General features: G+C 34.4%; 1 long non-coding RNA gene across 1 annotated transcript; it reads right to left on the reverse strand.

Annotated features, from left to right (window-relative positions):
• Positions 1-23,017: 23,017 nt before the first annotated feature.
• On the reverse strand, positions 23,018-57,597 carry LOC126956886 (uncharacterized). Its single transcript, XR_007726525.1, has 4 exons — positions 57,560-57,597; positions 55,444-55,478; positions 53,677-53,708; positions 23,018-23,310 (listed from the first exon to the last, which is right to left on the reverse strand). It is a non-coding gene; the product is annotated as an uncharacterized LOC126956886 (long non-coding RNA).
• Positions 57,598-72,089: the final 14,492 nt, after the last annotated feature.

Genomic DNA, 72,089 nt, shown 5'->3' on the forward strand with positions numbered 1-72,089 from the left:
AATCGGGGGAGGAGGCAGAAGTAAAATGTTCTTCAACTTTTATTATCTAGTGATTAATCTATGACATACTACGTGGCTTATTAAAAGGTCTCTAGAGGATGGTCTCAGTTGCACAGATTTGTGACCACTCAACAATGTATCCTTTTGTTGATTCATTATCAGTTACCTAGTCCAGATCTCTGGAACCGTTGACCAAAATAAACAACCTTTAGGAACCCCCTACTTTCAGAGTCTAATTTTAGCAAATGCAGTGGGAAATGAGCAATGACTCCTTTCCATGCCTCCTTTAGCCACTGGTTTCTTTCTTTTGGGAATACAGAATAATCTCATTTTTATTATATTCATTGACATTTTGGAACTGCCATTATTTTATATATTTCAATCATAGTATTTGAGTATTTAGTATTAGAAGCTGCTAAATATTTGTCAGCTCAGATTTTTTGTACCCACATGATTTGAACAAAATAAATTACATTACAGACTTCCTGATAGCGTTTCATTTTTCTATTTTAGTATACTAAACATTCCTGAACACATAGCTTTATTTGAATAATTTTTTGCATCAGTGTGTATGCTTGTGAATATAGACAAATGCATGTTGCTAATTGTTCCCTGATCAGTCAAACTAAGTTTAGAAGTTTATATGCTATTTTTAAAAGCAGTCTTTTAGGTTCTGTGTTGATATATCATTACATGATTATCTAAAGAGTAAAAAAAAAAAAAATACTATTTATATGTTCCATTGTAACTTCTCTATTTTTATCATCCTAATTGGCCAGTATCTTAGAAGCCTATAGGGTTTAACTTTATTTCAAACACCCCAATTTATGGCAGACACTGTTGGTTACCCACAAAACAGACATACCCCAGGGCTCCATCTGAGATCCAGAGGGAAAATTCTGCTTAGCCTAAATCAACAATGGAATTTTCTTTACCTTTGTGTATTAGTCTGTTCTCACGTTGCCATAAAGAGCTACCTGAGACTGGGTAATTTATGAAGAAAACTGGTTTAATTGACTCACAACTCTACAAGCTCAAAAGGAATCAGGACTGGTAGGCCTCAGGAGACTTATGATTATGGCAGAAGGCAAAGGGAACGTAAGCACATTTTTCCATGGTGAAGCAGGAGAGGCAGAGAGAATGGGGAGGTGCCACATACTTTTAAACTATCAGATCTCATGAGAACTCACTCAGTATCATGGGAACGACAAGGGGGAAATCTGCCCCTGTGATCCAATCAACTCCCACAAGGACTCTCCTCTGACACTTGAGGATTACGATTCAAGGTGAGATTTGAGTGGGGAAACAGAGCCAAACCATATTACCTTGCCAGGTATATAATTTGGTATTTGACACAAATTTTACCAATAGAAGATAAGAGCACATCAGCCAGGAAACTTCTAGGAAAATATCCTACTCTTGAGCTATGGACATCCCTTTTACTATTTCTTTGAGTAGGATTGTTTAAAATTTTTAATTAAGAGACTTTATTTTTTAGACTACTTTTAGATTTACACAAAAATTGAGCAGAGAGTATAGAGGATACCCATATACTCTTCTTTTCTCCTCTCCTGCATAGTTTACACTAAGGCTCACTCGTTGTGTTATACATTCTATGTGTTTTGACAAATGTATGACATATATCCACCATTATGGGATCACCCAGAATAATTTCAGGGACTGAAAAATCTCCTGTGTTCCACCTGTTTGTCACACCTTTACTCTCTTTTCCTGAGCCTCTTGCAACCACTGATGTTTCTGGTGTCTCCATAGTCTTGCCTTTCCCACCCAGAATGTCATATAATTGGAATTATATAGTACATTGCTTTTCAGGCTTAGTAATATGAATTTAAGGTTCCTTTATGTCTTTTGTGTGGCTTGATGACTCATTTCTTTTTATTACTGAATAACATTCCATTGCATAGATGTAACGCAGTTCATCCATTCACTTATTGATTGGCATCTTGGTTGCTTCCACTTTTGGCAGCTATGAATAAAACTGCTGTAAACATTGATATGAAGGTTTTTGTGTGAATATAAGTTTTCAGCTCATTTGGGTAAATCTCAAGGAACACAACTGCTACACTGTATGGTAAGTGTATGTTTCATTTTGTAAGAAACTTTCAAACTGTCTTACAATGTGATTGTACCATTTTGCATTCCCACCAGCAATGAATGAGAGTGCCTGTTGCATAACATCCTCGTCAGTGTTTTGGATTTTAGTAATTCAAATAGGAATGTCTTTTAACTTGCTCTTTCCTGGTGACATAAGATGAATATCTTTCCATATGTTTATTGTGTGTGTGTGTGTATATATATATATCATAGAAAATATATATGTATAAGGTGTCTTATATATATATGGTGTCTGTTCTTATATTTAATAATATTTTAATTTGGTTGTTCATTTTCTTATTGTTGAATTTTAATAGTTCTTTGTGTATAAGTCCTTTAGCAGATGTATATTTTGCAAAAACTTTCTCTCAGTGTTCTTTTATGGAACAGGTTTTAATTTTAAAAAATTCTAACTCATAATTTTTTTTTCTTTCATGGATCATGTTTGTTATGAGAATAACTTAGAATTGTAATGTCCTCTCCTTGCCCAAAATGGGAAGGTGCTAAGAAATCAAAGAATGACTTGGACAAGTTTGGTGATGAGTAAATGAGTTTATTAGGATTTACATATAGGGCAGCCCTGGAAAATGGTAGGACAGCTCTAGACATCTATGCCACCTCCCTTCTCTAAACTGTTTTTGAGCTAATTTTCTGGCTCTTTGTTCACTGTGTTCGAACGATGAAACTGTTTTCCTTTGTAGGTTCTCTCCAGGAAACTCACTTTCCTTTGTAGATACCCTCCAGGATGTTTAGGTTCTCAGAGACACCTGTCCACACCTGGGCACCATTGCCTTGGCTCACTGTATAGCCTTCAGGGTTCAGGCAGAAGACACACATCTGTAAGTAAGCTAGTCAGGGGCCCATCACACTACAGTGATTTTAGTGTTTTCTCTAAATACTCATTGCCAAACCCAAGGTCACTTAGATTTTCTCCTATGTTGTCTCCTAGGAGTCTTGAAATTAGGGAGTGCCAGTTCTCTAACTTTAATTTTCCCCTTCAACACCATGTTGCCTATTTTGGGTCTTCTGTTTTCCATATAGACTTTCAAATCAGTTTGTTGATATTCACAAAATAATTTGCTGGAATTTTAATTGAGATTGTGTTGAACCTATAGATGAAGTTTAGAAGAACTGACATTTTAACAATATTTAGCATTCTTCTATTTTTAAACATAAAATATTGTCTATTTATTTATAATAAACCTCATTTGATTTTAAAGTGGGTTTTTAAAAATACTTTTGCAGCTCCTTACTTTGTGAGGTATGTATTATGCATGCTAAGTGCAGGAATCTGTCACCCTGGACATTCTAAATTTAGCCCAGGCTTCTGGCTCCATGACTAGGACATAGACTGAAATTTTAGTTTTATTTAATTCTTACATGTATCAGTGATATAATGGAGAGAGCTGATTGCACTAACACTTTCTACTATACTCTCTAGTCCCAAGAAATACTTCCTCTGAACGCTTCACTTGAGTGCATTCTGAGATTCATCAGGTCATTGACTGTGTTAAAATTCTTCACATTCATAGTTTTCTTGACAGTCTGATGGATTCACTTGTTCCTCACATTAGCGGTCTTTGCTATAGTGAATGAGAAAAGGAGGAAGCGATGAAGTGTGAAAGGGTAAGCTTGAGAGTGAAAGGTCTCTGGCACCTGCGTGTGGGTTGTTATTTACATTCTGAGTACACTTCTGCAAGCTTAGTAATATTCACCATTCTGCAGTGTGCCATCAAATTAACATTTTATGAGTATCCTCATTGAGATTCACAGACTTAGACCAAAAAACAAATAAACAAGAACAAGAACAACAACAACAAACACTAGAGACCATCAGCAATATCCCTAATAAAATAAAATAAAAAGAGTATGTGAAGGTTGAGAATCATTCTACTCTTACACAGACATAAACTTTCTATTTCAAATAAGTAATAAATAACTTTTTAAAAAGGCAATGTTCATAATGTTTTTATGGGTTGGACTAGAATTCTATTTCATGTCAGTTCTGCTTATGAATGATGTCATTTATTGGTAAGCATTTCCAAGATATTATTACATTGACAAGGAAAACGGATCAGATATGAATTACTTTCCTTGATACCAGTAATCATGTTTGAAATATATTAAAAATTGTCTCAGTTTGAGGTTTAATTTAGGATTACTTTTCTTTCTGTGTATCAAATGGGATTATTAGTTTTCTGGAGAACAATAGATATATGTCCATATAACCAGGTGAATCTTCTGTGTTTGTTCCATGTACTACAGAAAAACAAGATCCTTGACAAACTGTGTAAAATGTTTAAACATGGACAATTTTGCCCAATCTCAACTCCCTACTGGACCAATGAAATTATCCTGTTTGCCAACTCTATACAAGCCCTGTCTGGGCAGAATCTTCCTTAAAATCCTTGCCTGAAATTAAGTACCCCGTGGCCTAATCCTACACGACAAAACTTTCTAAAACCCAAGTATTCAAGTTACTTCAGAATTTCATGTGATTAAATTCATCTGATCAGTGGCAAGTTTCTTATGAATTCAATTTGATGTTTGATCCCTACAGATTTTCCATTGGTCTTTGAGGAGAATTTGGCAATAATTATAAATATGCCATTATATGATTTTTACACTACTTTATCTTGCAACTTCATAGTTTTAAGAGGCTTAGGAAAATTTTATTCACGGTATAAGGTTTTATGTTTTAAAATTTTACTGCTACTCGGCATTCCATAATACTACTAGTATAATTTACTGACCAATTTCCCTATGGGGTTTATCTATTCTCAGGCTAATGCCACTTTTTATAATATCTATACTTTATAAAATAGCTTGAGAACTGATAACTGTTCTACTTATTTAAAAAATTGTTTCTTCAATTTTTTCTTTTATTCTTCCGTGAAAAGCTTGTTAAATTTTAAGAAAATCTTGTCTTGATTTGGATTCAGATTGTACTGCATTATAGATAAATTTAGGAAAAAGAGTTTTTAATGTTGAATCTTCCCATCTAGTAACAAATTCATATTATCTTTATGCAATTCTACTTATGTATTTAGAGTGAGGCTTGAGAGAAAGTAAGTTATCAATACCATCAGTTTCAGTATTGAGTGAAAGATGTAGAAAATTTAAAAAATCCAGAAAATAAATAAAGATTATACAATGTATTAATCTTTAAATTAAAAACATATGTATTTACTAACAGTCTACTTGTTAAGTGTATTTTTGGATATATATAGAGAGAGATGTGTGGATTTTACCAATATGTTCTTTATAGTTTATTTTTAGGTAGTGAAATTTTAGGTCATTTTAGTTTTCCTATTCATTGTTTAAATTTTTGAAATCATTGTAATTAGAATATTTTGTATAATACAGAATCATAAAACCATCTTATAATATTATACTCAATGTTAATAAATGAATAATTATTTTATATTATCAAAATGGCCACACTGCCCAAAGCAATTTACAGATCAATGATGTTCCTATCAAACTACCCATGACATTTTTCACAGAATTAGAAAAAACTATTTTATAATTCACGGGGAACCAAAAAATAACTCGAATAGCCAAGGCAACCATAAGCAGAAAGAACAAAGCTAGAGGCATCATGTCACCCAAGTTCAAACTATACTGCAAGGATACAGCAACCACAACAGCATGTTAGTGGTACAAACACACACACATAGACCAATAGAACAGAATAGAAAGCCCAGAAATAATGCCACATACCTACAACCATCTGATTTTTGACAAAGTTAACAAAAGCAATGGGGAAACGACTCCCTATTCAATAGATGGTCCTGGGATAAGTGGCTAGCCATATGCAGAAGAGGGAAGCTGGACCCATTCCTTATACCATATATAAAAATCAATTCAACATGAGCTGATTAGACTTAAATCTAAAACCAAATACTATAAAAACCCTGGAAGATAACTTAGGAGATACCATTCTGGACATAGGACCCAGCAAAGACTTCATGACAAAGATGTCAAAAGCAATTTCAACAAAAAGCAAAAGTTGACAAATGAGACCTAATTAAACTAAAGAACTTCTGCATAGTGAAAGAAATTATCAACAGAGTAAAGAGACAACCTACAGAATGAGAGAAAATATTTTTGAAGTATGCATCTCACAAAAGTATTTTTTCCAGAATCTATGAAGAACTTAAATTTACAAGCAAAGAACAAACAACCCCATTGAAAAGTGGGCAAAGGACATGAACAGATCCTTTTCAAAAGAAGACATACACGAGGCCAACAAGCATATGCAAAAATGCTCATCATCACTAATCATTAGAGAAACGCAATTTAAAATGACAATGATGTACCATCTCACACCAGTCAGAATGGCTGTTATGAAAAAGTCAAAAAATAACAGATGCTGGAGAAGTTATGGAGAAAAGGTAATGCTAATGCACTGCTGGTGGGAATGTAAACTAGTTTAGCCATTGTGGAAAGTAGTTTGGCAATTTCTCAAAGAACTTAAAACAGAACTACCATTCACCCCAGCAATCCCATTATTGGGTATATACTCAAAGGACTATAAATTATTCTACCATAAAGATGTAGGCATGCTTATATTTATCACAGCACTATTCACAATAGCAAAGGCAAGGAATCAACCTAAATTATCCATCAATGGTAGACTGAATAAAGAAAATATGATACATATACACCATACAATACTATGCAGCCATAAAATAGAATGAAATCATGAGTTTTGCAGCAAAATGGATGGAGCTGAAGGCCATTATCCTAAGCAAACTAATGCAGAAACAGAAAAACAAATACCACATGTTCTCACTTAGAAGAGGAAGCTAAATATTGAGTATATATGGACACAAAGAAGGGAACAACAGATACCAGGGCCTAGTTGAGGATGAAGGTTGGGAGCAGGGGCAGGATCGAAAAACTACCTAACAGGTACTATGCTTATTACCTAGGTGACAAAACAATTTGTACACCAAAATCCTGTGACATGCAATTTACCTATATAGAAAACCTGCACATGTACCCCTGAACCTAAAATAAAATTAAATTAAATTAAATTAAATAAAACCTAAAATAAAATAAAAATTATCCAAGTTTGTTTCATTCTGCTTGTTATTTTTTCTTCATTTATAATTTTAAATAAGGAATATTTCATTTTATTTCAATTGCATTTCAACATCAATTAAAATAATATTAAGTTGGGTGCAGTGGCTCATGCCTATAATCCCAGCACTTTGGAAGGTCAATGAGGGAGTTGATCCTGGAAGTTCCAGACCAGCCAGGGCAAAATAAGACCATGTCTCTACAAAAAAAAAAAAAAAAAAAAAAAAAAGATAGCATGGTGTGGTGGTGCACACCTGTGGTCCCAGCTACTCTGGAGGCTGAGTTGGGAAGATTGCTTGAGCCCAAAATTTTGAGGCTCCAGTGAGGTATGATCCCACCACTGCACTCCAGCCTGGGTGACACAGCAAGACCTTGTCTCAAATAATAATAATAACAATAACAACAAATTTTATTTTATTCAAATTTTAATAACAAAAAACATTGATATATTTTTGAACATATAAGTATTCTTGTATTTCTGAGATAAAGTACCTTTGGTTATTATATTTATTATTAGTTATTAATATTTTACTTGCGTTAATATTCATAACTTGCATTACATTTTAAAATTTCATACTTACATTTTTGGATTGGTAAACAGTCAAAAAATATTTCCATCTTTTTCTTAGGATAGTAATATGGTCTGAATATTTGTGTCTTGCTAAAATTCACCTGTTGAAACTTAATTCTCAATGTGATCGTATTAAGAGATGTGGCCTTTAGGAGTGATTAAGTCTTGAGTGAGGAACCCTCATGAATGAAATTAGTATTCTCATAAAGGAAGTTTGAAGAGCCTCCTTTCTCCTTCTTATACCTCAGGATACAAAGAAGGTGCCATCTGGCAAGAATGAGTCCTCATCAGACACTATATCAGCTGGCACCTTAATCTTAAACTTTCCAGATTCTAGAACTGTGAGCAACAAATTTCTGTTGTTTATAAATTACACTGGTTGAGGCATTTTGTCTTAGCAGCCTGTGTAGACAAAGACAGATAGGTGCTACTTCAATAACAAAGGAATTATCTCTTTCTTCAAAGTTTGCTAAAACTCACCTATAAAATATCCTTGTCCTGGCACCTTTTCAAGAGGCATATACTCGACTCTTCTTTCAATATCTTCAAAAAATTTAAGCCATTCACTTTTTTTTCAATTTTTTGAGGGAACTTTGATAATTTAATTTTTTGAAAAGTAGATGATTAATCCAGATTGATGGTTGTCAACTTGGGCCACCCACAAAGGATGTCTGAAAGTGTATGATGGTATTTTTGACTTTTACAATAACTAGGTAGACTCACTAGATACTAATAATGTATAGAAGGCCCAAAAAACAGGATCCAATATATTGGACAGCCTTACACAAACAAACAAAATCCTCAAAATTGCACCTATGAGAAACATAAACCTAATAATGGAGATTCATTTGTGTAATGTTGTACATAATATTCTTTCATACATTGAAATAGGTATTATTTAAATGCCTTTATTATTCCTTTTCAATATCTTTTTTTTTTTTTTTTTTTTTTTTTTTTTTTTTGAGACGGAGTCTCGCTCTGTCGCCCAGGCTGCAGTGCAGTGGCACCATCTCGGCTCACTGCAAGCTCCGCCTCCGGGGTTCACGCCATTCTCCTGCCTCAGCCTCCTGAGCAGCTGGGACTACAGACACCCGCCGCCACCTCGCCCGGCTAGTGTTTTGTTTTGTTTTGTTTTGTTTTGTTTTGTTTTGTTTTGTTTTGTTTTGTTTTCAGTAGAGACGGGGTTTCACCGTGTTAGCCATGATGGTCTTATCTCCTGACCTCGTGATCCGCCCGTCTCGGCCTCCCAAACTGCTGGGATTACAGGCTTGAGCCACTGCGCCTGGCCCCTTTTCAACACCTTAATAAGACTTGCAAAGTTTTTTTTAGACCACCACTGCAGTCAAGATACAGAGCAGTTCCATCACAAGTACAGACTCCTCTATCGCTCTACCACTGTTTAACCAATCATTTGACAGCCATTATGCTGTTCTTTATCTGTATTATTTTCTCACTTCAAGATTTATATAAGTAAAACCATACAGTCCATACTTTTATATTGGCTTTATGTTTCATTCAGCATAATTCCTTTAAAATGCATTCAAATTACTGTGTTCATTTTTTTACGTCGCCGAATACTACATTTTGTTTAATCATTCACAAGTTGAAGAGCATTAGTTGTGCATAGTTCTTGCTCTTATTAATGAAAACGCATGTAAAGATTATTGTGTTTTGTTATCTCCAGGATACCGCCATGAAAATGCATGTACAGATTATTGTGTTTTCTTATCTCTGGGATAAATGTTCAAGAGTGCAATTGCTGGATAGTATGATAAGGAAGTGTTTGGATTGTAAGAAGTCACATATTACTTTCCAGAGTGGCTGAATCATTTTACATTCCCACCAGAATTGTTTCAGTGATCTGTTTTTTTCTTCATTATTGCTAGCATTTGGCTGTGTCATTATTTTTAAAGTTATCTATATAGAAGCGCATTTATACCTCATTGTGGTTTTAATTTGCATTTATCTAATGACTAATGATGTTGAAGTCTTTTAACGTATTTGTTTCTCATCTGTATATTCTCCTCAATGAAATTTCTGCTTGTATCATTTCACAAATTTTGTCATACAAATACAAATTTGTCTTTATTTTTTATACTCTAGGTACACGTCTTTTGTTGCAAATAGGTTTTTGTAAATATTTGCTCCCAGACTAAAGCATGTCTTTTCAATCTATAAACAGATTATTTCACAAAGCAAAAGTTTTGAATTTGTCTGAAGTCCAGCTTACCAAGTTTTACTTTTATAAATTGTGCTTTCAGTGTTAAGCCTAAACACTACACCTAGCCCCAGATTATGAATATTGCCTTCTGTATTTCTTAAACATTTTATAATTATACACTAAGTCATTGATCCATAGGAATTAATTTTGTATAAGGTGTGAGGTTTAGATCAATGCTCATATTTTTTACCTAGGTATGCCAATCTGTCCCAGCACCGATTACTGGAAAGGCTCTTTTTTCCTCTGCTAAATTGTTTTTGTACCATTGTAAAAAAAAATTGAACATATTTTTGTGGTTCTATTTTTAAGATCTCTGTTATGTTCTATGGACCTATGTGTCTATCCCTTCACCAATACTACACTGTCTTAACTATTATATGTAGCAAATGTTAACATCAGGGAAAGCAACTTCTCCCATTCTGCTTTTAAAAATTATTTTATTTTATGCTGTATGGCTTTCCAAATTATTATAGAATAGATTTGTATAGTCCACAAAAAAACTGACATTTTGATAGACATTGTATTAAAACTAGAAAAAGAAATGAGTAATTATTATTTTTCTATGTTGAGTCTTCCAATCCATAAACGTGATATGTTTCTCCGTTTTTTTTAGATTTTTAAAAAATTTTCTTCAACATCATTTTGTGATTTTCAGAATGCACATTTACATGTTTTGTTAAATATTCACCTATCATTTCATATTCTGTGGAGACACTGTAAATGGCATTCAAGTTTTTATTTGATTTCCACATGTTTGTTAATATACAGAAGTATGATTGATTTTTTTGCATTGGTCCTGCATCCTGTGACCTTGATAAAGTCACTTTTTAGCTCTAGATGTGTATTTAGCAGATTCCTTTGAATTTCCTATGTAGATAATCATGACATCTGTAAATATGACTGTTTTATTTCTTTTTATTATCTTTCTGCTTTTTCTTTTCCTTGCCTTTTTGCACTGGCTGAAACATCCAGTACTATGTTAAATAATAATGGTGAAATTGGACATCATTTCTTTGTTCATGCTTAGAAGGAAAGCATTTGGTCTTTCATCACTAGATATCAGGTAAGCTGTAGGTTTTTGTAGGTGCCTTTCATCAAATTGAGGAAATTATATTCTATTCTTAGTTTTTAAGAGATGTTATTGTATATGGGCAATGACAGTTAACATTTTTTGTCTCCTTTTTAACATGATTGTGTTGTATTTTTCTCTTTTTTAATCAATATGGTAAATTTTGTTGATTCTTTTTCTATGTTAAATGAATATTCATTCCTGCAACAAACCCCAGGTGGTCATGATGTAAATTATTGTCTTATTTTGCTGGACTTATGGATGTTGGTACATATTTTCATAAGACATATATCTGCTGTTTCCTGATTTTTATAGTGCTTTTATTTGGTATGGTATGAGGGTAATGCAGTTTTATGACATTATTTAAGAAGTCTTCAATACCTTTCATTTTCTGAAAGAGTTCAGGTTGGACTAATTTCATTTCTTGCTAAACAGTGTGATAAAATCCACTGCTGAATATAGTCCAACATCTGGAACAAAAGTTTATTTTGTTGGAAGATTTTAGTCACAGGAATTATAATGATATTCTTTACCTCTGAACATTGATAATGTGATTTTTTTTCTTGATCTGTCTGGCTAATGTTTGATTATTGTATTGATTATTTCAAATAAACAGCTTTTGGTTTACTGTGCATTCTATAATGTTTGCTCATTTTCTATTTTATTAATGCTATGATTTGAATATGTACCCCCAGAATCGTGTGTTGGAAACTTAATTCCCAATGCAAAAGTGTTAGAAGATGTTTAGGTCATGAGCAATCCACCCTCATGAATGGATTTATGCCATTATAAAAAGGGGGCTGTGGAAGTGGTTTGGTTATCTCTTGACCTCCCTCCATGTGAAACACAGCAAAAACAAATGAACAGACAAACAAAATCCCTCATCAGATCTTGGACTTCACAGCCTTCAGAACTGTGGGAAAATAAATTTTTGCAAGCGGTAAGAATTATTCAGCTTCATTATAATCTTATGGCACTACCATCATAATGGCAGTCTGTCATTGACTGGTCTTTGTAAGGTACACGACTGGATTTACATAGCTTATTAAAACTAAGATGATAACTGGCATTCTCATCTTTTTTCCTTATTTAATAATATATTTTGAATATAATTTTAATTTAATTAATGGACTTTTAGAATATCATTATTTTATGGCTATACTATATCCAATTGCCTAGAAGTAATGGAGTAAACGTGTTCCCCATCTGTTTTAAATAAAGCATTTTGGTCATTGTTTTCAGTACATTAAAAATATATGTGAGAAAGCCTAGTTGTATCTACATTTTTTGGCATCTTTTTTTTTTTTTCTTTTTTTCTTTCTTTCTTTCTTTATTATTATTATACTTTAAGTTGTAGGGTACATGTGCATAACGTGCAGGTTTGTTACATATGTATACTTGTGCCATGTTGGTGTGCTGCACCCATCAACTCGTCATTTACATCAGGTATAACTCCCAATGCAATCCCTCCCCCGTCACCCCTCCCCATGATACGCCCCGGTGTGTGATGTTCCCCTTCCCGAGTCCAAGTGATCTCATTGTTCAGTTCCCACCTATGAGTGAGAACATGTGGTGTTTGGTTTTCTGTTCTTGTGATAGTTTGCTAAGAATGATGATTTCCAGCTGCATCCATGTCCCTACAAAGGACACAAACTCATCCTTTTTGATGGCTGCATAGTATTCCATGGTGTATATGTGCCACATTTTCTTAATCCAATCTGTCACTGATGGACATTTGGGTTGATTCCAAGTCTTCACTATTGTGAATAGTAACACAATAAACATACCTGTGCATGTGTCTTTATAGCAGCATGAATAATAATCCTTTGAGTATATCCCCTGTAATGGGATGGCTGGGTCAACTGATATTTCTATTTCTAGATCCTTGAGGAATGGCCACACTGTTTTCCATAATGGTTGAACTAGTTTACAATCCCACCAACAGTGTAAAAGTGTTCCTATTTCTCCACATCCTCTCCAGCACTTGTTGTTTCCTGACTTTTTAATGATCGCCATTCTAACTGGTGTGAGATGGTATCTCATTGTGGTTTTGATTTGCATTTCTCTGATGGCCAGTGATGATGAGCATTTTTTCATGTGTCTGTTGGCTGTATGAATGTCTTCTTTTGAGAAATGTCTGTTCATATCCTTTGCCCACTTTTTGATGGGGTTGTTTGTTTTTTTTCTTGTAAATTTGTTTGAGTTCTTTGTAGGTTCTGGATATTAGCCCTTTGTCAGATGAGTAGATTGCAAAAATTTTCTCCCATTCTGTAGGTTGCCTGTTCACTCTGATGGTAGTTTCTTTTGCTGTGCAGAAGCTCTTTAGTTTAATGAGATCCCATTTGTCAATTTTGGCTTTTGCTGCCGTTGCTTTTGGTGTTTTAGACATGAAGTCTTTGCCCATGCCTATGTCCTGAATGGTACTACCTAGGTTTTCCTCTAGGATTTTTATGGTATTAGGTCTAAAATTTAAGTCTCTAATCCATCTTGAATTAATTTTCGTATAAGGAGTAAGGAAAGGGTCCAATTTCAGCTTTCTACTTATGGCTAGCCAATTTTCCCAGCACCATTTATTAAATAGGGAATCCTTTCCCCATTTCTTGTTTCTCTCAGGTTTGTCAAAGATCAGATGGCTGTAGATGTGTGGTATTATTTCTGAGGACTCTGTTCTGTTCCATTGGTCTATATCTCTGTTTTGGTACCAGTACCATGCTGTTTTGGTTACTGTAGCCTTGTAGTATAGTTTGAAGTCAGGTAGCGTGATGCCTCCAGCTTTGTTCTTTTGACTAAGGATTGTCTTGGAGATGCGGGCTCTTTTTTGGTTCCATATGAACTTTAAAGCAGTTTTTTCCAATTCTGTGAAGAAACTCATTGGTAGCTTGATGGGGATGGCATTGAATCTATAAATTACCTTGGGCAGTATGGCCATTTTCACGATATTGATTCTTCCTATCCATGAGCATGGTATGTTCTTCCATTTGTTTGTGTCCTCTTTTATTTCACTGAGCAGTGGTTTGTAGTTCTCCTTGAAGAGGTCCTTTACATCCCTTGTAAGTTGGATTCCTAGGTATTTGATTCTCTTTGAAGCAATTGTGAATGGAAGTTCATTCCTGATTTGGCTCTCTGTTTGTCTGTTACTGGTGTATAAGAATGCTTGTGATTTTTGCACATTAATTTTGTATCCTGAGACTTTGCTGAAGTTGCTTATCAGCTTAAGGAGATTTTGGGCTGAGACAATGGGGTTTTCTAAATATACAATCATGTCATCTGCAAACAGGGACAATTTGACTTCTTCTTTTCCTAACTGAATACCCTTTATTTCTTTCTCTTGCCTAATTGCCCTAGCCAGAACTTCCAACACTATGTTGAATAGGAGTGGTGAGAGAGGGCATCCCTGTCTTGTGCCAGTTTTCAAAGGGAATTTTTCCAGTTTTTGCCCATTCAGTATGATATTGGCTGTGGGTTTGTCATAAATAGCTCTTATTATTTTGAGGTACGTTCCATCAATACCGAATTTATTGAGCGTTTTTAGCATGAAGGGCTGTTGAATTTTGTCAAAAGCCTTTCTGCATCTATTGAGATAATCATGTGGTTCTTGTCTTTGGGTCTGTTTATATGCTGGATTATGTTTATTGATTTGCGAATGTTGAACCAGCCTTGCATCCCAGGGATGAAGCCCACTTGATCATGGTGGATAAGCTTTTTGATGTGTTGCTGAATCCGGTTTGCCAGTATTTTATTGAGGATTTTTGCATCGATGTTCATCAGGGATATTGGTCTAAAATTCTCTTTTTTTGTTGTGTCTCTGCCAGGCTTTGGTATCAGGATGATGTTGGCCTCATAAAATGAGTTAGGGAGGATTCCCTCTTTTTCTATTGATTGGAATAGTTTCAGAAGGAATGGTACCAACTCCTCCTTGTACCTCTGGTAGAATTCAGCTGTGAATCCATCTGGTCCTGGACTTTTTTTGGTTGGTAGGCTATTAATTATTGCCTCAATTTCAGAGCCTGCTATTGGTCTATTCAGGGATTCAACTTCTTCCTGGTTTAGTCTTGGAAGAGTGTAAGTGTCCAGGAAATTATCCATTTCTTCTAGATTTTCCAGTTTATTTGCATAGAGGTGTTTATAGTATTCTCTGATGGTAGTTTGTATTTCTGTGGGGTTGGTGGTGATATCCCCTTTATCATTTTTAATTGCGTCGATTTGATTCTTCTCTCTTTTCTTCTTTATTAGTCTTGCTAGTGGTCTGTCAATTTTGTTGATCTTTTCAAAAAACCAACTCCTGGATTCATTGATTTTTTGGAGGGTTTTTTGTGTCTCTATCTCCTTCAGTTCTGCTCTGATCTTAGTTATTTCTTGCCTTCTGCTAGCTTTCGAATGTGTTTGCTCTTGCTTCTCTAGTTCTTTTAATTGTGATGTTAGAGTGTCAATTTTAGATCTTTCCTGCTTTCTCTTGTGGGCATTTAGTGCTATAAATTTCCCTCTACACACTGCTTTCAATGTGTCCCAGAGATTCTGGTATGTTGTATCTTTGTTGTCATTGGTTTCAAAGAACATCTTTATTTCTGCCTTCATTTTGTTATGTACCCAGTAGTCATTCAGGAGCAGGTTGTTCAGCTTCCATGTAGTTGAGCGGTTTTGATTGAGTTTCTTAGTCCTGAGTTCTAGTTTGATTGCACTGTGGTCTGAGAGACAGTTTGTTATAATTTCTGTTCTTGTACATTTGCTGAGGAGTGCTTTACTTCCAATTACGTGATCGATTTTGGACTAAGTACGATGTGGTGCTGAGAAGAATGTATATTCTGTTGATTTGGGGTGGAGAGTTCTATAGATGTCTATTAGGTCTGCTTGCTGCAGAGATGAGTTCAATTCCTGGATATCCTTGTTAACTTTCTGTCTCGTTGATCTATCTAATGTTGACAGTGGAGTGTTGAAGTCTCCCATTATTATTGTATGGGAGTCTAAGTCTCTTTGTAAGTCTCTAAGGACTTGCTTTATGAATCTGGGTGCTCCTGTATTGGGTGCATATATATTTAGGATAGTTAGCTCTTCCTGTTGAATTGATCCCTTTACCATTATGTAACGGCCTTCTTTGTCTCTTTTGATCTTTGATGGTTTAAAGTCTGTTTTATCAGAGAGTAGTATTGCAACCCCTGCTTTTTTTTGTTCTCCATTGGCTTGGTAAATCTTCCTCCATCCCTTTATTTTGAGCCTATGTATGTCTCTGCGTGTGAGATGGGTCTCCTGAATACAGCAGACTGATGGGTCTTGACTCTTTATCCAGTTTGCCAGTCTGTGTCTTTTAATTGGAGCATTTAGTCCATTTACATTTAAGGTTAAGATTGTTATGTGTGAACTTGATCCTGCCATTATGATATTAACTGGTTATTTTGCTCGTTAGTTGATGCAGTTTCTTCCTAGCCTCGATGGTCTTTACATTTTGGCATGTTTTTGCAATGGCTGGTACCGGTTGTTCCTTTCCATGTTTAGTGCTTCCTTCAGGGTCTCTTGTAAGGCAGGCCTAGTGGTGACAAAATCTCTAAGCATTTGCTTATCTGTAAAGGATTTTATTTCTCCTTCACTTATGAAACTTAGTTTGGCTGGATATGAAATTCTGGGTTTAAAATTCTTTTCTTTAAGAATGTTGAATATTGGCCCCCACTCTCTTCTGGCTTGTAGAGTTTCTGCCGAGAGATCTGCTGTTAGTCTGATGGGCTTCCCTTTGTGGGTAACCCGACCTTTCTCTCTGGCTGCCCTTAAGATTTTTTCCTTCATTTCAACTTTGGTGAATCTGGCAATTATGTGTCTTGGAGTTGCTCTTCTCGAGGAGTGTCTTTGTGGCGTTCTCTGTATTTCCTGGATTTGAATGTTGGCCTGCCCTACTAGGTTGGGGAAGTTCTCCTGGATGATATCCTGAAGAGTGTTTTCCAACTTGGTTCCATTTTCCCCCTCACTTTCAGGCACCCCAATCAGACGTAGATTTGGTCTTTTTACATAATCCCATACTTCTTGCAGGCTTTGTTCATTTCTTTTTCTTCTTTTTTCTTTTGGTTTCTCTTCTCGCTTCATTTCATTCATTTGATCCTCAATCGCAGATACTCTTTCTTCCAGTTGATCGAGTCGGTTACTGAAGCTTGTGCATTTGTCACGTATTTCTCGTGTCATGGTTTTCATCTCTTTCATTTCGTTTATGACCTTCTCTGCATTAATTACTCTAGCCATCAATTCTTCCACTTTTTTTTCAAGATTTTTAGTTTCTTTGTGCTGGGTATGTAATTCCTCCTTTAGCTCTGAGAAATTTGATGGACTGAAGCCTTCTTCTCTCATCTCGTCAAAGTCATTCTCAGTCCAGCTTTGATCCGTTGCTGGCGATGAGCTGCGCTCCTTTGCTGGGGGAGATGCGCTCTTATTTTTTGAATTTCCAGCTTTTCTGCCCTGCTTTTTCCCCATCTTTGTGGTTTTATCTGCCTCTGGTCTTTGATGATGGTGATGTACTGATGGGGTTTTGGTGTAGGTGTCCTTCCTGTTTGATAGTTTTCCTTCTAACAGTCAGGACCCTCAGCTGTAGGTCTGTTGGAGATTGCTTGAGGTCCACTACAGACCCTGTTTGCCTGGGTATCAGCAGCAGAGGCTGCAGAAGATAGAATATTTCTGAACAGCGAGTGTACCTGTCTGATTCTTGCTTTGGAAGCTTCCTCTCAGGGGTGTACTCTACCCTGTGAGGTTTGGGGTGTCAGACTACCCCTAGTGGGGGATGTCTCCCAGTTAGGCTACTCAGGGGTCAGGGACCCACTTGAGCAGGGAGTCTGTCCCTTCTCAGATCTCAACCTCCGTGTTAGGAGATCCACTGCTCTCTTCAAAGCTGTCAGACAGAGTCGTTTGCATCTGCAGAGGTTTCGGCTGCGTTTGTTATTGCCCTGTCCCCAGAGGTGGAGTCTACAGAGACAGGCAGGTTTCCTTGAGCTGCTGTGAGCTCCACCCAGTTCGAGCTTCCCAGCAGCTTTGTTTACCTACTTAAGCCTCAGCAATGCCTGGCGCCCCTCCCCAGCCTCGCTGCAGACTGCTGTGCTAGCAATGAGGGAGGCTCCGTGGGTGTGGGACTCTCCCGGCCAGGTGTGGGATATGATCTCCTGGTGTGCCTGTTTGCTTAAAGCACAGTATTGGGGTGGGAGTTACCCGATTTTCCAGGTGTTGTGTGTCTCAGTTCCCCTGGCTAGGAAAAGAATTCCCTTCCCCCTTGCGCTTCCCAGGTGAGGCAATGCCTCGCCCTGCTTCAGCTCTCGCTGGTCGGGCTGCAGCAGCTGACCAGCACCGATCGTCCGGCACTCCCCAGTGATATGTACCCAGTACCTCAGTTGAAAATGCAGAAATCACCGGTCTTCTGTGTCGCTCGCGCTGGGAGTTGGAGACTGGAGCTGTTCCTATTCGGCCATCTTGCTCCCAACCTTTTTGGCATCTTTATTGTGGTCACAGATCAATTTCACAAAAAGACAATTGCACAGTCAAATTTCATGTACATTATTCAAATTAATAAATTATGATTAATTTTGTTTTAATGATATTGCAGTTATCGTGAGCTAAGAAGATTTGGCCAGAAGACCATTAAATATATAGGCTAAAGTTACCAAAATAAAGGCAAGATACACATGATAGACCACATGATTGTTGACATGATAACTCAAGGAAAGCAAGGGAAGAGAAAGAACAGAGGAGAAGAAGGACAAAGAGAAAACTTTAGGGATTATCCACATTTAAGACAAGAAGAGGGAACTGGTAAGGTAAGTGAATGAGATGGTGTACTTTCCATAAAGTGAAAAAGAGAGTGTTTCAGGAAGGATGTGAACAATAGCCTGAATGATGTATAAACATCAAGGAACTATGAGTAGGCCACACGTTCAGTCATTGACAGTTCTATTTTTTTATTCAACAAGTATTAATTAAATGCCAATTATATATTAAGCACCTAGAGAAAAGTGCAAAGATAAACCAGAAATGCACTCTGCTTTTCAAGAAGCTTAGAGTCTAACCATTCCTATTAAAACAGGAATGCAATCAACTCTAATACTAGAGAGAAAAGTAAATGTGGCAGAATAGTGACACTACTACATACGCAAGGAATTCTGAGGTCACATAGATAAAGGAAAAATATGACAAATGGCATTAATTCTTTTGAATAAATGTTTGGTATCCACTAAGCAAAATCCTTCCACTTAACCAGTCAAACCATAGCACTGTCTCACACTTTTTATATTTCCCCAATGACAAGCTTTCCAAAATACTGTTAACTGATTTATTGATTTATTGTATTAATTTATTGTATTATCAACAAATCTAATAGTAATGCATTCACTGAACAACTTTAAATATTATTGAATTATAAAAGGTCACGAATTTACACAAAACAAAACTGAACGTATTGGTAAATGAGCCAAAAGAGGAGAAAGTCAGTGAAATAAAGTCTAAGAAAAAAATAATAGCATAATTTTAGGTTGATTTGTCTTGTGTTACATTTATTAGATGATTCCCAAATAGATTCCATATTATTTGTAGGTAGAATTTTTAATATATACATTGTATATGTATGTAAGTATGTATTGAGACAGGGTCTGCTGTGTCACCCAGGCTGGATTTCAGTGGTGAGATCATGGCTCACAGGAACCTCTGCTTCTTGGGCTGAAGCCATTCTTCCACCTCGGCCTCCCAAGCAACTGGGACTACAGGCATTCACCACCAGCTCCGGCTAATTTTTGTATTTTTTGTAGAGATGGGATTTCACCATCTTGCCCAGGCTGATCTCAAACTCCTGGGCTCGAGTGATACACTGCCTTTTTACACATCTTAAATTTTATTGTTCTTTCTGAAAGGTCTTTCCAGAGAACTATAAATATAAGTGCTCAAAAACCAATAATAAATTGAAGAAAAGTAATTTCAGAAAAATATGCACCAAATCTTCACTGTTTCTACTGTTTGGGTCAAAATAACTCTCATTTGTCAGTGTTTTTTTTTTTTTTTTTTTTTTTTTTAATATATGAGAAAATAATAAAAATAAACGAAATAAAAAACAAACCCCTCTAAAAGCATTTGAAAATATTCCCCAATATTGGTGATTTTTACATTCACTTTTTTCTCCTGCCCTCATCATTTTCATTTAATTTTTAATAGAAATAGTTTTGCAATGATATTTTATTCTTCCAGTTACACAGACTGACAAGTACATGCTTATATTTTCATTTTTCTTAAGTTATATATTTCTGATATTACTCTACAATTCAAAGCTTTAAAAAATAAATTTTTTGAAGACAACTTATACTAATTTTTAGGATCAAATTTTTTAAAACTACTCTCGCTAATATGTTAGTTGTTTAAAACTTTACCAGTGAAGTGACTGATAAAGTTCAGTGTTTCAAGTGACATGCTTTGGAGCTTAGCTGGGAAGTTTCACAGGACTTACTATTTAACGTGTCAGTCCTTTACTCTTGAAGAACAGTATTTATCAAATTAACAACAAAAGAAGAGGATGTTTAACATTCTGAGAATGAGAAAAATAAGAATTTTTTACAAAATGTGTCTTCTTTTTCGTAACTGTAAAATGGTTTTAGACTTAGATCCATAAACCTAATTTTGTGGTTCTTTGTTACACAATGTGTTATTTGTTATGTCAAGAAAATGATAATGCTTTGGGCTTGATTTTAAATTTTGGACATGATGTAGCTTCTATGAATACCACAGTAAAGATATTTTAACAGAATTTCTATTTCCACAACAAAACTCTTGAAGAATAATTATCAGCCAGGTGTTGACAATTTCCCTTGCCGGCCTCTTCTCTCATGCTCTTTAATGTGATAAAGAAGAAGAAAAATCAAGATACACAATGATTTCCTGAAAACTTATGTATTCTCACACAAGGCCTACTGAGAACTAAGGAGAAAGTCCATCCCCAAAAGGAATTACAGCATCCCCAAGACAATATTTACCAGGAATTGCACTCTTATAAAGTGGGGGAGGTAGAGTTTGAACCAAGCAAATCTGACTTTAGAGATGATATTATTAAGAAGAGTTCCACAAAACCCTCAGTAAAAATCTTTTTAGTTGGTTCATTTGTCCTCATTTATTCACAAATTATTTGTAAGGTTTTGAAAATAGAGCTTGACCTTGTTTCTACACCCATCATATGCTTTAAAGTGAAGTTTTTATTTTTGCAGTCTTGGAAAATTGAGGGAAGATGTCTTAGTGAAGGACTCTTCTATTGCATGTTGTATGGGTAACTGCTACTTCAATGTCTCTAATAGAGGTGTAAGTGTCGAAAAGCTCATTCCTTGATGTTTAAATATGCACTTTCATTACTCTTCTTTTGGCAGATTCTTATCCTTTATAAGCTAGATTTTATTTCTACTATAAATTCATTTATGCTAATCTAACAGCAGGAGGGCTATCTTAAATCTTTAAGGTCAAAATATAGTTCCAAACACCTACATCTAAGCTGCCTAAGAGACTTGGTATTTTACCCCAGATATAGATATGTTTTTATATACTTAATGGCAAAGCACAAGTTTGAGAAAAAATGACCTATGTGTAATACATAGAAAAATAAAGAGGAGAAAAAATGACCTATGTGTAATACATTGAAAAATAAAGAGAATACTTGACGTGTTGGTATAATGTTCCAAGAGCCTGAATGAATTGTAGTTTCTAATATTTAAATTAAATAAACATTTTTACGTCCCCAAATTTTGATTTAAAAATATTATTGTGATTTACTTATAAACGTGGCATTTCAGATTTGTACGGAGTGTACTTCTCTTGCCAATCACTAATGTGTTGATTATTCTGACAATGTAACACTGTTATAAACAGAAATGTGCTACACTCACTTATATCACTATATCTAATATTGTTTGTAAAATGTACATTGTGTAGGTAAACAAGGCACTATACATTGTAATAAGGGACATTTTTACCTACTTTTCACTTGGATCTTAAGTTCTAAAATCTAATTATTTGTCCAAATCACAAGTTATTTTTATAAATGTGTAATTCTTAAAGAAAAGTGCACTCTTTAAAGAACATATTTTAGACATCCATGTTAATAAGTAGAAATATATGCATATTGAATATGCATGTTTTTAAATAAAAAGGAAAGCACTCAACAAAAATATATTTTGTACAATGCTGATTTATGCTACCTAAATACATGTGGGGGAATTAGCACAATATAATCTTAAGTAATTATGTAATGGCTCACAGAATAGTTCACTTGTATTCTGGAAATATTTTGGAGAAAAGCTTTGACATTCTGCAGTAAGGTGTATAAACTAGATTGCTGCTCAGGAATATTTAGAATATTTCAGATAGTAGAAATGGCATAGTCTTTGTGTATGGTGTGTCTTTAGTACAATTTAGACCACCATTTGTCCTCAAGTAGGTCTATTTAAAGTATAATTGACTGCCCTAGCAATTATTGTGAATAGCAGCTGTCTGCTGGTAAAAAGGCATATATGTAATGAGGGAGAAAGGATCAAATACATGCAATAGAAAAGAAAAGCATAAAGAACATATCTATATGAGGTATTTTAGTCCAGATTTTATATTTGAAAGGGACAAGGCCTATTAGCCATTTCCAATTAGGGACTATAAAAAAATGAATGAAAGTACTCATCTATTTATGAAAAGCAGCTGGGACTCCCTAAATCCAAAACTAGCAAAAGTTGATTTGTTCTAAAATTGTTGCAGCTTACAACATTTCATTTATTTTCATTAGCTATGTTAGGGCTTGTGAAAACCTTTCTTGTATCATGTACCTTCTGCAACACACAAAAACACCTTGCTTTGTTTTTCTCCTAAATAGCTACGTAATTAGGTAGATTATTTCATGTGTCTATGCCTGTGTTTGCTGAAGAGAACAAGCCAGATAAATTAGCACTTAGCAGAACTCACAATAGCACATAATATGCCCTTGTGTTTCATATAAAGCTTTATTTGTCATTCACGGCTGGTTGGCAAAACTGACTTTGCTTTTGAAAATGACAGGTGGTACTCTGGTGAGCTCTGTATGGAGAAAAAAACAACGTTCACCAAGACAGTTTCTGTCAATAGCTTCCATGATTTTGTATTCAATCTGGGCCTGTGTTTCTTCTAAAGTTCTGTTTCATTTGCATCTCTTAGGTCTGGCATCACCAAAGCTCTTTAACAATTGGGATTCTATACCACAAGGCTACAATCGCAGGGCTTCCTCTCTTCTCCACAGGCCTGATTAAAAGACAGGTGAAGTTCAGTATATTTCAATAAGCCTCAACATTCCATGTCAGGAATCAATAGCCCTCCTTCTTTTTTTAGGGGTTATTAAATTGCAGCTGTAACATTAGCCTTCTTTATCTAATTGATTGTCTTTTCACAGGGCTAAGAAAATCAATAGCAGTCAATGGGACTGCCCTGTTTTTACCTAATAGATGTTTTCTCCTAATTGGCTGCCTGGGTGGCTTCACCGAGCTCAGTATGTTTTCAGAAGTCCACAGTATGTTGCAACCCTTGTAAACTATTTTACCCTGTGCAACAGTTATTGATTTTATAATGAAATCTAGAAAAATCAATAGCAATCAGGAATATAGATCAGGATTCCTAGGTACGTTATGACAAAGGGCAAACTCACTTTGCTACCACTTCAAACTGTGATTCAATTAAACTTGTCCTTAAAACATTACATTTTCCAAAGATTTTGATCAAAGTCACTTGAATAGTTGTCCAAGACCTGGCTCAAAATCTAAGAATCAAAAGATGCTAATTTTAAAAATACTATACAAGTTTTTAATGGAGTATTTCCTTACAAAATGAGATAAGTCAAAATTATTAAGGGTAAATGATAAATTTTCTAGGGAAAATGTGACCTATCAAAAGTCATTGTACACAATACAGTTAACTATATTAATTCCTGAGAATTAACAATAAAATGTATAACTTTAAGAAAAAAGATAGATTTGGTTGACTTGCCAAATTCTTTACATTTATATGATCTCAGTGAGCAACACTGCCCCAATATGGGCAAAACACAGGTGTTTTCCAACTGGTCTGACATTATAGAATCTGAGTGGAATTTGCATTCCTTCTCTGAATATTATTAGATTTTTGACTCTGAATCTATTTTGAACACTTACCTGTATAAGTAAGACAATGTTATAAATCAGTCTGTGTTATAATCAGACTGCAAATTTCCTAAGAACACAACCATTTCTGTTAAAAAAAAAAAAAGAAAAATTCACAAATTAAAACACATGAATATTAATTATGGCTTTAAAAATGTTCAGTTTCTCTCTGGAGAGAAATAAATGGTCTCTACTCCTAACAGGCAAGGAGAATTGCTAACCTGTTATATTTGTTCTTGCACATTTGCTTTGTGATTGCTGACTTCTATTGTTTGTTGCTCAGTTTTATACAACCCTGATTTTGGAATCTCAGTTTTCTTGACATCTTGAATTCTAGGCTGGATATATCTTTCAGATATATTCTTAGTATTCATTTTTATTCCCACTCTGGATAACATTTTCATGTCTATTCTTAAATCCTACTTTTTAAATTCATATTTAATAATAAACCAAAGAGTAAAAAGGCAGACATTTCTGTATAAGGCTTGCAATTTTGTGAACAATTCTCCTTTTTCTTTTGTCATAGTAATAAACTGAACATTGTCATATCTCAAACTAGAAACCTTGGTTGCAAAGCAGTTTCATAATACTTTCCAGATTAGCATGCATGTAGCTTAGTCTTTACCATTCTTCACTGACTTGACATGCCCTGCTAAAGAGTCATGCCATTTAATAGGCCTAACCATGATGGGGATGACCGTTCCATAGTCAGTGACAGTCAACCCATATCTGTGGAGCTGTCTTCTGCTCTAAAATCACACATTTATGGTATATTTCGATTTGACCTCAGTTCTACCAGTTGATCCTCCATTATCTGGAATATGAATAATTAATTAAATAAATAAATAACACCATAAACAAACACTCTTACAAGAACAGGACTTTCACTCATATATACTATTGTGAAATAATACAGAGTCAAGAAAATACCAAGTAAAAATCTTTTTATTTTATCAGGATTTATAGAAAGGGGGATAGATGTTGAGGGTGGGGGAGAGCATTGACGATAATGATACCTTTCTCAAGCTTAACAGAGACAAATGCCACAGAAAAGCACCAAAGTGTCAACCAGACATTGTCAATACCTTCTAAATGCCTCAGAAAATAAAGCTGTTTTTTCTAGTTTAAAGAGTAAGTCAGGGTCTTTCCTTGCATTGCAGCGTGGACTAAATAACAACAAAAATTGGGGGAAAAAAACAAAAAACAGTTAATTTCCAGTTTCCTTTCCCCTGGCCTATGGCAGTTTGTAATACCCCTGACACTGTGCATTATGGTGTGCGTTTGCTCTCCTGTCTCCTTTTTTGTAGATTCTTGGGACAGAGCATGATAAACTAATTCATGATAAGTATGAATGTCATCTCTCCTAAGCACAGTAAGATTTAATAAAGATTATTACCTAATGCCAAAAGTTGAATCATTAATAGAAAGTTTAGATCTCTCATAGAGGTCTTGGAATTTTTCAGGCTCATTTTATATACAAACTGTTAAGTTTTCACGGCATTCTGGAAGTAAGAACACTGATGACTGTATTTAGAAGGTTACAACCAAACATAATAGAAATAAGTATACAGGAAACTAAAATATGTCAGTTTTTAATGGGAGATATATATAGATAGATATAGATATAGATATATAGAGTTGCTGTTTTATTGATCAAAGCTACTTACAAATGTGTGCAGTGCTTTTTGCCTAAAATAATTTCTGACTTGCTTTTTGTGCTAGTCAGGGCCTTACACATCATCAAATGTGTTAAAGTTTATGAGCCAGTAAATTAACTTTAATTACCCCAATATTCCTCCTCATTTTGATCAGTAAATGGCAATGGGGACTCCTGAAGCAAAGAAAAAGCAAATCCTGCCAGATCTGACTGTCAGTCTTTGCCATCAGAAGATTTTGGCTGGACCCTCTTTCTATTTCTTTCATTTATGCATGCGGTATTCAATAAATCAAACTCATTCCTCTTTTATCCCCAGATTGATGAGAGCCCTTTTCAAACAAAAACGCTATTTTAAGCCTAAATCTAAATGAATTAAACATACATGTGGATGCATTGTATATATGTATACATATATGTGTATTTAGGTATATGTATATAGATAAATATTTCACTAACTGGATGTATGCACATGTACATACATATATTCATATAATAGTTACTAAGACTATTTAGACAAGACAAATTTTAATGAAAAGTTTATTCCCCCTACATTTACACTGAAAAGTTAATAGCAAATACAAAAATGATATTATCAAGTTATAAAATAATGTTCGCACAACAGCCACTACTTCATCTCCTACCCCTACTCCATTAACACCATCACTCTCATAATTATTGTTATAAATTCAATGTGATTAAAGTTTTAATGATAAGGATGGTGATTTCATGGCTTATTTCATTTGAAGGACTGTAGCTATCTTTTTATACATTTTCTCACCTCTCAATTAACCCAACTCAAGAGACATTGTTAGATCCCAAGACATTAAATATTTGTATCAGAGAGCAGGGGTAAATGAAGGGAAACACTCATCCTTGTTCTTTTTTTCTTCTTTGAGTGCCCTTTTTAGGATTGGAAACAAGTAAACTACGTTGTAATCCAAATAATTGACAAAATTTTACTTGCTTTTTTAAAACTTCTCTACATACAAAAATGGATCATCACCCTTAAACTTTTATGGAATTGCATTTTCACTTTGGAGAAGAGGAAAACAGTTTTAAACTAAGCAATTCTGCCTGTAAGCTTAAATTGAAGTCTTATATTTCAAGTCTTGTGTGTCAGATTAGAAACACTATCTATCACTCAGTCATTTTATTTGTATTTCTAAAACAGGATGCTTATTATGCTTTCACCAGAAGCATATGAATTGGTGACTGTCATGCAGTTATTCACTAGTGCCTGCCTCACCATAATCTGTAAAAGAGCAGCTTCCAGAGTAAACAAGGTCATAGGAGGTGGCTGTAAATGGACAAGGTGCACAGCCAAGGAGATGAATGAGATACCTTAAATGCAAGACCTTATTGCTCCTCCATAGAAGCTAAGTAAAAACAGTGTATTCCATTTGGATTGTCTTTCCTCTTCTTCTGTTTTCTCCATTCATATTCTTTGCTAGATGAAAGCCATAGGTAATTTGAAGAATATAATCATTCGGAAAACATGTTTATTATGCCGAGAACTAAGAGGAAGAACCCTTAAAGAATAAATAAGAATAAGGGATTTATCTGAGATCTCTGGAAAAAAAAAAAAAAGCTGGATAATTTAGGAACTGAGACAAAACGATGACAGTGTCATGGCTAAATTCTAACCTCTGCAAGCTGGATTGTCACAGGTTATTGAAAAGCCTGTTGGCAATAACACAGTCTGTCTTGAGTTGGAAATAGTTACTGAATACAGGTCTCTCTTTGACAACATAATGAGCCATAATTGTTACAACACTTGGACTTCACATGAAAATTAGAGTAACCTTATGCAGTATCAATCCTGAAGTGGGTGTTCATGATTTTTAAATATTTCTTAGATTTTTGCATCCAAAAGAATTATAAATCATTTGTCTAGCTGGTGTATCAAAAGAGAACATGTTGGATCATGGCCCTTAAATGAACATAGGCAAGATATTAAAATAATAAAAATAATTTTTCCAATAAATTTCTTTATAATCTGCTTGTATCACAAAGGGAGCATGATTTCAAATGAAATTTATAGTTCCATTGGGATACAAGCTGTGACAAAGACACTTTTTGACACTATGTTGATGCCGTGTATATGTTGAAAATGGAACTAATTGATGCCGTGTATATGTTGAAAATGGAACTAACACCTCCCGGAAAACTGACATTGAGAGATGTATCAGAATAACTGAAGATTAAAATCCATTCCACCTTTCATGAAAAATCATTTATTATTTTAGGGATTTGATTCCATGTACACTAGAAGGTTGGTGTGACATGTAAAGACAGAATTTGTCTTTAAATATGAAATAAAAATAAATGCTCTGTAGAAATGAAAAAGAAAAGCAAACTCTGCTTCCAACACGGAAAGTGACAGCTATGTAGGCTTAAATCCCCACAAGATCTATTATTCCTTGGATCTCTAGAGATTAAGACAAAGTGAAAAGAAGTGGAAAGTGCAGGAATAGTGCAGGGGGTCAGAGTAGGGCAGTATGATGATAGCGTAAAGTGAAATTCCAGATGTTCTCTTACTTCTGAAGGGCAATCATTCTGTCTTAAAAACCTCAACAACTTATATTTTCCAGTGTATTATTATTATTATTATTGTTTTAATATAATTATAATGTTTAATATGTGTGATGATTTGGTGAAATATTTGATGGGAGTTCACTAGCATTATGTATTCATTCATTTAATATATACTTATAGCACGCCTAAACCTCAGATACTCTTCCACATACTAGGTAAAGATCAGAGTCTCCACCCTCATAAATATTACATTATAAAAGGTTATTTTGAAAAAGCATATTGTCATTATTAACAAAAACTCACTGTTCAATGACCATCAGCAAGTCAGTATGTCTCTTAGTCTCAGTTTTAGACTCTGTGATATGTGAACTATTTTTCTACTCTACTTTCAGCACATATTATTTAAATAAGTATGTGTTAAGTATCTATGATATGTTAATATAACTCTGTCTGGTAGTCAATACCATAATCTACCACTTTGCTATAAGTCAGACCACTTTTCAGGTTGTTGTTATGGTATTAGTACTCTTCTGTAATCATACTTGCAAATCCCAAATTATTTGAAATTGCTCTCCATTTTCAATATCCATAAGTCCATCAATGATCAATAACTATTTATTTCTGTAAAATTGTTTTTGTATTCCATTTTTATGGCAAACATCCTTTTCAAATATCGTGAATAACTTCTTCAAAAGGCTCAAATTAGTATCTTTAGAAATTTCAAATGATTTTCCAAGCAAGTTTTCTTTCATACTAAGCAAAATCTACCAAGCAATTGAGATTTGCCTGTATTCTCTACTTACCTAAATTTTGTAACATGTCTTCTTTAAATAAATGAATATATTCTGTTTTGAATTTATTGATAACAGTTATTTTTATCTAATGGATATACAGATTCAATAGAGGAAACTAGGAAAAATCCCCTGAAATCTAGCAGAATCAAAATTATCTATAAGAACACCGTGAATTATAATAAATGTTCATTTTTAGTGAATGAATTCTCAGCTTAATTTTACACTTACAAAAACGGGGATAATGACATATATATGAAATATTTAAAATGCACCATTTTAAGTAAGTAGATTGATGAATATTGAAAATTCTATACCCTTATATAACCATCATTCCAATCAATATCTGGAACATTGATATAATTTCAGGAAGCCCCCTTCCGTTATTTTTAAGTTAACACCCACTCCCACGTTCTACCCAAGACAACCACTGATTTCCGTCACTAGAAAGTATGATTGCCCTTTCTAGAGTTTATATATATGAAATCATGCAATATACACTCTTCCATGTCTGGCTACTTTAGCTTATCAAAATATTTTGAGACTTATGTTGATGTGTTTATCAATAGTGTGTTCTTTTTATTGTTAATTAGTATTCTATTATATGAAGAGAACACAGTTGTTTATCCATTCACCTGTGGAAAAACATTTGCATTGAGCCAAGACTTGGTATATTTCATCTTCTAAATTTTAATTATTCTAGCATGTGTATGTTGCTAACATGCATTTTGCTGAGACCTAGTGGAGTATTTGTTTGTGTTTATCGGACATTGATTCTTTTGTGAAGCACTTTTTAAAGTCTTTTGCCAATTTTTATTGCATTGTCTTATTAATTTTAAGTACTATACACATATTCTAGGAGGAAGTAATTTATCGGACATTGATTCTTTTGTGAAGCACTTTTTAAAGTCTTTTGCCAATTTTTATTGCATTGTCTTATTAATTTTAAGTACTATACACATATTCTAGGAGGAAGTAATTCTTTCAGAATATATACTTTTTTTCAATTTGTGGCTTATCATTTCATCTTCTTAATAGCATCTATTGAAGAGCAAAAGTTTTTAATTTTGATGATATACAAAAATTTTCATTTTTTTATTATTAGTACTTTTTGTTTTCTAAGAAATGTTCTTCTACCTCATGGTTGGGCAGATTTTCTCCTATGTTTTCCCCTAGAAACTTTGTACTTTCTGCTTTATATTTAGTTATATGATTTATTTCAAAACAACTTACTTTTGCATATGATGTGAGGGAGGGGCTAAGGTTCATCATTTTCTTCCATACTAATATCTAGTTGTTTCAGTACAATTTGTGAAGAAGACTTTCCTCATTGATTTTGATATGTCCCTTCAACAAAAATTAATTGACAACATGTCATATCCCTTGAATTCCTTACTCTGTTCCACCAATCTGTCTGTTTGTATTTTTTTTAATAGTTGATTATTTGTGGTCTTTTGAATGTCTATATATGTTTCACAATCCACATGTCAATTTAGAAAATTTTATTTTTTTTACTTTTTTATTATACTTTAAGTCGTAGGGTACATGTGCACAACGTGAAGGTTTGTTACATATGTATACGTGCCATGTTGGTGTGCTATACCCAATAAACTTGTCATTTACATTACTTATTTCTCCTAATGTTATCCTTCCCCCTTCCCCCACCTCACAATTTAGAAAATTTTAAAAAACAACATGGGAACTTGGTTGAGATTGGTTTTATTTTGCATATCAATTTCCAGAAAATTTGTATTTTAATAATATGGGGTTTTTCTAATCCATTAATACAGTGTATTCCTCCATTTATTTAGATCTTCTTTATTTCTCCTACCAATATTTTCTATTTTTTTAGTGTAGATGTTTGCACATGAATGTTCATATCAATTCCTACTTAATATTCTTAAAACTACTATAAATTTTAAAATTTATCTTCAAGGTTTTCTTTTCAAGATATAGAAATGCAACTGATTTTTTTATATTGAGCTTATATCCTTTGACATTGCCAAATACGCTTATTAAATTTAGTAGTTTTTTAAATAGATTCCTTAAGATTTTCAACATAGACAATCATGTTATCTATAAATAGGGACAAATTAGAATGCTAGCTTTTCAAACTTTAATTGTTTGCTTTTATCATTATTTTTCAATGACACACAATATTTATATATATTTATAGGGTATAGTGTTATAGAAACATATATATAATAAGCAACAATAAAATCAGGCTGATTAGCATATACATCACCTCAAACTTCTATCATTTGTTTGTGTTGGGAACATTCAAAATCTGCTCTTCTATTTGAAAATATACAATAAATTGTTAATTATAGTCACTGCTTAGTGCTATGGAAGAACTTATTCCTTCTATCTTACTGTACTTTATTATCTGTTAACCAAACTTCATCTTTCCCTCCTCCATCACTTCCCCTGCCTCTAGTAACCACTAGTCTACTCTCTACTTCCATGAGATCAACTTTTTAGCTTCCATGTATGAATGAGAACATGTGGTATTTACCTTTCTGTGCCTGGTTTATTCCACTTAGCATACTGACCACCAAGCTCATCCATGTTGCCAAGAAGGATATAATTTTATTCTTGTATGGATGAATAGTATTCCATTGTGTAAATATAATATGTTTTCTTTATCCATTCATCTGTGGATAGAAACTTGGGTTGATTCCGTATCTTGGCTATTGTGAATAGTGTAGACACCACTTTGATACATTGATTTCCTTTCCTCTGGATATATACCCAGTAAAAAGATTGCAGGAATATATGGCAATTCTATATTTAGTTTTTAAATTTTTCTTTATTGTAATAGTTTAAACCTTCAGTACAATATGTAATGGAAATATGAACAAACATCCTTGCCTTGTTCCCAACTACTGGGGCAAGATTTATAATTTCAATGTTAATTATGTAGTTTTCATAGATTCTTTTTATCAGTTTGAAAAAAAAATCCCTCCTTTTATTGATTTGCTGAGTTATAAATAAGTGTTCAAATTTGTCAAACAATTTTCATGCATCTTTTGAAATGAACACATTCTTTAATAAATGTGAAGATCAATATTGATTGATCTTAAATGCTAAACAAACTTTTGTAGAATAAGTCTTACTTGCTTATGATCCACCATGCTTTCCTATCTATTGTTGGATTCCATTTGCTAACGTATTCTTAAGGACTTTGTTTCTAGGATTATTAGAAGTATTGGTCTCTATTTTTTTTTTTTTTTTTCCTATTTTGGCTTTGCCAGATTTTGGTATCAAGGATATGGCAGAATCATAAAATTACTTTTGATTTTGATTTTCTTCTTTAATGGAAATCTCTGGTGAAGTTAGCTTAGTCTAGAGTTTTTATGGGAAGATTTGGTATTATTAATTGTATTGTTTTAATAAATATTAAAGGTTTGGTTAAATTACATAGTTTTCTCCAGTCAATTTGGAAAATTATACTTCTCAAGGATTTTGGCCTTTTCATCTTTGTTTGCAAAAGTTGTTCATAACATTTTCTTATTACTCTTTTTGTGCCTGTCAGATCTCTAATGATATTTTCTCATTTATTTTTGATATAGGTAATTTATACTTTCTCTTGTTTTTCCCTTCATTGGTCTTTCTAGGGTCTTTATCAGTTTTTGATTTGTTAATTTTACTTATTATCTGTTTTCTATTTCATTGCTTCCTGCCTTGTAATTATTTCTTTCCTTCTACTTACGTTGGGCTTTATTTGAATTTTCCTTTTTGTGACTGTGTTCTTCCTTCCCCTCTTTTTTAAAAATAATTTTCAATTGTTTCTCTGGAGCTAATCATATGCATCCCTCAGTTCTTACTTCTGACTTGACATTGCCCATTTTCCAAATGTAATAAATTTAGTGTCGGTCTAATGACAACAATTTTTTCTCAACATTTGTTCATTAAAAAACATTTTTATTTCTTTCTTATTTTTGAAAGATATTTTCCCTACTTACAAGATTTTAGGTGACATTTTTAGCATGGTTTTTAGCAGTTAGACTAAGAATTGCTTAATTACAGGTTTTTGTTTGTTTGTTTGTTTGTTTGTTTTTGGTACTTTATGTTTTAGGGTTTTGCTGAAATCTTGAGTCAATCAGTAAATATTTTCATCAAATTTGGGAAGAATTTGGACCATTACTTATTCAAAATGTTTAGCACAGTTTGTTGTTATTCTTTTCACTATTGAGACTTTTGGAAATATGTTTTGACTCTTTTTGTATCTTAACTGTCTGTTCATTTTTCTTCAATCTCTTTTATCTCTTTTTCAGATTGGAGTATTTCTATTGATCTTTTGTAAAGCTTAGTGACTCTTCCATCTGCTTTCTTCAATCTCCTGTCAAGCACTTTCAGTGATTTGTTTTTTCATTTCTGTCTTATAATTTTCAATTCTGAAATTTCCTCTTGAGTTGTTTTACACAGTAGCTGTGCTGATATTCTCTGTTCCTCACTAAGACCTTTAATTTTCTGAACACTTTATCCCTTATTTCTGTAAACATATTTATAATAGCCTCTTTAAAGACTTTCATTGCTAAATCCAATGTCTGGGCTATCTCATTGTTGACTGCTACTGAATATTGCTATGAACTTTTTATTTTTGATTCTAGGTCACATTTTCCTGTTTCTTTCCATGTGTTACTTACTTCACATTATACTTTGTTGATGACATGTTTAGAAATTCTAGTTCTATTTTGTTCGTCCGAAGGAATTTTTTGCATTTGTTGGCAAATCTACAACTGGATGATCATCTTGAACTGATTGCAGCCGAATTATGCTTTTTTAGAGCAATTCCATAGACATCTAAGTTTTCTGAAGTCCCTCCCACTTGAAGAACTAGATGTCCAGAATCCATCTCCCTAAAGGTTTTTCCAGGATTTGATTTTAGACTTAGTTAGAGAAGAGGTAGAATAGGCCTTAATTGAAGACATTGTCTTTACTCTTTAATTCATAGCCTTTCTGGTTCCTAAGCTGAATGCCCAGATTTTTCACAGTGTGTTAACCTAACCATGTCTGCACACTGCATGCACCTGAACTGCAAAGTTTCCTAGCATTATTTAATCTGTACTACCTCTGTGCTTTTCTGTTCCCAAGCCATAGGAGCCACTTTCTGTTGAGTCTTGTGTAGTTTTGCTCTGCTTTTGGCCAAGGACTCACAGAAATTTTCTGATGCTTCTCTCTGCACAGATCTCTACCACCTAGAGCCTTGCCCAGCCTCTTAAGCTACTTCAAACTGTTGGGGTGTGTTTAGACCCTACTTTGTTGTGACATGGCCAAGAAATTATTCCCTGGATGAGTCTTGAGGATCATAGTCTTGTTCTTTTTTGTCCAATATATTGAAACACATACCTCATGTAGTTAATCAATGTTATACTTTTCAGTAGGAGAGCTAGTCCCATAATAGCTACTGTCATAGCTCAGAACAAAAGTCCATATTTACTATTTGAACATTTTCTACTTGTCAAGAGATAATGACTATTTTATCCATGGTAACATGATTTTTTAAAGTTTGCATTCTATTCTATTGCAAAGGTTTGCATTCTATTCTATTGCAATGGTGAACTCATTTATATATTTCCTCTATGTTTGGGTATGTACATTAAATCTAGTAATTTTGAGTGTTTTCTAAGTGCCATGCATTGAAACAAGTGTTTTACAGACACAAAAGCATGTAATCGTCACAACAAACTTGTGAAGCAGAAGTATAATAGTATTCTTAACATTTCGGATGAGAAAACAAAAGCATGGAGAATTAAAATAATTTACTCAAAATCATCAAACTAGTAAAGTGAAGCCAAGATTTAAGCTCAATTATAATATGCAGTTTAACTCTTCTATGTTCAACTATTAAGCTCCACAACCATTTTGGTAGATAAAAATAATCTCTCACATTTATTAATTTATTAATAAGATGCTTAAAATTTTTCATAGTTTAACTGACCCTATGTGTTTCAAATTTTATGACTTAGATGTTTATCTCATTTGCTCAATGTTCCCTGGGATCTTCATGTTTTATTTGTTTCTATAAGTTCTTTATGTGTAAAATATTCACCTACCAATCATTTCTTGTTTGCTTGTATACTATCTCTTCTTTTGGGGGAAAAAAAAGATCATATTGTGAAATTGCATAAATAATCATCAACATGTTTTTAGGGTATTTTTATTTGTTTGATTGATTGATTTAATTTTTAATCTTTCTCCCTCCCATCCCAAATTTTTAGTTGATTTAATGTGATAACAATTGCATTTATAAACCATTTAAATATTTGTAGGTATGTTTCTAAGCTTTCTATTTTGTGTGATTGATCCAGCTATGTTAAGTCTTTAGTACATAGTAGCACATTTTTAAATTTTTGTATTAATACATCTTAATATCTGAAAGTGAATGTCCCTTTTCAGTAATTTTTGTCAAATCTTTGATTCTTTTTGTCTTTTCCACATTTCATTTGAATCTGAGGATAAGTTTGTCAAAGTATCTGTATATATGTCTGGGCATTTCTTTATATTGTATTTCATGTTTACATCTCTTGTTAAAGAATTAGCCTTTTAACTTCTCAGATGAGAAAACACGCATTTCTTCATATACGGTATTCAGTATGTTTTAAATTTATACACATCTGCCATTTTTTGTTAAGGTCATTCCCCAGTTTATATTTTTGATAGCTACGGTGAATGTGATTTTCTTCATTTTCACTTTTTACAGATAACTAATAGCATGATGAAAAGTTATTTCATTTAGGATTTTAGTGATATAGCTAGTCAATTTACTGAGGAATTAATTTTTCTTTTAATTTTTAAATTGACTGTCTTGGATGCAATAAAATATATAATATTCTTAAATGAAACAGATTTTATTTATAAATATATTTTTAGCAGATACTTTATTTTTCTTACAAACTTGCAGTGGCTAAAACTTAGAAACGTGTTTAATTACAGTTGTGGTAGAAGACATGATTGTCTAATACAGTCATGTGTCATGTAACAACATTTTGGTCAAGGACAGACCCCATATACAATGATGATCCCTTAAGATTATAATGAAGCCAAAACTTCCTATTGTCTAGTTATATCTTGATGATTAACTCTGTGTAGGCCTAGGCTAATTTGTGTGTTTAAGTCTTCATTTGTTTTACGTTTAAAAAATTTGTAAAGCAGTTAAAGACTTTTATAATTAGGATATAAAGAAAAATATTATATTCGTACAGCTGACCAATGTGTTTGTTTTTTAAGCTAAATATTATTATAAAAAGTTAGAAAATTAAAAATTTTATAATATAAAAAGTTACAGTAAGCTATGATTAATTTAATATTGAAGAAAGAAAACTATTTTTATAAATTTAGTGTAGCCTAAGTATACAACATGTATGACGTCTACAGTACTATATAGTAATGCCCTTGGCCTTCACATTCACTTACCACTTACTTACTTACCCAGAGAAAGTCACAGTCCTGTAAGCTTCATTTATGGTAAATGCCCTATATAGACACATCATTTTTTAAAATCTTTTGTTGTTGTTGTTGTTGTTTGTTGTTGTTGTTGTTGTTGTTAAGATGGAGTCTCACTCTGCCACCCAGGCTGGAGTGCAGTGGCACGATCTCAGCTCACTGCAACCTCTGGCTCCCAGGTTCAAGCGATTCTCCTGCCTCAGCCTCCCAAGTAGCTGGGACTACAGGCCCATGCCACCATGCCTGGCTAATTTTTTGTATTTTTTTTAGTACAGATGGGGTTTCACCATGATGGCCAAGCTGGTCTTGAACTCCTGACCTCAGGTGATCTGCCTGCCTCAGCCTCCCAAAGTGCTGGCATTACAAGCCTGAGCCACCACGCCTGGCCTTGAAAAATCTTGAGTCATATTTTTACTGTACTTTTTCTGTGTTTAAAATACTTACCATTGTATTACACTGCCTACAGTATTCAGTACAGTAACATGTTGTACAGGTTTGTAACCTAGGATCAATAAGCTGTACCATATAGTCTGGGCATGTAGTAGGTTCTACCATCTAGGCTTGTGTAATACTCTCTATGATAGTCACACAATAGCCAAATCCCATGATGAAACATTTCTCAGAGTGTATCCTTGTCATGAAGTGATGCATGACTGTATTTGATTTTCATGAGCATGTTGCTAAAGTCACATTTATAAAGATAACGTTGGCTGGTAGTTTAAAACATAGTATTTACCATGTTAAAAGTATAAACCCAAAGGATTATAAATCATTCTACTATAAAGACACATGCACACATATGCTTATTGCAGCACTATTCACAATAGCAAAGACTTGGAACCAACCCAAATGCCCATCAATGATAGACTGGATAAGAAAATGTGGCACATATACACCATGGAATACTATGCAGCCATAAAAAAGGATGAGTTCATGTCCTTTCTAGGGACAAGGATAAAGCTGGAACCATCATTCTCAGCAAACTAACACAAGAACAGAAAACTAAACACCACATGTTCTCACTCATAATTGGGAGTTGAACAATGAGAACACATGGACACAGGGAAGGGAACATCACACAGCAGGGCCTGTCAGGGGTGGGGGGTTACGGGAGGGATAGCATCAGGAGAAATACCTAATGTAGGCGATGGATTGATGGGTTCAGCAAACCACATGGCACATGTGTACCTATGTAACAAAATAGCATGTTCTGCACATGTACCACAGAACTTAAAATATAATACAAAATATATATACATATTTTTTCTTCTATATCTAGTTTCTATCCTAATGATACATGAAATTTACTCAAATTCATTTTAGCATTTATTTGGGTGGTCTCACAGATTGACATCTTTTATTTTATGGTGTGGTAAATTTTATTAAAACGTATGTTAGGCATTCTCAATGTAAACATTAAAGCTTAAAATATCCAAAAGTTTTAAACAAAAATAAAATAATTTTATTTTTATTAAACTAATGAGTGTAATATAATGAAATATTATAAAATTAAATTACCTATTGAAAAAGTTCCCTTTATATTTTAAGTATATTATATGTTGTAAGTATATTCTTTTACTCTTTGTCATTTATATTTTCTTTGTTAATGTGTGTTTTTTATTATATTAGTTGTTTTGTCTTTCACAATGTTTTACCTTTTACCAAAAGTGATATCAAAATGCATTTATCAATTTGTAGTATTGTCCTTAACCTGCTTTTTAATTCATACATCTTTTTCTCCTGCTTCATTTAGGTTTATTTTGTTGCTCCCTTTCAAAGTTCTTTAGATGGATGTTTAATTATTATTTTATTTTCTTGTATTTTTACTTGATAAAAAATCACATTTGTGTCTTACTTTGTATTTAGCTCATAGATTTTATGTGGCTTTATTAGTTTTCATGTGTATTTTTTATTTTATGAAAAAATGCTTGAAAGTAGACCTAACTATGAGTTTTCTCTTAAAATTTTTATAACTTACCATTTGTGTTCATCTTCTTAATTCTTAATTTTATGTAACTAGTGGCCACATAATTATCTTGTAAATCTTGCTGTTTGATTTTTGTGGCTTATTACATGCTCAATTTCTATAAATGTACTATGAGTGTTAGCAGCAAAATTATACTTTCTGCTTGAAGGACACTTCATTCAAGTCACATACCTGTTAATTAAGTTAATTAAATCTATTATAATTGTATTTATTGTTTTACTACATGATCTGTCAATAACTAAGAGAGCTCTAATAAAGTATTGAAGTATTACTGTGTTTCTATTATTTTCTTCATTAATTTTTTCTTTGGTTTTCTATACTTTGCTGCTAGATTATTTAGGAAGACTGTATGGGAAGTATAGCTTTCTGTACCTGAATAGTACGAAATGTTATCTTCACATGGAAATCATTATATGTCTAAGAGTAAGCTTATCAGATTACAAATTTTCAGTTTGCACATAACCAATATTTGTAGTCTTCTGATTTTTGCTGTTTTAAGTAGTACTTGATTTATACATTAGGATGACAGATTATTATTGTACTTTAATGTGTTTTTCACACTGTGGAAACATTTGAATATTTCTGTGAGTATTGTAACCATATTTTCAATTTCACCTCCCTCCTCAACAATATAGACTTCAAACTGCTCTTCACCTGTGACCCTGCAGGAAAGCCCTGCATTTGTTGCTCTACTCAGAGCTGATCACAATAGCATGCAATTCCCAATGTAGCCAGTTCCTCTAAGTTGAAGTTGATCTCCCCGTTATCTGTGCAACACATCAGTGAGCAAAAAGAAGAAGAAATTTAGTGTTTTCTTTTTTTTCTTTTTTTGTTTATTTGTTATTTAACTTTTATTTTAGGTTCAGGGGTACCTGTGCACGTTTGTTATATAGGTAAATTGTGTGCATAGCGAATTGGTGTACAGATTATTTCATCATGCAAGTAATAAGCCTAGTATCTGATTTTTGATCCTGACCCTCCTACCAACTTCCACCCTCAACTAGGCCCCTGTGTCTGTTGTTCCCTTCCTTGTGTACATGTGTACTCAGTATTTAGCTCCCACTTATAAGTGAGACCATGTCGTATTTGTTTTTCAGTTCCTGTATTAGTTTGCTTAGGGTTATGGCCTCCAACTCCATCCATGTTGCTGCAGTGAACAAGAGCTCATTTTTTTTTTTTATTGCTGTGTAATATTCCATAGTGTATATGTACCACATTTTCTTTATCCGGTCTATCATCAGTGGGCATCTTGATGAATTCCAGGACTTTGCAATTATGAGTAGTTCTGTGATTAACATAAGCATGCATGTATTTTTATGGTAGAAGAATTTATACTCCTTTGATTATATACCCAGTAATGAGATTGCTGGGGTAAATGGTAGTTCTGTTTTAAGTTCTTTGAGAAGTTGCCAAATTGCTTTCCACAATGGCTGAACTAGTTTATATTTTCATCAGCAACGCATAAGCATTCCCTTTTCTCTGCAACCTCACCAGCATCTGTAATTTTTTGACTTTTTAATGATAGCCATTCTGACAGGTGTGAGATGGGATCTCATTGTGGTTTTGATTTGCATTTCTCTAATGATTGTTGACGTTAAGCATGTTTTTATGCTTGTTGGCCATGTGTATGTCTTCTTTTAGAAAGTATCTTTTCATGTTCTTTGCACAATTTTTATGAGGTTCTTTGGTTTCTGCTATTTTGTTCAAGTTCCTTATAGATATTAGACCTTTGTCAGCTGCATAGTTTGCAATTTTTTTCCTTTTCTGTAGGTTGTCTGTGACTCTGTAGACAGTTTCTTTGGCTGTCCAGAAACTCTTTTGTTTACCGAGGTTCCATTTGTGAATTTTTGTTGTTGTTGCAATTGCTTTTGGCATCTTTGTCACGAAACCTTTGCCAGGGCCTATGTCCAGAATAGTATTTCCTAAGTTATCTTCTAGAGATTTTATAGTTTTTGGTTTTAGATTTTAGTCTAACCCATATTGGGTTGATTTTTGTATATGGTGTAAGGAAAGTTTCCAGATTTAATCTTCTGTATTTGGCTAGCCAGTTATCCGAGGACCACTTATTGAACAGGGAGTTCTTTCCCCATTGTTTGTTTTGGTCCACTTTTTGAAGATCAAATGGTCACAGGTGTGTGGCTTTATGTATGGGCCCTCTATTCTGTTCCATTAGTCTGTGTGCCTGTTTCTGTACCAGTACCATGTTGTTTGACTTACTGTAGTCTTGTGGTATATTTTGAAGTTGGGTAATGTGATACTTACAGCTTTTCTCTTTTTGCTTAAGATTGCCTTGGCTATTTGAGCTTTTTTGTTGTTGTTGTTCCATATGAATTTTAGGTATTTTTCTAACTATGTGAAGAATGTCATTGATGATTTGACGGGAATAGCATTGAATGTGTAAGTTGTGTTGGGCAGTATGACCATTTTAACAATATTGATTCTTCATATCCATGGGCATGAAATGTTTTTTCCATGTTTGTGTCATCTCTGGTTTATTTGAGCAATGTTTTGTGATTCTCATTGTACAGGTCTTTCATTTCCTGCTTTAACTGTATTCCCAGGGATTTTATTATTTTTGTGACTATTGTGAATGGGGTTGCATTCTTGATTTGGCTCTCTGCTTAGATGTTGTTGGTGTTTAGAAATGCTGCTGACTTTTGTACAGTGATTTTTGTATCCTAACACTTTGCTGAAGTTGTTTATCGGATCTAGGAGATTTTGCACAGAAACTATGAGGTTTCCTAGGTATAGAGTCATAGTGTATGAAAGCAGAGATATTTTGACCTCCTCTCTTCCTATTTGGATAATTTTTATGTCTTTCTCTTGCCTAATTGTTCTGGCTAGGACTTTCAGTACTTTGCTGAATAGGAGTGGTGAGAATGGGCATCCTTTTCTTGTTCCATTTCTCAAGAGGAATGCTTTCAGTTTTTGCCCACTCAGTATGATATTGGCTGTGAGTTTGTCATAGATGGCTCTTGTTATTTTGAGATGTTTCTTCAGTGTCTAGTTTGTTGAGGGATTTTAAACATGAAGGGATGTTGAATTTTAGTGAAAACCTTTTCTGCATCTATTGAGATGGCCATGTGAATTTTGGTTTTAGTTCTATTTATGTGTTGAATCATATTTATTAATTTGCATACATAAACCAGTCTTGCATCCCAGGGATAAAGACCACTTGATTGTGGTAGGTTAGCTTTTTCATGTGCTACTGGATTTGGTTTACTAGTATTTTATCGAGGATTTTTTTTTTCTATGTTCATTAAGGATATTGGCCCTAGACACGCACACTGTATTGATTAATTCTGTGTCATCTTGACTAGATTCAGTGATACCTAGTTAATTAGTAAAGCAGTACTTCTGATTATTTCTGTAAGAGTGTCTCCAGAAGAGACTGGCATTTGAATCAGTGGACAGAAGAAAAAAGATATCCTCTTACCCAGTGTGGGTGGCCATCATGAAACTGGCTGAGGACTCAAATAGAACAAAAGGACAGAGGAAAGACAGATTCACACTCTCTAGTGTCTTCTGGAATTGACACTCTTCTTCCCCTGCTCTTGGACTTTAGAGCTCCAGGTTCTCTGGCCTTTGGACTCCGGAACTCACACCAGCAGCCCCAGTTTCTCAGACATTCAACTCAGACTGAAAGTTACACCATCAGCTTCCCTGAGTTTGAGGCCTTTGAACTTGGACAGAGTCATGCTTCCACAAAAGAGAAGTTATTGCTATCAGTTTTGTATCATTGCTCTGTAATTTCAAATATAATAGGCTGGCCATATGCAAACCATGTTTTATGGACGCTACTGAAGGTTTACTGTTTGAGCTTCATGACAAGTTTTACAAATTTTGAATGAAGATATTTCTAAAGGGAGGATTTAAAATACTTGTGGTATACTAATATTTAATCTATTTTTTCTCTTCTCTACAAATTAAATTTTCATTTATTTTCACCAAGTAGCTGAACATGAAAGATTAAGCATAATATTCAACCTGAAGTAGACAAAATAATGCCTGCCATCTCCCCACAAAAGATATCCACATCCTAATCCGTGGAACCTGACAATATGTTACCTTACATGTCAGAAAGGATATGGCTAATGTAATTAAATTGAAGACTTTAAAAAGGGAGGCTTATCCTCCATTATCTGGTGGGCTCAGTATAATGATTTTAAGTCTTTAAAAGGGAAGAATCTTTCCCAGCTGTGGTCAGAGGAAGATGTGGCTATGGAAGAGTAGTTGGAGAGATACAATAATGTTGTTGGCTTTGCAGAAAGAGGAAGTAGGACACAAGCCAAAGAATGTGGGGAGCTTCTATACATTTGCAATAGAAGGGAAATGGATTCTCCTCCAGAATTTCCAGAAAAAAAGGCAGTCCTGTGCACAACTTGAACTTAGCTTAGTGAGACCTATGTTGAACTTCTGACCTGGAAAACTATAAAAAAATAAACTTGTAGTGCTTAAGCCAGTAAGTTTGGGGTAATTTGTTATAGCAGAAATGAAAACTAAATACATCACTATCAATAGAATGTTTATCACATTTATTTCATAATTGCTCAATTTATATTTCTAATATTACCACATATTAAAATACTTTAATCTCATTTCAACAGTAATTTTCTATATAAGGATAAAAGAGATTCTACATATAAAGGACCCAGTTTGGTTCAGAAACAATTCAGGTGAAAACACAGGGCATTCGGCAGAGAGTGTTTCCCTGCTTGATAAGTGCTATGGCTGAAATATTGCTGATGATGTTGATAGACATGATTCCCCGCATAATGCAATAGTAAATACTAGATGTAAAGGGAATGTTCAGTGCCTGGTAAGTAGGCACTGAGAATAATGGCTTGAAACATGCGTGCAATTGCCACTTTAGTACAACCTGCTACATGGCATAGGACAAGATAGTCAAGTTAAAAAAAAAAAAAAAAAAAAAAAACTAAACTAAATATATAAATAAACCATCCATGTTTTAACCCAAATGACACCTCCATTGGAAAGCCATTCCCAATCCCTCCAACTAGATTAGGAAACCCTGTTACCATATTTCTAAATCATTTGGTATCTATTAAGCATATCTCTCAAAACTTCTAATTATTTGATTATATTTATCTTCTGTGATAGATTGTAAGTCCCATGGAGGCAAAGATAGCATTTGCCTTGCGTACAGTTGTATCCCTAGCATCTACTGTAGAATGGCATATAGAATACACTTATTAAAAGACTTTTGTCTAATAGATTGACTGAGTCAAAAGACAGGGTTTCTAGTGCTGGCTCTGTCAAAAGGTACATACATGAACTTGGGAAATACAATTGATTTTCTGAGCCAGTTTTCTGGTCAAGAAAATTACAGGGATTTGAAATGTTGAACATATTAATTCTAACATATTTTATGTATAAATACAATATGTTTATCATGTAATTATCTAATTATAATTTTAATATATAACTATGGCACTTATTTCATAAAATCAATAGTATAAAAGTAAACATATGGAGAACTCAGAAATTGTAGGGCCTGACTTTTATAATTTTTTTCTAAATGCAAAGGTAATGCAGTTTGTTATAAAAATATTTACTGAATATAAAATGTGAAAATATTTCTCATTCTCCATCTTTACTTTTTAAAGATAAATATTATTAATTATAGTTTCTGTTATAGCCTTTGTGAACCATCTCTTTAGATGACATACACAGAAAAAAATACTGGAAGAAAATTCAAAAGACAATTTTTTTCCAGCAATTTAGAACTTTTTAAAAGCTATAGATCATCTACTGTAAAGATTTACAATTTATTGTGTTTTGTGGTAAACATTTGATAGTAAATTATACATTTTTTTGGTAAGCTTCCTATCACCAAATTTCTTCATAAATGTGCATAGTATATAATATTAAACATTTAAATAACTATCTTTAATTTTTCAAGATTACTGCAAGTATAATATATGCAAAGTATATTCAATCGGTGGATGAGAGCAATGCAAGGTAAATGTGGCCCTGGATGACTACCTTGATGCATCAAAAATGGTGGCAGCTGAAAGCTGTCAGCTAAATTTGCTTTCTGCCGAAGGTTCTTTTGAAGGGAATTCTGAGCACGGAACGTTCATGGTTGCTTCATCCTAGGAGAATCCTTTCAGCAATATAGTGATTGGCAACATTCTGAATTGAGAATATAAACATATTTATTAACATTAACATGTAAGTTGTAAATAGTTCCTTTAAATTTCTATTTTAAGCATTTGAGTAATTTAAAACCATAATAAAGACATGACACAAAAGTTGCAAAGAACATTTAAACATTGCCAACAATCTCCAATTTCATCTCAGGCAGAGAGCACCTTTTTCTCTCTGCCCAGCTACCAGTTCTTCTTGAGAGACTATTCTAAGTTCTATCTTTCCTTGAGTCTTCATCTGGCTACTCCATTTACCTTGAAAACACATTTCCCAGCCCTTGCACACTGACATAACCCCTCAGGGTTGCATCGCTCTCTTCTTCTTTGAGTTAGCTTTCATTATGCAAAAAGTTACTACAAATGAAAAACAAAGTCAAATTCTAATGCAATTCAAACATAAATATGAATGCAATAATGGAAAATGTTTTACTGAAACCAATTACACAAGCACTTGGCAAGGGAATATTGTCACCGCAGTTTCCTTTCATCACTATTTTATTTATTTATTTATTTATTTTTTATTTTTTTTATTATTATTATACTTTAAGTTCTAGGGTACATGTGCATAACGTGCAGGTTTGTTACATATGTATACTTGTGCCATGTTGCTGTGCTGCACCCATCAACTCGTCAGCACCCATCAACTCGTCATTTACATCAGGTATAACTCCCAATGCAATCCTTCCCCCCTCCCCGCTCCCCACTCCCCATGATAGGCCCCGGTGTGTGATGTTCCCCTTCCCGAGTCCAAGTGATCTCATTGTTCAGTTCCCACCTATGAGTGAGAACATGCGGTGTTTGGTTTTCTGTTCTCGTGATGTCCATCAGTGACAGACTGGATTAAGAAAATGTGGCACATATACACCATGGAATACTATGCAGCCATAAAAAGGATAAGTTTGTGTCCTTTGTAGGGACATGGATGCAGCTGGAAACCATCATTCATCACTATTTTATAGTGAGTCCTATGTTGCTCTGATTCCTCCCGCCCCGACTTTGCTCTATTTGATTTTTTGTGAAACTTTCATTTGCAGTGTTGTGGTGTTGTTTGGCCTTAATCCCTCATGTATACCACTCATCTCAGGTCTTTACTTTAGAGCCTGTGGTTATTAAAGAGTATTGATAAATTCCTATTTGATTAAAAATGAAATTATTAACACAAACACCAACATCTGTCATAAGGTCACTAACTGAATGATCTAGATTATGTTTACATATTTTAATATTATCATTAATATTAAATAGATACAATGATTATAACTATATAAATAAAAATCTATAGCTATCTAATCATAATAATACCATTACCTTACCTACTTCCCTCATGTTTGGCCTCTGTTACCTCAACAGTAGTAGCCCCATCATCTCTTTGATTTTAGAATTTTTTGCCTGCATAGAGTAGGCAACATGTGCATGGTATCTTTTTTCCAAAGTATTACCAAAACCTATACATTAAATGTTTCTAATTCCTAAAAGTCATAAAATCCTAAGCTTTATCCTGATTCTGTAACTTGTTTGTATTGCATTATTATTATTTGAAAAGTTTAGAGATTATAGCCATTTAATGATAAAATAACGATCTTTAAAATTATCTATTTCTGCCATCTTGTTCTGCCACTGAGAAAGGTACGATGATATGCCTTTGAAGAGTCACAGAGTCAATCATTGGCAAAGGAGAGGCCAATGTCCCTGTCTCCTATTACTCTTTTATCATACATGTGAGCCACAGTGTGCAGTGAAATAATTCAAAGGAAGTAACAAACTTTTTATACGATTTCAGATTTTTTTTTTTTAAACAGGTTCTCACTCTGTTGTCCAGTTTGGAGTGCAGTGGTAACATCACTGCTCACTGCAGCCTCAGTCTTCCGGGCTCAAGCAATCCTCCTGTCTCAGCTTCCCGAAGTGCTGGGGTTATAGGCATGAGCCACTGCGCCCAGATAACTTCAGATTTTAAAATTTTTATAAAGGCCCTTTGTGGTCAAAAATGTGATGCCATTTGAGTTAATCTATTCACATTTTCTTAGTGCTTCCATTGTGATAAGAACTGCTGAGACAATACATGTCATTTAGATTCAAAACTCATTTTTAAATATTGTACTTTATACTTGGTTTTAAAATCATAATTACCGTACCCAAAAGGACCGGCATGTATAAGACACATTTTTTTCTCAGTTTTTATCACACTTGTGTTTGGTAGAAGTGAGAGGAAAATCATGATTAAGTTACTTGAAATCTAGAATGTAAATACATAGATGATTGCAAAACTAAATTAAAAAGGAGGATACTTAAGAATGTCTTTTTGCCCTGCCAAACTCCAGATATGTACTTTTATGTAAAATATAACACCTTCAGGTTATTGCTTAACTGATAACATTTGCAGGCTGTTTTTTAATATCATGAAAAAAAATCAGATATCTGAAACCATTGAACAGCAAATAATTTATGCAAAGTTGTATCTTACTCACTCATAACATATTAATCTAGTTTCTAGAAAACTTCGTGTAACTGATAAAATCTTACTGTGCAGATTATATTTGTTATGTAATATGAATCAAGAATATCCATTTTCTCCCTCCTGTCTCTGTTTTTTTCTATAACAAGGTCAACTGTAGAAAAACAGTAAGCTGCTAGTGTGCCTGCCAAGTTTTAATTGAAATGTTGTGATAAATTTCACTGCCAGGTCAGATGTTATTTTCTGGTTAAGGAGGGTCAAGTTGGTCTCTTAAAGAACCACTTTTGATTTTTATAGTGTCCAGTGATTTGTTCCTGGAAGTTGATTTACCGCAGAGTTGACCTCTGTCCTCTCAGTTGCCCTTTGCCAGCATTGTCAAGTCTCCAGTTCACCTATGGCCACTGGCAGAAAAAAGTATTTTATTAAATGAGGCTTCCCATTTTATTAGTGTGAAAATAGGCCTTTCCTAATCGATAGGACAGGAAGCATTCACTTTATTGCTTTAGACTAGAGACTAAAGGTCATTTAACACAAATAGAATGAGGCACATAACAAAAACAGCAGTAAATATTTGATAAGTCAGCATAAATAACTTGGTTAGTGTAAAAAATGCCGGCCCTCTTCAATGTATGTATTAAGTTAATAAAAAATATTTAAAATCATTGAAATTTAGAACAACTATATTTTAGATGATAATCTTTAAAAATAGTTAATATTAAATCACAATTTTGTTTTGATTTTTGAATACATCAATCCCAAGTTCCTGCTTAGGATTTAAATAATATCAATACTTATAAAGTAAGTAGCTTCTATTCTACAATTTCCAAGTGCTTTATTATTATAAATACTATAAAAATTTCTTAAGAAGACAGTGTATTTTGGAGAACATGAGTAAACTGTATAGTGAGAGAAACAAAGACGAAAATGGCAATAGCTTTGCATTCACTGATGAAAATATTGTGGAGGTGACATTAGAAAGCAAGGAATATGCCTTCATAATCTATGTCTTGGTGAAGTATTACTCAAGGTTGGTGGGCTGGCAGTAATCACTCAGCGTCATCTACTTCAATTTTACAGACTGGCTTTGCAAGACCTACAAGGTTCCATTGTTCTATTCCAAACATACATCTTAAGCATCTTGGCACCTTAGTAACATTTTCAACTTTTCATTAACACTTGAAAATTCACTTATATTACCTGAATAACACCTTTACTTTTACCATTTTAAGACAAGTTATTTAGGTCCTCTGTTTAACATATAAATGTATATAAATACTAATATGACCATTTTAATCAAAATTTACAATGTATTAATAATATTATTTGGCACATGTTTTGTTGTAATATCACGTATGCATACACACTGTAGCAAAAACTTTCTATGGTAGAAAATACATAGAAAAGCCCCTTTTTGAATAGTGGATAGAAGTTACTGCTAAGAGATGCAGAAATTTTAAACAACTTACCTAAAGCTTGTGATTGTTCTTAAGCAAGTGATGATGGCAACTTCAGAATACACACCTTTTAGAATTTGAATTTGAATTATTACTTCTGAATTTAGAATTACATGAGCTAACATACACAAAAATATAAAGAACAATCTGTGTGTTGTTATTTTTATGATTTCTTGGTGGATTTTATTCAGGATGCTTACTTACTAAGCTAAATGTAATGGTTCTTTCATTACCCTAGAACTGCAGTGTGTGCACTTCAATGCTCTTGTTATTTATGTAAATTATTGGCAGTCATAAAAAGCTCAGAAAAGTTTACTATTCAACAGTATAGTAGTGAATAGAGTGCTGTGTCAGACTAATTCTTTTATCATGAAAGGTAAGCAAGAAATTTGACTGTATAACAAAGGAGCAGAATTTTACAGCCACTGGCATATGGTTCTTCAGAAATAATCAGTCTGTGAGGCTTCAAATATGCAAATTCAGTTTGATTAACTTCCATGAATTCCAAATTTAAAAAATAATTATGCTGGCCTACATGAGAGGACACATAAGTAACAATAATAAATTTTTCATTTTTCACCCACTAAGCATGATGTCATTATAAGCCTGAAGCATGTGGTGGGGAGCCCGTTGCTGTGAACAGGATGATCTTGGGCTCTATTCCCTTCTGAGAGTGGGCTGGGCTGGAGGCCTAGGGAAGTGGGAGTTGGGAGCCGATTTCGCAAGAGCTCTTATGGACATAAGGAGTTACGGGCATGAGGAGTGTTCTAGGTCCAGATGACCAAGTGTGACAGAGAATTAAGGAGGTATTCTTTTCTCCATGTCTGCTAGAAACCCACTACAAGAACAGGACACTTGAATGGCCTTGAATGACAGACACTTGAGATCTTATAATAGCAGTGGCAACAGAGAAGCCCTTTCAAGTTACTTTGCCAAGACTTTATATAAAATAGGGTGAGCCAAAGCAGGAGGGAAAGTACATGGGGAGTGTCATGTGGTAATTGTAGTGGGCATACTGGTGACATTGTCTTGTAAGTAAACATGAAGGTAAACTCCAAAGTCTCTCAGAAAAGTACGTGGAGGATTGAGAGCATGCCACATGGTGGCATCCATGCACAGGTAGGGATTACTACTACTAATATTTACTATCACAAGTAGGTAAGGTCTCAAAAGCAGCTCAAAAATTCCTAAATAGCTGGTAATTAAAGCACATTATAGCACAGATTTCTTATGTTCCAAGCACCATTTTAAGGACTAGTCAGTTACTCATTTTTCCTAACAATCCTATAAAGTAGTTATAATATTTGTTCTCAGTGTAAGGTGAGGATGCTAAATCAGAGATATGATAAGTAACTAAGTAAATCGTGAAACTGTGAATCAAATTTAGGTAGTTCATGTTCTAAAGAGGTTAGACCTGTACATGTCACTTTTTAGGTGAAGAACATGAGTTATGAAGTTTAAGTCATCTTTCAAGGCACACAGAAATAGCAATCCACAAAGCATGGACTTGAATGTAGGTCATTCTGAAATCAAAATTCACTACTTTTAACCATCTCATTATCCTGTAAAGCACATGAGGAATGCGGTGAAGATGCTGGGCCTCAGAGCTTTTGAGTGTTCTTGCCTTAGCTGATAGGGTATCTACTGGTGGAGAATATGACTTGCTTACCTGCCCATACTTACCAAATCAACTATGATTCGGCCCACTCTGTGTTTCTTAGTTGTCTTAAATAGCCAGTTGCCTCAAATGTGACTAATTTATTCCAATTGGCTACCAAAACCACTATTTACTGAAAGCCTAGTATGCCTTGGGCACTATGTTAAATGAACATATACATTACATCTGTGACTCCTCACACCAGTGCTGAGAGAAACGTATGATTAACTTTGTTTTACATATGAAGAAATTGATTCTAGAAGTCTAACTCACCTAAGGCCATGCCCCAGGTGACAAGAAGCTAACCAGATCTATCTGATGGTGCCATTAATGCTACATCACTCTCCCAAAGACACCCAAATCCACTTGATTAACTGCATGTCCTGCAATTGTATGGACATAGGATTCTATGACACAATCTCATCTGAGCTTGACATAATGGTGTCTGCCACTCCACTCCATTTAACTACTTTTTTTTTGTTGATTTTCATGCATAATCAATGAAAATTGTAATGACAAAATATAAAAACAAAATGAAAATACATATACACATATCATATATGAAATATAAATATCAATGTATAAATAATATTCTTATTAAAATATTTCTTTTGTGCTATTATATTCCAAGGTAGGTCACAAAAGCCAATGATTATTTTGAGAAATATATCTCATATTTTATTTAGTTCCTATTTATTTAATAAGGGACCTAAATAATGTCCTTCCATATTTTTCACCTGCTTTCATGTACTTTGTCCTCTGGCTTATCAATTAATAAATTTCCATTTGAGAGCATGTCTTTTTCTCTTCTATTTGATGTTTAGCAGATGCCACCTGTTTCCAGAGGACAGGTTGTTTGTTGTTAGTAGAGCACAATAGTGAGTACAGAGCGTATAAACACAGTTGTTGGAGTATAATTACTTGAGCTCTTTATGGAGGTGGATCATCTCACAGTACAATGCTCAACAGGACAAAGTAAGGCCAACTGTCTTTTACAGCATCAGCTGCCACACTGAGTTTGGTGTTTTGCCACGACACCAAGTCTTTTTTGTTTATCAGGTAATTAACAGTAATGATGTCTTGCTGCTTGGCTTTGTTTCAGAACCAAAGCTCCTTCTCAGCAGATTTGGGTAGACTCTTAGGCTCAGGCCCATGGCCTGACTGTCATAAGCACCAGCAGGCAATTCTAGGTTTAATTACTTCCCTGTTTTGTTCTTTACATTGGGCAATAAACATCCAGTCTAAAGGCAATTTGTAGGAGAGAGGGGAGAGGAAAGGGAGGGGGTGACTCCTCTCACAGCAATGCATCCATCAAATAAACTAACTTAAAAACTGTTTTGACCTTGAGTTCTTAAACATTATTGTAATTCCCCATCTTATAAGGAAAAGCATTTTAAAGAAAGTTATTGAAATAAAACACAACCCTACAGATAGGCAGTCTGTTTATGAAATATGAGGGAATTCAATTACCCATGAATGGATGAATGGCTTTTTTTTTCCCTCTCTTTGTCTGGTCATCATTGTTACTGTGGATTTCTTTAACAAAAGATATCAAAATAAACAGAAATGTCTCCGATGAACTGTGAGCCTACAGTTAAGTGGTGTATGTATGGGAGAGTGCCTCTTTTGGATGTATTTAGTATAAGTATTATTTTTTTAATGGTACATTATTGAATTTTGAGCAAAGTCACACTAAAAAAAAATAAATTACTACATAAGAATGAGCAAAGCTCTAGAAAAATACAACATGTAGATATTAATTTTTTCTTACACAAAGCAGGAACACATTTCATTAGAAGAAATATAAAATTTTAGATAATTTTGGTTAAATGTTGATTATAGATAAATTTATATGGAAATGATATACATTTGTTTTAGTACTTGTAATTTTTGAACCTCATCGAGTACTGATTTATAGCTTTTGTGTTATGGAAATTGTATTTTTAAATATTCTTTAATATGCAGTATTTGTAAGTAATTTTCAGTGCTTGTTAGTGATACTTGGCACATTTCAAATGCCCAAATCCTAAAATTGTTCATGTAATTGTATTTATTATATAATATTCTGACTCATATTATTTTTGCTAGATAAATCGATCTCTTTTGGATAAAACGATCAAATATTTAAAATGAATTTGTCTATTCTGTATTTACAAAGCATTTAATTATTCAACAAAGTATTCCATATTTTGGTCTCTTTTCTGCTTAATAAAGTATCTGAGTTACAAATACCAAACCAAAAGGTCCAATACGTAGTTCAAATAGCAATAGTAATTTGAAGTATGTATTGGACCTTTATGATAATAATTTTTCATTACAGTTGAATTTTAAACAAACCGTATGGAAGGTTTCATATGTAAAGGATGGGCGCGGAAAGTAAGGAAAAGAAAAGGATGGGTATAAAAAGGTGATTTTTATGTTTTCTAAATAAATTTTGTATTAAATATATTCAGTGTTGTGAAATTCCTCCAGCATGGTTTTTTGGAAGTGTTCCCACTTCTTACAAACGTTCCTCAGATTTTTATGGATAGGATGTTCCATAGAGATGATGCACGGCCTTCTCTACAATATAAAAGCAAAGAAACTACTGCTTCCCTTGGCATTCAAGTAGTCTTTTCCATTTCTAAGTACATTTTGAAAAAATACATTTTACATGCTCTACTAATTGTATTCCATTTTTATATGTGGATTGAAAAGCAAATATTTAAAAACGTTAACAGCACTCAATTTGTTAAATACAAAATATCAGAAATACCAGATTTTCACTGTATCTATAATTTACCAGGTTATAGTAAGACCACCGGGAACATTTATATTTAAAAAGGGTTTAAATTGTTTTTCCACTAAATTTGCTCATTACTGGTTTAGCATGTTTAAAATTGATTTTACTGAGAGAAGAAATGAATAGATTGATTGTTCAAGTGGAATAGTATGAGGAAATATATAGTATATAGTAGTAGTGATTTTGAGAATTCCCATAAATGTGACAGGATATTGATAATCTACCAGAATTTGTCCACAGAACTCTTAAAATATAATGGTTCTCTTTCTCTTTTAATGTGAAAATTTTTCTAGCCTCAAAGTTTGTAAAAGAACCAACAAGCCCTTCACACCATTTTTTCATGTTTCTCATGCATGTAACAAAGGGCTCAGATTAAACTGGTATTTAATAAATTATAGCTATTTTATTATTAATAGCACAATGATTATTATGTATTATTAGTTTCTTTGGGGAAAAAGAAGCATTATAATAATTATCATTGAAACCATATTTCCAACTGGATAAAACAGTTTACATCTAAGAAGAATAGTTGTGACTTTTACCTCTTGGAAATAGCATCGACATCATTGTGGGTCTGGATGAAGATTGGAAAGAGAAAAATGTAACTGTCCTTTTCCTAGGACCTATCAACTATTATATCAATTGACATGATTCGAGCAGAGTTTTTTTTTTTTCACTCTAAAGCACAAAACAATACTAGGAATGGTAAAGGATGTGATAATTTTTAAACTAAGAACTTATAATACACTCTGTAAATGCAAGAAAGGGGTCCCTAAACTCACTTCTACCTTAAGCCACTTTTTCTGAGCAACAAAATGTCTTGGCAATTAAATAATTCATTGAAACAATAACAGCAGTCTAGTCAGATGATATTTCTTTGTTTAACCCAATTTTGCAGGATGAAACTATTTAGATGTGGACTTAGTGACTTCATTTGAACCTTCGTAGGTTCATGCTTTGTTGAATTGGACCGTAAGAGGAGATTCATACGCACCAAAGCCCATATTCACACTCTTAGTTCAAAACTTTTTAACTGGAATTTAATTTTAAACTTGAATAGAAGTATGAGACAATTCACATGTGGTCAAGGTGAACATAAAATTACCTAACTTGATGAAGACTGTACAAATTCTTCATAATCAGCAAATATTAAGCAGAAAATTTGAGCACTGTTTTGGGTATTTTTTGTTTTGTTTTTGCATTTCAACACCAAATTCCTTTTACATTTTTTTCACAAATCATGGAAAGAAGAGGAAGTAATAGTAATGATGGCGATGATCCATTTTGACCATCTTATTATTTTCACCTTATTCATCTGGGAGCTACAGTGCAGTCTTAAGCATCCCATAAATACTGATCTAGCAAAAGGAAACAGACTGTATTTTTCCTCGACTCTCTGCATTGATATATTGAAATAGCAGGGAAGAAAAAAAAAAGGCCCATAATGCTTCATTAGTTAATTGTGCAGAGTACAGCTCTTTAGGGGTAAACAAGTGAAGGACATTTGCTGAATGGCCCCTCCTCGTCACGCATATTATGGCCTAATGATGCTAGTAATGGTAGGAGTCTCCTGGAGAGTCATCTGTCAAATTAGCACATTGAATTATTTATTGCCTCAGGATAAAATTGTTGAAAGGTAGCAGCTGAGACATGGTTTTTATAAATCTAAAATTCAGAAAAAAATACTAAAAAACTCATACAGCTGCTTTGAGGGTACATTCGTTTTTTAACACTTGCATTTATGAACACAATAGTCTTTACTGAGTAAACAGACTGAGCTTATTTCTACCATTAAATCGGATTTTTTGTGTGTTTGTGTGTGTGTATGAAATTCTGAGTATTTTATGTCATTAGTGATATTGTAATAACCTAAAATTCAAATTAATTGTTAAGTCTTCATAACTCATTTCATCTATATCACCAATGATAACCGTAAGACAAAATGCCAATTTTTACTAGGCTTTGTGCCCAGAAACTAACATGGAGAGTATTGTTCTTGACTTCCACTTCTCAACTGTTCATGTTTTTGTTCCAGCACAGTGTTGTCTAAGATGGAAAATCTGCCCTCCTGGGACTTACGGAAAAAGGTAAACCCATGCTAAACTCTAAAAACAAAACAAAACAAAAAAACACGAAAGAGTAAATATGATAAGAAACATAAACTCAGAGGAATCTAAACATTAAAAAGTCTAATACAGTCAAGGTCTTTCAAAACATATTAATTATTTGTTCAGTATTTACTTAGTGGATACGTGCAGAAAATGCTTTTTCTATTCATAAATATTACATACAGAAATAAATTCACTTACCAATTTCTTCCACTGGCCAATGACGAGTCACTGTTCTGAAATAAATTAAAACAAAACAAAACAAAACAGTTAAACAATTCTATGTGGTCCCTGTTACCTCTTTATTTATTTATTTATTTATTTATTTATTTATTTATTTATTTATTTTAATTCCTGCTCTAAATAGGTAACTAACTTGGGAACACTTAACATCTCGATTATAAAATAGATCGCTAATTTCAAACAAGCAGAGTTACACTATGTATTATTTGGCCTCAAAGGAGCAATGTAATGAATTTCTTAACATTAAATCACTATGAGTAATCGAGAATGTATATGTGTGTGTATATGTATCCATTTAGTCAGAAACAACTCCAGTTAATTCTAGTAATGTTCTGAGTGGTAGAAGAAACTGGCATCTGGCAACTTCTGTTTGGCTGACCTGCTACTGGGGAAGTGATCATAGAGAAAATAGCATCAAATCAGGGTATTGAAATATGAATGAGCTTTCAATACACAGGGAGAAAGACATAACCAGTTATCTTGGAGAAAAAAACAGTTTGGACCAGGATATTGAAAAGATATAAAGAAAATTGATCTAAAAACCAAGTTGTATAAGATCATGGAAGGTCTTGGCCGGGCGCGGTGGCTCAAGCCTGTAATCCCAGCACTTTGGGAGGCCGAGACGGGCGGATCACGAGGTCAGGAGATCGAGACCATCCTGGCTAACACGGTGAAACCCCGTCTCTACTTAAAAATACAAAAAACTAGCCGGGCGCGGTGGCGGGCGCCTGTAGTCCCAGCTACTCGGGAGGCTGAGGCAGGAGAATGGCGTGAACCCGGGAGGCAGAGCTTGCAGTGAGCTGAGATCCGGCCATTGCACTCCAGCCTGGGCGGCAGAGCGAGACTCCGTCTCAAAAAAAAAAAAAAAAAAAAAAAAAAAAAAAAAAAAAAAAAAGATCATGGAAGGTCTTGACATGTTAAGAAGCATATAATTTATTTTAAGGAAAAAAATTCAAACAGATGTAGAGAAATAGATTCAGCAGAAGAATCTTTAGGAAAAGTTTAAATAATGTTGGATAAATTCTAAAATAATATATACATTCTAGTTTTCATCATTATCGCCACCATAAATATACCACACGGGAAAGGTGAAGAGACAGAAAGAGGAAAAGTAGAAGTACTAAATTAAGTGGCCACTGTCCTGGGAGAATGGTGATGCTAATTATCAAGTAAAAGAATCAGGGAGAAAGAGTCAAGTTTAATAATGAAAATAACAATATTTTATTATTGACATTCAGATTTGAAGATTTTGGTGAAGTATTTAAACTGAAATGTCCAGAAAGTTGTTGAAAAGTCAAAGTGTAGCTCAAAGATAGGTAAGTTAAAAATTTACAGCTGATAAATTGAAATTACTTTCACGTGGATAGAAAGTCATGCGAATAGCTAAATTGGTTACTTGATGTGATTTGGTCAACGCAAATGTTGTCTGCCTGCATATTTTACTTTCTTTTGATAGTATGGGCATCATGTAGAATAATTACTGTTTTTATTACCCCATCAATTTTCTCATCAAGATCTGATTTTTCTTATTGCTATTGCCATTTTAATTCTTTTCATCTCAGCTCTTCTTTCCGAAGTTCTTTTGTATTGACCTTTCTTTTCATCTTTATTAATTTTGTATTTTCCTTTTAAACTTGTTATTGAAATGAGAAATGTCTACTCTATCTTCCAAGAGCTTCCGTGTTTCATAGATACTCTTTAACTTAATAGAAGTAAAAGTATGGGGAAACTGTTATTCCCAGCTTGTAGCAGTTGAAGCAGACCTGCTGATGACCCAGGTCTATGCAATTCCGAAGTTTTGATTTTGCTCTTTTGTTCTTTCTATATCACATTGCTTCCTCCATAGACACTATCTCAGCTTTTTACCTTAATTTCTAATAGCTATCCTTAATCCCCTACTCCTATCTCATTTTCTCTTATCAGTCACCTCTCTTATTGCAGATCTACTCCTCCAGTTAGTACTCTTCCTCATGCTGCTGTTCGGTGTCTTTAAATCCTCTTCTCATACTTCCTTATGCTCATCTGCTCAAACCATTAAGTTTTATCAACCCAATAACATTTACAACAATTTTACCTTTAAAATTGATGATGGAGTGGTCTCAAACCCACCCTCCCTTCAATACCCAAAAGATGGCATTGAAATCCCTTGCTATGTTAGAAAGTCCACACTGTGACAACAGAATGGAAAGTATAATTTTGACTGTATGTCATTTGCTTAGACAAATCACCAACAGTTTTTCTGCTTATATGAATACGTTTTAAATTGTAGTATTATTTTTCTTGTTCACAAACTTGTAATATGTGGTCAAAAATATATTTCAAAGGTGAACATTTTTTAGACAGTAGAACTGCTCTAAGCAGTCAAATTTTTTAAATATCATGCTTTTGTTTGTTTGTTTGTTTCTTTAGAACGGTTATCTATTAGGTAATAGCTGGGTTCGACTGAAGCAGGATATCAACTGATGCCTACCTGGCAATTAAGAAAACCAGAATTTCATCTATCATTCTCCCAAAGAACTGTAGGACTGATACCTGGAACAGGGAGTAGTAGCAGCTGACTGTTGGAGCAGGTTATATTGAGCTTACTTTGGAGGAAAAATACACTAATTTCATATCTAGGAGTTTGTGTTAAAATAAATGTGGGAAGGTATGTTATTTTAAAGGAGCCATATTTACATCGACCATAAAACCTGAGGGAATGGTGCTGGCGTTCCAGTAGGTGGCAATCTTCCCCCAGAATATGCAGCTAACCAAGGTCCTAGTGCAGGTTTGGGATGTGCTGCTTGCCTAAATTAACACCAAGGATTCTGTCTCTAAAAGTTCAAAACTTCAACAAAAGAACAAACCTCTTTGTATATTATAACACTTTCCACGCTCTTAGTAGACTAAATCTTAGTGGCTTTATCTTGCATCACCAAACTAAATCAGGTATTCTTTGGGCCTTATCTTTTCTGTTCATGAGTTATATATGTACAGCCATATAAGTATACCATCTCCATCATCCTTCTCAAATTATTCATGTATATTAGAAACTGCTCTTTGCCAGACATCAATTTATAACATTATGAAGACAGTTAATGAGAACCTGTAAAATGTCATTACCCTTGCAATATGTTTAAGGCAGAAAATTTAAATAATTCTGTGGACTACAAGTGACTCTCCACTATATTTATCTCATCAATTAAGGAATTGGAAGTTGAAGGTTTTGTAAAGGCTTTTGCAAAATAACAAGTGTTTCTCAGTGCGAAGTTTGAAAAATAGATTTTATGGGGAAATGCAAAGCAATCAGAATGCCTTATCTGTGGAGAGAAAGTTTACAGGAATATTTGCCATGCTGTGATACTAGATATTTGTAGTAAAATCTTCTAGTGATGTGTAATACAATGGTTACCGCTGTCATTTGGGGATTTTAATGCCATTCTTCCAAACAATCACAGCATAGGCTAGGTGCAATCTTTAGTCTTCTCATGTTTTTTGTTTGTTTGTTTTGTTTTTAAATAAATCTATTACTTTATTTTAAGTAATTATTTTCTAATTTGGCATATAGTCTCATAAATATGGGCTAATATGGTAGCATTACTACTGTTCAGTAACATTAGGTCCTTCTTAACTTCTGAGTAAAAGAGAAATGTGTGCTTCCCTGTTCCCTTGATGTCATATGTGTGTGCGACTTACTTTAGCAAAGAAACGAGTGTGGGAGTGATCTATGTCACTTCCAAGCAGAAACATGGAATTGTCAAAATGATAGTTTCCACGCTGTGGCTTCTTCATCAGCCTCAATCATTTAATGAAGTCAAAGTGGAAGAAAATCCCTAGTTTACCAGAAAAGATATGTAGCATGGTCCAAAAATAGATCTTTATTGTTTCAGGCCACTGAGATTTTGTATTTGTATGACAGCTTAATATAACTTAATCAATCCTAACGATATAAAAAGGAATTAAACTTAGTACTATAAAATAGATGATAAGTACTATTAAGTCATATATTCTGCTCAACTCTACTCTGTTAGGACAGTAAATAAATGTAATGCATGTATAGACAAAATATACTATGGAAGTATATACCTAGGAACTAAAATTATCTCAAACTAATAAAATGTTTTCCTAATATGGAGCCAGCAATTGCTCCTACATTCTCCTCCTCTAGGTGAAAGCTGGACTCCTCTATAATTGAGAATCTCCTAGTAAATCATTTTCTAGATCAATATTAGAAAATCAAAGGTTTAACTGAAAGTGTAGACAAGTTAAACTTCAGGACTTACTTAGGTAAAAAATGATTATAATTGATATGTAGCTAATACATATGCTTTTCAGATCACTACCAAGCTGTATCTCAACTGCAAGACTTTTCAGATACTTCAACATTCATTGTGAATTTCCAAGAATGAAAGATAACATTACTGGCAAAGTCAAAGGCCTAATAAATTCCAGGAAACATAATGTCACTCTGTCTTGTACTTAAACAAAAATATTTCCTTATTTAAAAAAACAGTAGTGCAGGCCGGGCGCAGTGGCTCAAGCCTGTAATCCCAGCACTTTGGGAGGCCGAGACGGGCGGATCACGAGGCCAGGAGATCGAGACCATCCTGGCTAACACAGTGAAACCCCGTCTCTACTAAAAAATACAAAAAAAAATTAGCCGGGCGAGGTGGCGGGCGCCTATAGTCCCAGCTACTCGGGAGGCTGAGGCAGGAGAATGACGTAAACCCGGGAGGCGGAGCTTGCAGTGAGCTGAGATCCGGCCACTGTACTCCAGCCCGGGCGACAGAGTGAGACTCCGTCTCAAAACAAAAACAAAAAAACAAACAAACAAACAAAAAAAACAGTAGTGCATTTAACCATTATAGAGACAATTTCCTTCATAGTCATTTCCTTTTAGAAGCATGGCCTCTGAAGGAATTACAAAAAAAATTAGAAATGATTTTCTTATTTTTAAAATATATTTTCATGGTTATTTCTAAAGATCGTAACTCTTACTCACCTGCATTGTGGTATGTTTCCTGATTAGAAGGGGTAAAAGAGAAGAGTTGGGTTTAGTACCACGCCATCCTAGGTACACTCTTGCTCTTTGTTGAGTACCTAAATCCCATCCTTCATTCACCAGGACATTAATCAAAGGTTTAAACCTACTTTGTTGGAGCATGGCTTCACAGCTCTCATTGATTTCTATATTTGGTTAACAGTTCGTGGTCTAATTTACTCATTTACTCAACAATCCATTATTTCATTCCTAAAAAAGACCAGGTTCTGTGTTATGCACCCGAGATACAAAGTTAAAAGTAACACGAGCTCCATTCTGAAAAAGGTCATTATTTATCAGAGAATAAAAGTTATTTGAATGTACTATAAATGTCAAAAATAATACATTTTCAAATACTTTGAATACCAAAGCGATAGAGCAATTAATGACATACCAGGAAATATAGGCAGAATGATCAGAAGCACATTGTCAAAGTTTATGTCCTATTTGGAGAACTATGTGTGATCTGCTATATATAGTTCAAATGACCCAGGGGCATTTGGAATACAGGACTTAAAAAACAGTATTTATTTATGTAAAATAGTCAAATGTATACTTTGCTTAAGATGAGACACTGTAAGCAATTAAAGGTAGAAAATAAGGATATTTGAAACTCATCAAGTAATATGTCTTGTAAAATACTGACCTCAAATGGTCCAAATAAGAGGCAGATTTAAAAAGTAAGGTGGAAGGAAGGGGACATAGTGGAGATGAGGTAGAGAAATAAACATTTATTGATCGCCTAAATTTTCTAGACATTTTGGTGGTAGTTTTCACATATCATCACATATCTTATTCACACCCAGCCAGTCAAGTAGGCATTACAATTCTTACTTCATGGACACTCTTAAAAGCTCTTGGACACAAAAATGAAAAAAAAAAAAGTATTTTTCTTAAACTATGAATAAAGTCCTTTTTCATAAATTGTATATTAGTTAAATAATCTCCTTTTTTACTTATGATTCTTACACAGTGATAATCTGATGTAGCTAGGGTATTGAACAATTTCAATGAAAAAAAGTTAGCACTATATATTTTCATAGCAATGATGAAAAATATATGTATCTCATATTTATGTTTCATTTAGTTAACCATATCTAAGAAATCCTCTGGCCTTAAATCAATCTAAACAAACTTTTAAGGGCAGAAATAGCAGTTACCTTTTTAGAAGTGGAAAGGTGTGATACCTTTCATCACCCATCATAAGGGTCATAACTGACACTCCTATGACAAAAGACTGCTAAGAGAAGAGTGTAACAAATGTATTTATTCAAAGTTTTACATGACATGGGAGGCTTCAGAAAGGAAAGGCCCAAAGACTCAAAGAAAAACTGTCCTTTGTTATGCTTAAGTTCAATGAAAAATGGATAGTCATGTAGAAATGTGATTGGACAAAAGGAAATAATCGAATGGTAACAGACTGAGGGGGGAACCAGGAAAGGCCTGGCTATTCAGATTCTTCTTGGCCTGTCTGTATAGCATTCCTTCCCCCCACATATGGTATGGAGCAAGGGTCTTCTGGAACAAGGGTCTTCAAGGGAGAAGAAAGAAGGGAGGGAGTGACCTTTCTAGGTTTTAGGTATTGCTTTTAGGAAAAAGACTTCTAGTTTCTATGATCCCCCTAAGGGAAGAGGAATTCTGGTTTCCATGACTCTCTTCGGATGGGAAAGAGAGACAGGAGACAAGAGGTCAGGAGAAGGTCAGAGAGAACTTGCTTCTGAGGCCTTCTAATCTCCTTTAGCTCAAAGTACTCAGCATGCCAAGACAACATACTTTGGGGTATCATGTTCTGAGCCCCACCACCTTCTTAGACATACTCCTTAACCCAAGATATATTTTTTCATAAAAATCACTCAACTCTATGTTTTAATACATTCTATTTTTTTTTCTGTTTAATATGTCTTGTTATCACAGTCATTGAAGCAGAAGAAATTACTGTTACCTATCTTACATGTTTTGATCCAATGTAAAAATGGTTCCCTAATAAATATCTACCACCAAACTTCTGTTCAGGTTTTAGATATAAACTTTTATATATAAACCTTTAGATACAAACACATAGATATAAACCTTTCAGATATCAGACTAAGACTTTTAAGCTCTCAGGCTTTTAGACTTTAAAATTGGTAGATTGAAAACTTTTCCTCCATGTCTTATTCCCATTTTCTTCTATTCTCATTCACTGACTCCAATTCCAACCTGAAGCATGAACACCTCCTGTATGTAGGCAACACATTCCTCATAGTCACGCAATCAATCCTCGTTTCACTGAGACGTCTTACCTTTGGTTAATGTATCACTAAAGCTGTCTTACCACAACTTGCACACACTGAACAAAATCTCATGATATGTATGAATATAAAGTAATACCACTGGCTGATAGAACAGCCTACAGAAGAGGTAGTATCAAATGTTGGTTATGACTATTGACTGCCTCCACCATAAAATATGGCTTTATAGCAAAGCTGATAATAGAATTCAATAGTTCAGTTGGAGTAGCACCCTCCATACATAATCCATACACTGCCAAAGCAGTCCAGCTCAGGTGGGAAGAGGTAACTATTTCTCAAGTGTTGCCTCTATGACAGTGAACACCCTAAACAGTCAATGAGCTTCTGGAGTCCAGATTCAGCCTCTATCTAGCTTCAGAGAAGATGCAACAAGATATTCCACCTCAGGAACAGGTACTTATAACCCTTAAAATTAAAACAAACAAACAAACAACAACAACAACAAAAACCCAGCCCTTAAAAATCTGTTTGAGATTGCTGGAAGGTTTTGCTTGCACCAGTAAATGTTTTTGCAGGTGATATATAGGTGTTTGCGGTACCTAATGAATCACGGGAGAATGATGTCAGCCCATTATGTGTGCAGACATATGAAAAGAGAACAAAGGAGATTCATATAGACATTAAAATCATGCAATAAAAATACAAATTAAAAACCTGATAATTAAATAATTCCCCCTGATTTATTCTTTCACTGCAAATTTAACACTGATAATGATTACACAAACTCTCTCCCTTCAAATTAAAAAATAAACAGCAACCAAAAAATAATTTCATAAATGACATCCAAATATCTAAATAAGTTATTGATAATAAGTACAAATTTGAACACTTCATTCAAATAAATTGGAAACAATTCAAGGAAATGATCAAATACAAGAATCTATGACGTTGGGGGGCACTGCAGGCCCTAAAACAGGTTTCATAATATTGCTCTAAGAGATCTTGATTTCATGTGCTATATCATGCATTCCTCTGCGTTACTCAACTCTGCAAAACCAAATTACAAACTCTGGTGGAAAATAAATGCATAAACTGATTTATTTGTGTAAGAAGGAAAATGTAAACAAAGTAAAAATTGCTGATCTTAGAACATTTAATCACCATTTACATTTTTAAAAATAAACATTATCAATTGCATAAAATTGAGAATTTCTAATCACCAATATGCTGCAATGGCAAATTTAATTTCTACTTATTTTTAATAATCAAAAATATACAGTTAAACTATTCACTAGGGTTTATAGAATGGGTATGTCTATAACCCCATTTTAGCAATCAGCTACATTAGCCCAATGTACTATAAGAGTGTAAAGAGGACAGTGCGATTATACTGTAATAGGCAATTCTCAGCATGTTTTCAACAAATGTATTTTGAGTCCTTATTAAATACCAGCTTCAAAGGGACCTAATTAACATGGACTAGTCCTCATTGGAAGCAGAGAATTATAGTTCAAATGGATATGAAATAAGTTTGATAAAGCTTATATTTGAGATTATAAACTGGCAGCCCACAGGCTACAATGGAGACTACAGATATTCGGCAGGGAGGAGGGGCCTATAAGGTTTTCAAACATTTGAATGAAATTTGAATAATGAATGATTTCACATGCTAATCTGACTTTCTGGCTTCTTTTGAAATAACGTAAGATGATCACAAATAGGTGGATCTGAATAGCAGGCCATGTGCTTTCCAGTTTTCCAGTCTCTACTTCTTGCCAACAACGAGCTGACTTCATTCCTTTATATCACAGGCCTGGCCCCATGAGACACTAGAGTTTTAGTTCCTTGTCTTACATAGATTCTTTCATAAAAGATGGAATGAGTTACGCACCAAATATGTGTGGTCTTCCTCTCAGGCATCTACTTCTGAAGTAATATTTCTATCTCTCCTCCTATCCCAATTCTTGTTCAAATATTCCCTAGATAAGAATCAATATATCTGTTAACAATATATTCAAAAGTCTTCATGTGTTATTTTATAACTAAAATGAATTAAAGGTATTATCTAGTAATTAGTTTAATATATGTTAGAAACAAAATTCAAAATAATCTAAAAGTTTCAAGAATTCAAACTGATTTATTTATCACTTTCATTTTTCTGGGCAATCTCTCCCCAGAATATGCAGCTAACCAAAGTCCTAGTGCAGGTTTGGGATGCACTAGGCTTGCTTAAATTAACATCAAAGATTTTGTCTCTAAAAGTTCAAAACTTCAACAAAATTAAAAAGTGATATTTTTATCTCCATAAATCTTTTGGTGTAAAGATTTAATAATTAGTTAAGAGTTGGATCAGGTTAAATTGTTTGCTGTATTGTCTAAAAATTTATCACTGCTGTCTTTTTCCTGCTTGTGCCCAGAGCTGATCCCAGAAGCAGAGGCTGCAACTTAAATCCTACAATATCAGTAGCAGTGGCAAGGTTGCAATTTCTCCTGAAATGCCCATTCACAACCTTATTTTACACCTAAACCTTTACAAACATAACTTCATGTGTAACATTTACCAAAAGCACAGATATTTTTTGTGTGTGCCAAAAGCTAAATGCATAGTAAGTTGTTAGAGTGACTTGTGATCAACAATAGAGAGAAGCAGCAAGAAAGACTCAGAGAGTGGACTTTGTTCTGGACACAAAGCTAATAGAGAAACTTTAAAAAACATATATATTTGTCATTATACAGACAAGTCTAGTCAGATGAGTAGGTAGAGCTATATACAAGCAAAGTAATGGAATACAGATGTACTTGCTCAACAAAAAGGAAAAAAGGTAACCAGGTGAGGTGGCTCATGCCTATAATCCCAGCACTTTGGGAGGCCAAGATGGGCTGATCACTTGAGTCCTGGAGGTCAATACAGAAATTTTCTAGGCACAGTGGCACACACCTGTAGTCCCAGCTACTTGGGAAGCTGAGGTGGAAGGACCACTTCAGCCCAGGAGGTCAAGGCTGCAGTGAGCCATGATCGTGCTACTGCACTCCAGCTTGGGTGACACAGTGAGACCTTGTCTCTAAGAAAAAGAAAAAGAGAGAAAAGAAGAAAGAAAAAGAACACAAGAAAGAAAGAAAAAAGCAAATGACAATGACCAATGACCAACAAAAAAACTCAAAAAACTGAATGTTAGAACAAGTGAACCGGGTGTTGCACATCTGTGACAACAAAGAATAGTGAGATTAACAACTGAAGGGGAAATTAGTTATGCAGTCCAGGCTGATAAGTTTTTAATAAATGGAAGGAACAGCCAAATAGGATACTCAAAAAGCAATAGGAACTGCAGGTATTCAGATCACAGACACCACAATACAGAGATTCACAAAAGGTGGAGTTGAGTCCAAGGAAGCTGTGTAAGCAAAAGGGATTGTTGGATTTGAACACTATTTGGTATGCGCTTTATTCAATCTAACGAAATAGCAAAGTTACCACAACATCTGCCTATGTTCCTCTTCTTAACTTCTAGGTCAGCACAATGGATTTACTCCTGTGGAGCTCAAATAGCGACTTCCATTTGAAATTCATGGTAGGTCTTCCAGATGCCAGAGCAAGGAAAGCAAAGAGTCTTCATTTTATCAGAGGGTAATGATTACAACAGGGACACTGAGTATTAGGTTAACAGGGCTTTTATAATCACTCATTGATGTCTATTATGAGTTTGGGACAGTTTCATGAGACACAAATGTCTGCTGTTTCAATACTAAATGATATTTCTTCCCCATTTGGAAATGATGACTCCAATCTGTAGAAAATGGAATTACAGTCTTTTAGGAGAAGTGTAACAAAATACTTTGAATCTCAACAATTATTCCTGCAGGATAGAACTGTTCATCTGATTCTTCCCTAGGAGCCTAGGAATGGGCTTTATTGACCCAGAAAGTCTGAGTATCTGGAGGTAACCTGGGAATGAACTCTTTGAGTGGAGAACAGCATACAATAGGGAAGACTTGGGACATGGAACTTTTGCTCCCCCTACTTCAGGCTCACCTGTCACTGAAAGCACAAAAAGAAACATTGAGTCTGTCACCATATGTCTCCAGTTTTTAAGATTTTACCAGTTGTATGTAGTTCTCTTTTGATACAGTGTAACCTTTTATCAGGAAAAATACTTACAGGAAAAACCTTTAAATTTAACATAAAATCTAATTTTTTTGCTCCTATTGAAGCTTGGAAGACTGGATCCTTATTAGAGTGCATTTCTACAAAGAGATAAACATTTTAAAAAAATAAGTATGAATGGAATCCAGGATAAAATGCATCCATTTGTGCAGGAAAATAGCTTTTACTGAAGAAAATGGCACAAATTCATCATATGGAGAAAAATGTCATTTCAAAGCCTATTTCCAAGATCAAAATGCAGAACTTTTAATACACTATATTAGCTTTTTTCTTGCTCTAAATTTACAAATTTTTAAAGCCAAAGGGTTTTTAAAATCTTTTGAAAACATCAGCAAGTAATTATCCCTATTAATAGAGATTTGTCAAAACCAGTCTAAAACTGGTCAGGAATGTCACCAAAAATGGGGTCTTGAACATTGTTGCATACCATGGAGCCTTCGTTGAACAATAGTTTCATCAATATATTTTAATTAATCTCTGTATATACCTTAGTACTAAATGCAAATTGCTAACTCTATGAAACAAACTCTCATGTCTGTCCTGCTAGTTATTATCTCACTCATGTTGAATCCCATTCAACATGCCATGACATATAGCTAATAAAAGGGCAACTGTGACAAGGGACTAAGTACCAAAATCAACAATTTGCATAGTGAACAAGCTTTATATTGTGGTGACTCATGTAGCCTTGTACTAAACAATAGGATGAACACTCCCTTATGGCCTCTAGTAAGTACTAGACATGTGGCCTTAGAAAAAGAAATCCCCTCTCATCCCACTTTTTCCCAGTGGTGCTTTGTTAGATCACAGCAAGGGTTTGACTTCATGCCCTGGTCTCTGTCTGAGAGGAAGTCCAGCTCAATTCAATTTGCATCTCTCTGCCTTTTAGTAATGAAACAGCATCCATTTGAGCAGGCCCCATGATAATGCAGAGCAGATGGGCAGAGTTTTGTCTAATTAGATTGTGGGCAGCCTGTTTGCAATAGTAAATGTGCGTGTATTTGCTTATTTCACACTTATTTCAGTAACAACAGGTTAGTGGAGACAAGACAGAAATAAATATAGGTAGATAGCCTCACTAAACAGATTCTTAATACAAATCAATAATTTTAATTCAATTACTCTTTGCTCTACTCTAATGAGTAGGCTGATTGCAGGCTTTTTAATTTTTACTATTTTTTAGATTGCAGGCTTTTCATTTTTATTTTATAAAATGTTTATATTATATTTATAAATTATTTAGAAATTCATTATTTATAAAATAATAAATTATTTTATGCTTTTCTCCTTCCTTACTTTCTTCCTTCCTTCCTTCCTTCTTTCCCTCTCTCCTTTCTTGCTTTTTCTTTCTTTTTGGTCCAAAGATTATTTGTAAGGTATTTGGATCTGCAACGTGTATAGTTAATTTTAAAATCCAATTAAATTATCTATTTTTAAAAATCTAATACCAAAAGAGCCACCCTGTTCTTTCTACTTTTAGATTTCTCAAAAGACATGTGTGGATATTACAAAGTATACCTACAGACTTATATTTTATGCATCTATCCAACTGATACTTATCATCATCCCCACAATCATCACTTTCAGTTTCCCTCTGGTGTACCCATTCACTGTCCTGTCCGGTGAGAGAATCATCAAAGAGTGAACATTCACGTTGTGACAGTTTCAGGGATTTATGGTTTCAGAAACAGAATTTTCAAACTCCTGTTCTTGACCTTTTCTCATTAACCTTGCTGCTTTTTTATATTTCCTAAACTCTTTATGCACAAACACACACACACAAAGTCTGGAGACTCAGACTGAGAGATAATAGAAATAACGAGACAGAAACAAAGTTTATATTTGGGAGGTTGTAGTCTTATTCTTACTCCAATTATCTCCCCTGATTCAACGTCCCCTCAGGTACCCATGGCCTAAGGACTTTGTCCCTCCACCTTCTCAATCAATTACATCGTAATGTAAATTTAAATCGGTATCTTAAAGGTAGAAAATTAAAGACTGCATCCTTGTATTGTATAACAAAAGTTCACACCTAAAACAATTTTATGCTTTAAAAGGGTCATATGTAAAGGTTTTAAGAAGAGAATCTTCTGGATAAAATCTTACCACATAGTAATGACTTGATATGTCTATGAAGAAATGACACACAGATTCAAAAATACACATTGGAGAAGCCAGATGTTTAATTTGGATTATGGCTATTGAATCACAGGAGAAGATCTATTTTCTGAATACCTGAGGGCCTACAATACAAGTATGATCCTTCTGAGTTGCTTATCTGTGAATATTCTCAAAGCCACTGAGCTGACAACATTAACCAGATCCTGAATTTCAAATGCTCAGCTCACCTCTCCTCCCTGTGGGCTCTTTCAACAGAGAACTGTTAATAACTAGCTCAATTCTAACAACACCACCGAAAGAACAATCAGTAGCACAAAAATGTACAAGATTAGTTCAGGAATCCAAATATTCCTTATGTAAATAAAAAAGATGAAGGGCTCTAAAGCAATTAAATTGCACTACTGACCCTGTTAAAACCTAAAGGAATCATTCCCATACTGCATCTTTGGATGCAGAGAAAAGTATAGACTAATTGCCTTTCTTTCATCAAGTTGAAGATGCAGAGCAGCCATGTCTCTGGAAATGTTCTATAGAACTCAAAGTAAAGTGCTGTTTGCAACTCATTTTTAACATACACCAACATGAATTTATTGTCTGCCCCTCTTCCACCTGAGACCTCCTTCTCTTCCAGTCTTTCATATCTTCCCAAATGACACATCCATTTCATGTCACACAAACCAGAAACCTTCCAGTCTTCCTTGATAGCTTACATTCCCTCTCACTTTCTCCCTCTATCACATCACTTCTTTCTGGTGATTTAACCTCTTAAACAGCTCCAAAATCTGTTCCTGTTTCTCCATATCCTCAGCCAGCCCCAGAGGAGGTCCTCATCATCTCAGTCTCTCATCAGAAGATGGCAAGATTCTAGGCAGCCTTCTCACCCCTTCACTCTCAGATCCTACCACAAAATTAACCTTTCTAGAATGTAAATATAATCCTGTTATTCCCCAGCTCTACAACTTTCACTGCCCCCCATTGCCTATGGAACAAAATCTGAAGTTCATACTATCTTCAGCATCTTCCCTCATCTTCTTCCTCTCCAATAGCTCCTTGGTACAGGGATCCCTGGATCTAAGGTCACCAAATTTTTCATCATGACTCAGAATACTCTCTACTTTTGGTTTTCTCATGGCTGCGAACACTGCTATGTGGCCTTTCAAATGTTTTCGGGAATTTCTGGCATGGTGAGCTCCTTTATTTATTTATTTATTTATTTATTTATTTATTTATTGAGACAGAGTCTCGCTCTGTTGCCCAGGCTGGAGTGCAGTGGCGAGATCTCAGTTCACTGCAAGCTTCGCCCCCCGGGGTTCACGCCATTCTTCTGCCTCAGCCTCCCGAGTAGCTGGAACTACAGGCACCTGCCACCACGCCTGGCTAATTTTTTGTATTTTTAGTAGAGATGCGGTTTCACCATGTTAGCCAGGATGGTCTCAATCTCCTGACCTCATGATCCACCCACCTCGGCCTCCCAAAGTGCTGGGATTACAGGCGTGAGCCACCACACCCGGCCAGTGGTGTCTCCTTTCTAAAGTTTTCTTTCTTTGTTAATATTGTCACCATATTATGAGTCAGCCTAGCAGAGAATCATGCAGTTGTTTTGTGGAGGAACATTTTCTTCATGCCCCACATCTTTGCTGTCTCTCTTTTATCATCTTAAATATTCTTTCTGACATCCAAGGCTGTCCACACTTTGAATCAGCCACATTTAATGATTTCCTCAAACTTCCACTTAAATTCAACTTTCTTCTCCATTTTTACTGCCCCTGAGTTGATAAAAGGGCATTATTGCCTCTTGCTGGAATCACTCAATGGTCTGCCATAGCAAATCATCTGCTGCAGATGCTGGAATTTCACTGGTACTTAGGCAGGGTCCTCACCATTCATGTTCATCAAATAGCACACTGAGTTCTTTCTTTGATGTGTTAGATATTTTTAAACTTATTTTTTTCTATATCATTTTTCTGCTAAAATATAGTCATTGCCTTCTTTCCCCTGTCATGGAAACTACTTACCAAAAATACTTTCTCTTTCTATTTGCCTATCTATATTTTAATGCAAACTTAGCTTTCCTGGGCAAACATTCTCAGGAAATGCTCCAGTCCTTGTCCTTTTCTTTTCTGAAATATATGTGCAAAAAATTTATAACTTAATTGTCCATTGTTCCATATGCAAATTCTTATAAATAATAATATATTCAGGACCAGAGAAATTCTGCAATATGTAATGGACTCCCTTGGATATCAGAGGACAATTTGCTGTGCCAGCTGGCCATTGATCCCAGCTAGAGACAATGATGCCCTATGATCAGTTACCTTTGGTTGTGCTCTGTCTCTATCCTCTCTAAAGTCTTCCACAGATAAAATAAACTTACTTCTTTTCATCATTAAGGGGAATTTGCCCACCCAGCACATGAATTGAAATAGTGCTTGTCCCATGGATGCTTTCCACTTACTCTCAGATTTTTGTTTGTTTGTTTGTTTGTTTTGAGACAAAGTCTTGCTCTGTCGCCCAGGCTGGAGTGCAGTGGCGTGATCTCAGCCAACTGTAACCTCTGTCTGTGTTCGAGTGATTCTCCTGCCTCAGCTGCCTGAGTAGCTTGGACTACAGATGCGCGCCACCACACCAGGCCAATTTGTGTATTTTTAGTAGAGATGGGCTTTCACCATTTTGGCCAGGATGGTCTCGATCTCCTGACCTCGTGATCCACCCGCCTTGGCCTCCCAAAGTGCTGGGATTACAGGCATGAGCCACTGCGCCTGGCCTGCTCTAAGACTTATTGTAGCCTCTAGTCCCTTTAAAAATTTAACTAAATTCCTAACTCTCAGTAAGACTAAACTTCCTCATTCTTCATTAGTTTGTGTTTCTGTTATTTTTTTTTAATTTAAAAAGACTTTGTTAAAATTATTAGCAAAACCTCAAGAAGAATCATAATTGACATCTAATAACATTTCTGGAGTAAAGGATAAAATTCCTCTTTTTATACTTATAAAAAGATATAGACTTCATTTTATTTGGTATCAATGATAAAGACCAGGAGACATTTTCTTCTGGTCAGAGGGAAATTCTT

The sequence above is a fragment of the Macaca thibetana genome, chromosome 6, assembly GCF_024542745.1.
Source record: "Macaca thibetana thibetana isolate TM-01 chromosome 6, ASM2454274v1, whole genome shotgun sequence".
NCBI lineage: Eukaryota > Metazoa > Chordata > Mammalia > Primates > Cercopithecidae > Macaca > Macaca thibetana.